This window comes from Zingiber officinale, chromosome 6B, assembly GCF_018446385.1.
Source record: "Zingiber officinale cultivar Zhangliang chromosome 6B, Zo_v1.1, whole genome shotgun sequence".
NCBI classification, from domain to species: domain Eukaryota; kingdom Viridiplantae; phylum Streptophyta; class Magnoliopsida; order Zingiberales; family Zingiberaceae; genus Zingiber; species Zingiber officinale.
Window position 1 is genome coordinate 7,568,717 of NC_055996.1, and position 72,089 is coordinate 7,640,805.

A 72,089-nucleotide genomic window follows, 5' to 3' on the forward strand; every position below is an offset into this window, starting at 1 on the left:
TTCTCCCAAGAGAGGGAAGGAGGAAGAAGAAGAATGCAAAAGGTCTCACTCACAAAACATATCATCCAAATGATATATATATATACCCATCACATGAATACCAAGGGTTTTGCCCTTTCATCTTCCCATCCAATGGCTTAAAATTAACCATTCAATCCAATGGTACAATTTTGACCATTAAACTCCTTGGTGAACTCAAGTTCACCCAATGAGTCTAACCCATTGATTCTCATGCAATTCGAACTCAATCCAACAATTGAATCCATTTGAGTCTAACTCAATGAGTCCAATTTGGATTACACTTAATCCAATGATCCATCACATGAACCCATCTCCATATCAGCTTGTTCTTTATATGTGACCCTATAGGTTCTAGTAACGTTGGCAATATACCCAAATCAATATTTAGATATATAAGAAATGAGTGGTATCTAGCAAGGCATCATTGCTACCCAAGTGACAAGAAAGTCGAGATCCGACCTAACCTGTCCGTGGCTATTATCTTGTATGACTTGGTCCCTCTATCCTTTATATCTAGATTGATCAATGAGGTATAAACCGTGTCATCCTCTTATCAATCTTTGTGTTTCTTGATCTCTAAGTAGACACACTCAATCAAATAAGTTCAATATCTCATATTAACTCATTTGCGCATGCACATCCTTTCTTGTGTCCTACTAATCAAGGGGCCCATAGATATCGCTTCCGTCATATGGAAGGGATAGATCTCATCTACATCACTCACATCCCTCCGCATAATTCATTGCATATCCAGTGATCAACTTTATAGTCCACCCTGTTACGGGTGACGTTTGACGATATCAAAGTATACAACTCCTTATGTAGAGAACCGTAGTGACTTCAAGTCTAAGGACTATTCATACCAATAGTCACATGAGAATGTTTATGACACTCATATAACGATCTATTAAACATTCTCATGGTGGGTCATTCAGTATATATTCTCTAATATATACTCATGTGTCAACCTGATATCTCATATCCATGACTTGTAAGATCAAGTCATCCGTTGACCTACATGCTAGTCTCAACACATTAATATTGTCCTTGTATATTAATGCTCGACTAGGAATAATTAAGAGTAGTGTTTTCTACAATATCTCACTATCAATTCAACTAATTGATATACTGTAGATAAGAACCTACTACCCAAGGACATTATTATATTTATTCAATCGGCACTGAACTGAAATAAATATAATAACCAACTTTGCCTTTTATTAATAATGATATATGATACAAAATGAGCTCTTTACAATCATCTCATAATTGGTACTAGGGCTAATACTAACAGCTGAACTGAAATCTTCTCAAGATACTCTAGCAAACTATCAAGTGGGTTAAGATGATCGATTCGCAAAGAGAAAAAGGATACTTCTTGAGTCACCCAACTTCAATGCTCCTATTGCAGCATCTATTGTCAATGCTTTCAATCATGGGGCTGAGAGGGCAGTAGAATAATTAAAAGAAAAAGTGTATCTAGATTCTAACCCTCCAGCCAATTTCCTTGACCGTAGGAGACTACTTAGGACCAGGCCTCCTGATTTATTTCCTAAGCTGATATAATTTTCAACTTATCTTTGTATTGAAGAATCCTTTTAACAATTTTTAAGTATCAACTTTTTCTATGATGTTTCAAATATTCACAAAATTTATCTTTAACTTTAGCTATTAAGTTCATGAAAATTTGTATAATCAAATGAGGTTATGTTGATTTTTTTCTAAAGTTGATTTGATTCTATTATTGATGGATTAAGTTAATATTTGTTTTTAATCACAATTGGTGTTCATTTGGATTTTAGTATTCAATCCCCTTTAGATTTATTGTTCATTAGTTTTCTAAAGGAGCATCACTCTTATTTTAATCCATACCTATTATTTCCCAATCATAACATTTGACCGACTTCTATCAGCCGATCGAGTTCGCTTATCTCTATATTTATTTTTTCTCGAGTTTAGTACTTGCCCGGCTCTTGACGGCCGACCAAGTTCATACATACATATATATATTTTGAACTAGCCTTAAGAATCGGTTGACTTATAATGGTTGATTGAGTTTATAATGCGAAAAGAATATAACTCATGTTCTGTATTATAAATATTTAGCCTTCCTTGGGATCTTAGAACTTTTAAGTCTAATCTTAGTAATGGCTCTAATACCTTGGGAGCATAACCTTTTGTATCGATTACTGATACTATTTTCCTATTGGTGACACATGTGTTTTTGATGTCCTAAATATACTCATATCACTATATTCACCGCCTTATTAATCCATCCAACGATTTTCCCTTGACCCCGCCTTTTGTATCATCTCAATCTAACACTTCTGCTTTTTCGATACTTGGATAAAGCTTTTAAAGAGAAAAAAGAGGAAAATCTCCAATGCATCATCTTCTTCCTCTAGTTTGCTTATTTCTCATTCACCACCTTTCGCTAGCCTTTCTTTTTGTCCTTACTAATCCCTCCTACTAACAATGTTGACACCCTCCGAGTGGTACACTTGATGTTCTTCCACATTCACTATTCAAGAGGCCTATGAACTTTAGTGGAACTATGGTTTTCCCCTATACCTAGCAGTCTCTACTTCAGAGGATCGTCCTCACCTTCTTCCTCCAGAGAGTGTTGCGATCTTTTGGGAACAAGTCTTATCAGGTATTAGGTTTCTAATTCATCCCTTCTTCATTGATATTAGTAGATACTTTGACCTCCCCCTATATCAACTCATTTCTCAATCATTCTCTATTATGGTTGGCTTTGTTGTTGTTTCTCGTTTACTTGACTTCCCTCTATCTCCTCGTCTATTCCACTATTTTTTTATTCCCCGTCAAATAGATGAAAGCTTATTTAAATTCCAGTCACACCCTAAAGTCATTCTATTCAATAGAATTCCACCTCAAGGAGAGTGGAAGGATAAATTCTTTTTCATGCACCTTCCTTCTCCTTCGTCATATCCGATAACCTGGCAGCGAAGCCTTCCCCCTACTTCATGCTTAGGCGATATTTTTGAAGACCCTGTTCTTCACTCTTCCATGGGAAAATTGAAGAGTGTAAAGTTTAACCTACCTGCATTAATCGCAGAAGGTTTATTGTTTGCTTTTGGTCTTAGCCCAGCCGACACTAAATTGGACGTTTCCTTTGGTAAGTTTGTTTTCCTTATGCATATATTCTCACTTGTAGATTATTTCTAACATAAGTTTGTGACTCTTGTATTTTAGTTGAGACCATCCTCCCAGCCTTTGTGTACAAGAATACCCACCTAACAAAAGCAATTTTGACTAGAATATAATGGAAGAAGACTTATTAAGAGATCATCGTCTTAATTGTCCCTCCACTTCTTTTGGTTTACTTCCCTTAACTGCACCAACCAAGGAACCTCCCAGTTCACCAGAACAGGAAAATCCCTTTGTTGTCAGGCACAAGAGACCTCATACTGAAACCCCAGGTCCACTTATCTCCACTATACCTACTTTTGAGCAAATCCTCATTACTCCTTCTGAAATCTCTTATACTAGAGGTAAGGAACATGCATCCCCTACACATGTTCGTTCTTGCTCTACACTCAATATGATGAGACCAGACTTCCTTATTTCTCTGTCTCATGTTGTTCCTCTAGTTGTTCCTTCCCTTGAGGCGGCCCCAGATGTCCCTGTGACTTCATCGCCCCTTCTTCAAGCTTTTGCTTCCTCTCCCACCAGGCCACGAGCTAAAAGAACACCTTGTAGGGGGAGCAGTTATTCCTAGGCCCATCGAAACGTCTATTGAATAAGATTCTGCATCGATCAGCCATACACCTCTTGATCCATTCTCTCAGGTCCCCCTACCGACCCTTGAAGTTCCCCCTACTTCTTCTTCACAACCTACAACTTCCACTAGCTCCTCCATCCTTTTTAAACAATCTCATGGATTACCATCCCAGCTTGGTCAGACACATATTCCTTCCTCATGTGGGGTACTCCAGTTAAAAGGTGCATTAGCTGAGTCATGGATGCATTCGCAAGCACATATGAGAGGGTGCACCATCTCTGAACGTGCCGATGACCAGAATCGCCAAGGTACTGCAGTAAGTTTATGATTAAATTTCCTTAGTCTATGGCTACAAAGTGTGACTATGTTATCCTCTTGCTTTAGTTTTATGCCTCGAGCTAACACTTGGGTCAGCTAGATGCGGATCTAAAAAGGGCTAATCAAGTTTTGAAAGACAAAGTGGAAGAATTGCATACCACCTCCAACCTTCCTAATGATGAACTTACTCAGCTACGAGGCACAATAAATTTGTAAGCTGAACTCAACGCTAGCCTAGAGAAGGCCCTACAAGATTGTCATCAATTACTATAATCTTGAGAAGAAGAAAAGAAATATTTGGAACTACAATTGCAATGGAGTGCATCTCAACTCCGGGTAGAGAAATCTCTAAAAGACAAACTCTTTCAGATTTATCCCATAAAACTACTCTTTTGGAACAACTACAATTATCACATGGTTCTAGATCTCCTGAGCTATCTTAATAATTAACTTCCAAAGATTTCATATTGTTTCAACAACAAGAAAGATTACAAACCCAAGCTTTGCAGATAGGCTCACTTTTGAAAAAGCTAGAGAGCTCTAAGGCAGAGAAGGCCACACTGCAGGGTGAGAAAGATAACCTACAATCTGAACTTTAGACATACAAGGCAGGTGAAGAGGAGCGCTAACAAAGCAAGCGTAGATCCTATTTGGACTCCCTTGAGTTTAGCAAGGAATATGTCCAGCGCATTGTAGGAACTCTCACCCATTCTGTTGAAAGAGTTGTCCAACACTTAAGGGAGGGGGTTACTTATCCAGAGAACTTCCCCCTTTCTTTGTAAACCGTCGATGACTTAACAAGGAGCTCCTAAAAGACTTTTTAAGTAGATTTGAATAAAATTGGGATCTTGTATTTATATTTTCATATTATTTCTTCGTTACTTGGAACTACTTATTATGTATCAAGTACTAATGAAAATTAGTAATTACCTATTTTTCCTTGTCTTTTGTAACTTCCCACATCTTCAGAACCACCCGAGTATCCATATAGATTAAATTCTTCGTTATATCCACCACATGTATTTTGTAGAGAAATCCTAAAGAGAAATTATGACTAAAATAAGTGGACCTCATAATTATCTTCTGAGTGACACATAATGCTGAATAAATTCTCCCTAATGATCTCCAGTATAGGCTGAATGCCTTGATTATATAAGACCTATCTAATAAGCCGGTTGAGCATATACTCTTGGATGGGATAGATAAGCCAGATGAATTTCCGGGTTACATAATTAGTTGATCGACCATGTATTACCAAACAAAATAAGATAGGATGCATATAATATCCGTAACCCATATGTATTGATCAATTTGTTGAAGGTTAAAGTCGCCTACCGATTGAGAAGGTTTAAAGTCTCTGGTTCCCACAAGGAAGCTTGTCCGGTCACCCCTTAAGGTCGTCAATCGATTGAACGGAGGTTTAAAGTCTCCAGTTCCCCTTAAGGGAGCCCGCCCGGTCACCCCCTAAGATCCCCGATCGACTGAATGGAGGTTTAAAGTCTCTGGTTCCCCTCAAGGGAGCCCGCCTGGTCACCCCTTAAGGTCCCCAATCGACTAAATGGAGGTTTAAAGTCCCCGGTTCCCCTTAAGGGAGCCCGCCTGGTCACCCCTTCAGGTCCCCGATTGACTGAGTGATGGTTTAAAATCTCCGGTTCCCCCTAAGGGAGCCCGCCCGGTCACCCCTTAAGGTCCTCGATCGACTGAATGAAGGTTTGAAGTCTCCGGTTCCCCTCAAGAGAGCCCACCCGGTCACCCCTTAAGGTCCCTGATTGATTGAGTGATGGTTTAAAGTCTCCGGTTCCCCCTAAGGGAGCCCGGCTTGTCACCCCTTAAGGTCTCCGATCAATTGAATGATGGTTTAAAGTCTCTGGTTCCCCCTAAGGGAGCCCACACGGTCACCCCTTAAGGTCCTTGATCAAATGAATAGAGGGAAACCAATCTATTTGTTCAGAAAAATGTGTATATTTCCAAATAATATTACCCATGTTGTCCATTAATTACACCAGAGAGCTAAACACAATGTATAAAGTGGGCACAAGCATACTTGTTATGTTTGATAAGATTGTAAATGGTTAGCACTCTAAGGCTGCTCAAGATTTCTCCCATCTACATCTTGAAGATAATAAGATCTCGAAGCGAGTTTTTGTATCACCCTATAAGGTCCTCTCCATTGCGGTTCTAGCTTGTTAACATTCCCGACCGGTTTAATGCATTTCTAAACTAAATCACCTACTTGAAAAAATCTAGGAATGACCCTTTTGTTATAATTTTGCCTCATCATCCTCTAGCGGTATGATACAAGCTGAGTCGCTTCCTTGTCCCTCACTTTTTCTATCAGATCGAGCTCCATAAGGCGTCATCCTTCATTATCTTCATCATACCAATGCCTTCGATTGGATTCAACTCTGACTTCAATTGGGACCACTGCCTCACCACCATATACTAACTGAAAAGGAGTTATCCCTGTTGATTCTCAAGGGGTTGTACAATATGCCCATAATACATTAGGTAACTCATCTACCCAACTACCACCAACATGATCTAATTTAGTTTTGAGCCCTCTCATAATCTCTCTATTAGTTACTTCAGCTTGACCATTGCTCTATGGATATGCCACAAAGGTGAAAGCCTATGTAATACCATACTCCAAGCACCACTCTCTAATTCTCCTGCCTTGAAATTACCTCCCATTAGCAGAAACTAACTTGTGCGGAATACCAAATCTACAAATAATATGTTGCCATAGGAATTTGATGACTGCCTATTTAGTAATTCTGGCCAACGGCTCAGCCTCCAGCCATTTTAAAAAATAATCTACAACCACTAATAAAAACCTCCTCTGAGCAGGTGCAATAGGAAATGGTTCCACTATATCCATCCCCCATCGATTAAAGGGATAAGATACAATGGAAGTATTCAACAATTCAGTGGGGTAATGAGAAATATTCTGATGCTTTTGACAAGATAAAAATGTTCTCACAAGCTGAGCAACATCCGCTTGCAAAGTAGGTCAAAAATATCCAGCTAATATTATTTTTCTGGCCAAAGATCTTCCTCCCACATGACTACCACAAGAACCTTGATGCACTTCATGTAGAATATACTACACATCATCTGGTCTGATACACTTAAGTAGAGGACTAGAAAAAGTCCTTTTATATAATTGATCACCCACCATGGTATATCGATTAGCTCTCTTCTTAAATACCCGTGCTTGTTCTCCGTCAGCTGGCAAGATACCTTGCTATAAGAACATGATTATTGATGCCCTCCAATCACCTTGTATCTACACATCAACCTGTCTTCAATACAAGACACTAACACTGTTTGTTCCATAGGTCTATCCAAGTTTCAGGGTATTATGGAGGAAGCCAATTTAACTAATTCATTTACTACTTGATTATTCGATCGGGAAATCTTTTGTATGCTTACTTCTTGGAATCCAGTCTTCAACTTATCGAATGCTTCTGTATATAATTTGAATCGCTCATTACTGATCTAAAAATTGCTCGTTAATTATTGTGCTACTAACTAAGAATCAGAATAAATCAAAATCTGAGTGGCCCCTACGTGTCTTGCAGCTTGCAATCCTGCTATCAACGCCTCGTATTCTGCCTCATTATTAGTAGCTCTGTAATTCAATCGAATGGATAGTTGTATTCAATCCTCCCTTGGTGATATAAGAAGAATTCTTATTCCACTGCCTTGCTGAGTAGAAGGCCCATCAACATATATTTTCCAAGTCTCCTCTTCTTCTGGATCTTATATTTTTGTTATAAAATCAGCTAAGGCTTGGGCTTTAATTGCTGCTCGGGGTTGATATTGTATGTCATATTCACTAAATTCAGTTGTCCATTTAATTAGTCGCCTGAATGCCTCCAGGTTAATGAGTACATGACCTAAAGTACTATTAGTTAGTACTATGATTGGATGTGATAAGAAGTAAGGGCGTAATCTTCGAGCAGCTAGAATCAATCCGTAAGCCAATTTCTCGAGTGCAGTATAGCGGCACTCGACTCCTTTTAATAAGTGACTCAAGAAAACATGAGTTGTTGTTCTTTCCCCTCTTGCCTCACCAAAATTGAGCCAATAGCATTCTCATTGGTCGATAGATAAACCCACAAAATCTCCCCCACTATTGGTTTAGCTCATACAGGCAGAGTAGACAAATAATTTTTTAACTCTTCAAATGTCTTATCATATTCTTCGTCCCATTGGAATTTAGTAGCCCGGTGAAGTATCTTGAAGAAAATAAAACTTCAATCGACCAATCAGGAGATAAAGTGTGATAGAGCAGTGATCAGACCGGTCAACCTCTACACCTCCTTCATGTTGCACGGTGGAGCCATATCTTGAAACACCCGTACTTTACTGGGATTGGCTTCTATCCCCCACTCGGTCACCATGTAACACAAGAATTTTTCACTTTTAGCCCTGAATAAACACTTATAGGGGTTGAGCTTAAGTCCATATTGCCTCAGAGTCCCGCAAGTTTCTTCTATATCCACACATAAATCCGAGGCTCGTAGAGATTTGATAAGTATATTATCTACATAAACTTCCATATTTCTCCCGATCTACCTTTAAAAAACTTTATTCATAAGCCTTTGATAAGCAGCCCCTATATTCTTTAGTCTGAAAGGCATGACATTATAACAATAAATACCCTCTTCAGTTATAAAACTAACATTTTCTTGATCCTCCTTAGGAGCGGGACTTGATGATATCCCTGATAAGCATCCAACATGCAAATAAACTCACATCCAGCGGTAGAATCCACCACTTGGTCGATGCGAGGTAGGGGATCATAATCCTTCGGGCAAGCTTTATTGAGATCCCAAAAATCTATGCATACTCTCCATTTGTTTCCAGGCTTGAAAACCAGGACCACATTGGCCAACCAGTTGGGAAATTTTACCTCTCAGATATAACCAGCTTCCAGTAACTTATCTACTTCTTCCTTGATGATTTTATTCTGATCAATTCCAAAATCCTGCTTCCTCTGTTTGACTGGTCGGGCATCAGGATACACATGAAGCGTATGTTCCATAACTATTGGGGACACTCCTGTCACTTCCTTGGGCGTCCAGGGAAACACATCATTATTGCGTATTAAATATTGTATCAGCTTGGCTTTCAGTTCCAGCTCTAAATACGATGCTACATGAGTAAGAGCTTTCGGTCGACCAATTTGAATCTTCACCGCCTCTTTTTCTTCATACACCAGGGTGAGTGGTCCTTCCTGGATAGCATTAACTTCCATTCTTTGGATTTTTTGTGCAGCATTAGCTTTCGCCTTAAATATTTCCACATAGCACTTGTGCGCTACCAGTTGATCTCCTTTTACCTCCCCAACTTGATCATCCACAAGAAATTTAATCTTCTAGCAAAAAGTAGAAATGACCGCCTGGAACTCATTTAAGGTCGATCAACCTAGGATAACATTGTATGCAAAGGGCGCGTCCACCACCATGAAATATGACCGACGCATCCTCATTAAGGGCTCCTCTCCCAAAGATATAGTCAATTTTATTTGATCTAATAGTTAAACTTCATTTCCCATGAACCCATATAGAGGAGTTACCATGGGTTGCAGCTCACTGAGATCTATCTGCAACTGATCAAAAGCTTGTTTGAAAATAATATTAACTGAACTACCAATATCAATAAAGATACGAGAAATGTTGTAATTGGCTATAATAGCCTTGATTATTAATGCATTATCATGGGGCACTTTCACCCCCTCCAGATCTTTGGGTCCAAAACTAATTTCTGGCCCGGCGGTCTTCTCTGTGTTACACCCTACAACATGAATCTCTAATCGTCGAGCATGTGATTTCCTCACATAGTTAGAATCACCATATGTCAGTCCTCTAGATATCATATTAATATTATCCTGGGGGGCATTACTAGATTTTCTTCTTACCGAGCTGATGTGGTTTTTTGTTGCACCTGACCGGGTGCTTGAGCTTGCCTGACCAATAGTGGGAAAGTTCCTGCTTGTAACTCAACCGTTCGATATTCTAGCTTGCGCGAGCTATTTTGCCTCAGATACTATCTACGATTTGAGGCTGGAGAATGTCGTTGATATCTAGGATTACGAGCTTGCTGATTCCTCAAAGTATAACAATTTTTTGTAATGTGAGTATTCATTTGATGGTATGTGCACCATCTTCATGGAATCTCTTGAGGGACTCCCACATGTTGCATAGCTTGAGGTCGCGGTTCAAAATGTCATTGGGGAGGAACTGTGCGAAGCCCTCTGGGTGGCTGAGTAGGTACCACCGGACGATCCACATTTGGAGCGAGAGTGGAAGTGACAACTTCCTTCCTCCGAGTGACTTGGGCTTCTTCCACATTAATGAACTCAATCGCTCTCTCAATCAATAGATCGAAATTGGTCGGAGGGTTTTTGACCAAATCCTTAAAGAAATTATTATCATTAAGCCCTTGAGAAAAGGTGCTTACCAAGATCTCGATGGTAGTCGTACGAATATCTATGGCTACCTGATTGAACCTCTTAATATAGGCTCGAATAGATTCTTTCGGCCCCTATTTAATTGAAAAGATACTCCAGGGGATCTTGTCATATCACCGGTTGCTAGAAAAATGATGAAGAAATACCTTGCAAAAATCCTTAAAGTGATGAATAGAATTATCTAGTAACCTCTTGAACCACCTCTATGCTGCTCCTCCAAAGGTGGTGAGGAACATCCGACATTTGACACCATCAGTAAATTATTGCAGGAGAGCGGTATTCTTAAATTTAAAAAGATAATCTTCTGGATAGGTTGTCCCCGAATATTCTTCGATATTTAAGTTTTGATAATGCTTCGGCAGAGGATCATCCAGCACTCGTTGAGAGAATGGCGTAACAATCCTCTCAAGAGAGCTATCACTAGCTACGATCTTCCCTTTACGTTTATCTCGTATAGGGGAGAGAGGAGTAGGAAGCAAGCAAGCAGGATCCTCCTCCTCATCTCTTCTTTCCTTTTGATAAGCAGTTATCGATATCGTCGGATTTGGATCCATGGGCAATGTACCACTAGTATTGACTTGTTATTGTTGTTGCAATAGCTTCTTCACTCTAGCATTGATGAGAAACTCCAGATCTTCTTACGTCATGGTTATGGTGTTAAGTTTTCCAGCCTCTTCCATCTCGTAGCTTCAGATTCAGGTGAAGAATCCCACAGACTACGCTAAATTTGATCTTGTCCAAAATCTGTGAGAAGGTGTGCTGGCTTCGATGAATGAGGGTTTCGAGGAAGATAAACTCTTAGAGATCCGGGAGAGCCCCTCAACACGCACAGTGAGACAAACCAACAAAGAGTTAGTGACCTAAGACCGATGTGGAGATCCCTAGCTAGGTCCTCTGATGCTCAAGTCAATTCTCACTCTCGAAGGTGGAAGAAGAAGAAGAAGAAGAAGAAGCACAGTAATGAAAGTACTCTGAAGTAGAGTTTTGGATGCTAGAGTTGCATACCTTGCCAACGGAGAGGATCCCCCTTTTTATACTACCGCATATAACCTCCGTAGTCATGAGGTGGTCCCCGATTTGTTAGAGTTTGTTAGAAGATGAAGTACCACTTTAGGCTTCATGCAATAATCCCTCAAGGAATCTTTTTTGTACCCTAGATGTACCTCTTTTATCGTTTATGACTCATATTCCCGATGAAGTATGAATAGGAATATGTCTCCGTAATTGAAGAAGCTTCTTGAGAATATTTCCCACCAAATTTGCCAAACTATCATAAAGTTGTTCACTACTTGTATGTCATCTGCTGTTAAGCATGTCTCGGTCGGTCATTCAAGTCGGTCGTATATATATATATATACACACTAGAAACTATATAAGGCTAAGTGCCTTTAAGATCGGTCGGGCTTTGTCTCACCGAGTGCATATAAGCACATTGGTGCTGAAAATGGTTCTACTTCTAAGTCAAAAGGCAAGAAGAAGAAGAAACAGATCTTTTCAGCAAAGAAGGTGAATAAACCTCAGGGTACAGGATAGAAAGCTGGAATAAACACTACAACAAAATCGCTCATAGACATCAGTGGAACAACAACGGTTTTAGGCTAAAACCGAAGTCTTTGAGTATTTTACACCGGTTTTTCTAAAAACCGGTGTCTATGAGCGCAGGTTTTAGCTCATAGACATCGGTTTTTTAGGCGATGTCTATGAGCGCCCTTTTTTTGGTTAATAGACACTGATTTTAACATCGGTTTTTAAAATACGATGTTAATAAACCCCTTCTTAAATATTTTAATTTTTCCCCACATGCCAAAATCTGCACACTGTGAATTCCCTCCAAACCTAAATTTTTATCCCGCCCTTCCTCCGCGCGACATCTCTCTCGCGATAACCTAAACCTCCGACCATCCGACCACCACGCGACACCACCACGACACCACCACGACTTTCCTCCTAGCCGCTGGTCATTCGACCATCTCTCTCAACCTCATCTCCCTCTTCCCCCCTTCCTAGATGCTCTCCCGATCAGGATCAAGACACGACGAACTTGCTTCTCCGTCCAACCACACTGCATCTCCTCCAACTCCTCCATTTGGTTGAGAAGACGAGGCCTTCTTCGCATTCCAGTAGTTTTTGCTTCATCCATCTCCGGTCCAGCATTCACTGCCACCGCTCGAGCCCTTCTTCACATTCCGGTAATTTTTCCTTTATACATCATCGCTACTGAATTTCTTCCTCATCTTCGATAGTTTCTTCTTCTTGATCTCTTGTTTGCAAGTATTAATTGATTGATGCATGCAATGTGGTTGATGAATTTCCTCAAACACTACCTTGAGTTGGTTTGATCATTTTTGTTTGATAGATTGAGGAGTTGTTAGTTCCTGTTGCTAAGTAGGTTTTATGTAATCCTTGAACTATCAAGTTTCTTTTATGTCTAGGCTAATTGTTTTCACTGAAATGTCATGGTTTCTGGTTTAGAAATTTATTGGTATAATGATGAAGTAGTTGGTTTCTGGTATAAAATTTATTGGTATAATGATGAAGTAGTTGGTTTCTGGTTTATGAAATTTATTCGTATCTTTTCCTTGGTAAGCGTAGTTGGTTTCTTGGAGGACCCGCATAGTTAATTTATTTGTATAATGATGGATTAAGAATTTCGGCTCAGTGTTGTAATTGTCTTGATATTTTTGATTGATTCTAGATTCATTAGTACAACAAAATGGACAAGGCATGGATGGCAAAGGATAGATTATCACATGAGTTTGAACTTGGACTAGAATCTTTCTTGCAATTTGCGCTGCAACATGCTACTAATCCTACTAGTATACCTTGTCCTTGTACGAAATGTGGCAATCTATGGAACATTAATATTAACAGCATAAGGGCACATGTGTACTGTAATGGTATAGACTTAACATACAAAAAATGGATATGGCATGGGGAAGAATCTGTATTAGGAGATTTAAAGAAAGAGAATGATGCAGCTGGAGAAAGTGAAAACTATTTTGCTGATAAACCTATAGATATGATACACGCTGCATATGAAAGTTCAGAGAATCCAGATCAATTTATAAAATTACTTGAGGATGCTGAGAAACCCCTGTATGTTGGGTGTACTAAATTTACAAAGTTATCTGCAATTCTGCAATTATATAACTTGAAAGCGAAATACAGCTGGAGTGATAATAGTTTTACTGAACTACTTGTATTGATTGGAGAAATGCTTCCCGTTGACAATGAATTGCCTTTATCTTTATATGATGCAAAGAAAAGCTTATGTGCAATGGGGATGACTTATAAGAAAATACATGCTTGCCCTAATGATTGTGTCTTATACTGGAAGGAGTATGAGGATTTTACCGATTGTCCTACTTGTGGGGTGTCAAGGTGGAAGTTGGCCAAGAATTCTAGGATAATTGAAGGAGTTCCTGCAAAAATTTTATGGTACTTTCCTCCTATTCCTAGATTTCAAAGAATGTTTCGGAGCAAGGAAATATCTAAGGAGTTAATTTGGCATGCTAATAAAAGAGTATGTGATGCCTATATGCGACATCCAGCTGATGCACCGTGTTGGAGACTTGTGGATCATAATTGGCCAAATTTTGCTTCTGAGACAAGAAATCTAAGGTTGGCCATAGCAGCTGATGGGATCAATCCTCATAGTTTGATGAGTTCTACATATAGTTGTTGGCCAGTTATAATGATCACATATAACCTTCCTCCATGGTTGTGTATGAAGAGAAAATATATGATGCTCACGTTGTTGATTTCTGGTCCCAAACAGCCGGGAAATGACATTGATGTGTACTTGGCGCCTTTGATTGACGATTTAAAAGAATTATGGGAAGTTGGTGTTGAAGCATATGATGCACACCGAGAAGAAAGATTCTTGCTTAGAGCTGTCCTATTGTGGACAATTAATGATTTTCCGGCATATGGAAACCTGGCAGGATGAAAAGGATATCAAGCATGCCCTATCTGTGGTGAGGAAACTTGTGCAAAAAGGTTGAAGCATAGTAAAAAAATGTCATTTACAGGTCATAGATGGTTTCTTCGTAGAGATCATCCTTATCGAAGGCAGAAGAAGGCATTTGATGGGACGCAAGACTTTACTATGGCCCCAAAACCACTAAGCGGTGATGAAGTTTTAAAAAAAGTAGAAGGAATTACATGCCGATGGGGAAAAATTAGAGCAAATTTTCAATCAAAGGAAAATGATGGTAAGTCCTGCTGGAAAAAAAAAATCAATATTCTTTGAACTTGAGTACTGGAAAGATCTTCATGTTCGACATGTTCTTGATGTGATGCACATAGAGAAAAACGTTTGCGAAAGTTTGATTGGTACATTACTTGATATGCCAGGAAAGACAAAAGATGGAATTGCAGCAAGAAACGACCTAGTGGATATGAAAATTAGGGGAGAATTAGCACCACAAAAAGGGGAGAAAAGGACATTTTTGCCCCCAGCATGTTATACATTAAGCAAGGATGAGAAAAGAAGACTTTGTAATTCATTGTTCGGAATTAAGGTTCCCACGGGTTACTCCTCCAACATCAAAAACTTTGTCTCAATGAAGGACCTAAAACTGGTTGGTCTTAAATCACATGACTGCCACACCTTAATGCAACATTTGCTTCCAATTGCCATCCGTGGTATTCTACCCAAGCATGTCAGAAATGCTATCACAAGGTTTTGTTTCTTATTCAATGTGTTATGTAACAAAGTAATAGATGCCTCAAAGTTGGATAAAGTACAAATAGAAATTGTGACGACGTTGTGTCTGTTTGAAAAGTATTTTCCACCTTCATTTTTTGATATAATGGTTCACTTAACAGTTCATCTCGTGCGTGAGGTCAAGTTGTGTGGACCAGTTTGGTATAGATGGATGTTTCCATTTGAAAGATATATGAAAACATTGAAAGGTTATGTGCGGAATAGAAATCGACCAGAAGGATGCATGGCTGAATGTTATATTGCTGAAGAAGTTGTAGAGTTTTGCTCAGAATTTCTATCTAATATGAACACGATAGGGATTCCATCAAAACATCGTGAAACAATACTCACTAAGTCCTTGTCAGGTGCCAAGGTGCACTTATGTTGTCACGATGAGTGGGAACAAGCACATCGGTATGTATTGGAAAATGAAGCTGAGGTTGATCCTTACATTGTGTAAGCCCTCTAATTCAGTAATAATCTCCTGAAATTGTTTAAAAAAATATATGATTAATCTCTTCAAAATTTTTTGATTAGGGAACATATGACACACTTGAAGCAAAAATTTCCTATTAAAGGTGCAAAGTGGTTACAAGATAAACACCACAGAAGTTTTATTTCTTGGTTCCATGAACATGTAAGTACCATAAATATTAGCATGTTTATTATTGAACACAAGAACTTTAAGACTTTTAATAATTAAACCCCCTTATGATGAATTGTAGGTTACAAATACAACATCATCTTCCTCCAATCAATTATCAAAAAGAGTGAAGCTGTTGGCAAATGGACCTAGCAAGCAAGTGCTAAAATACTCTAGTTATATGATCGATGGGGTCACTTATTACACGAAAGAACGTGATAATGTTACAGTTGTTCAAAACTCGAGTGTAAGCTTGCTCGCACAAACAATGCAAGTTGCAAGTTCAAAGGATAAGAATCCAATTATAACAGACATGATGTATTATGGTGTGATACAAGAAATATGGGAGCTCAATTACCATGATTTTCGAGTTCCAATGTTTAAGTGTGATTGGGTAGAGAATAACACTAGTATTAGAGTAGATGATAATGGTTTCACCTTGGTAAATCTTAAGAGAATGGGATTCAAATCCGAACCATTTATCTTGGGCACTCAAGCAAAGCAAGTATTTTATATAGAAGACCCTCAAGATCCCACATGGTCTATTGTACTTTCAACTACAAATAGAGAGTATTTTGAATACATCACTGATGATAAGTTGGGAGATCCTTCAATCCACTACCAATGCTTCACAAAAGGGATGCCATCAATGGATATTGACGAAATTGATGACAATGAACCATCCTGTATTCGTGGAGATTGTGATGGGATTTGGGTTGACAATGAGAATTTTTAGTTTGGTAACTTTATGTATGGTTTATATATGTGACTATTTACTTTATTTTGGTAACTTTGGTTCATTGTTTGGTAGTAGTTTTTTTTTTTAAATATACGAATGTTTACTTTGTTGTGATTTTGAATGATATGCTCTGCTCTATTTCAAATTCTCACTGTTATGATTAGGTTTTCGATACAATGAACACTAGAAAAAAGGCCCATTTAGCACGTGAAGATGATAAGTATTCACACACAAATGCAAAAGACAAAGAACAGGATGAAAAAGAGGGTGCTGAGGATAGCCAGGACATAGGATCATCGGGACGACCCAAACAACAAGATCAAAAAGAGGTCGTATACAAATGAATAAGCTTGTTGTTCAAAGGATTCACGGAGTCAAACAAAGTGTCAAATTTAATGAGTATGGACAGCAGTTGGCGAAAAGGCTTCGAATTGCAAAGTTTTATTGGTGTGCTTGCTCGAGGAAAAGTTAATATTAATTACAACTCTTGGAAGCAAGTGCCGATTGAAGTTAAGAACATGATATGGGAATCCGTCAATGTAAGTAACATGAAACTTTCTTATGTGATGCATTTTTTTCTGTTCTGTTATTTATATACTTAAGATATTTGTTTGTGTAGTTGACATATGAACTGGACCCAAAATGGAGGAATGGGTGTTTGATCTCTGCAAACACCAAGTGGCGTCAGTATAAAACTCACCTCACCAGGAAATTCATCCATCCAAATAGAAATAATCCGAAGCTTCTCAATAAGGTACCTCAAGGACATTGCATTTCACGTGAAGATTGGAGTAGTTTTGTGATTAATCGGATGTCTGAAGACTTTATAGTAAGTTGTTTAAGGTGGTCTTTTTAAATTCTAGTTGATATATGTGGTTATAATTCATCTATCACTATGTAGAGGAAAAGTGAACTACAAAGTCAGAGAAGCAAGGAAAACTTATACCCTCATCGTCTTTCTCGAAAAGGATATGCGGGTTTGTCTGAAGAAATAGTAAGTATTTAGTTAACATTAATAAATTCCTACTTATGGTTGTTGAGTACGTTGACTTCATGTGGTTTTTGGTATCAGTCCAGTGTTTTATGTGATGACGAAGAGATAAACATAGCCATCCTTTGGAAGAAAGGGCGGCTCAACAAAGTTGGGGAATATGTTGGCGATGAGTTGAAGCAAACAGTGAATAAGATTGTAAGCAAAAGTATACATAAATTGCTTATTTTGTACATATATGATATATGTATATATTTAAAGTTATTGTATTTGGATGCCTGACAGGATGATTATATTGTCCAAAAGAAGGATGGTAAGATGCCCTTTACCAAACCATTTGAGGATATTCTCACGAAGGCCTTGAATTCTAACGAACATGGTGGACGTGTGAGAGGCATAGGAGCAAATGTCACTCCATCATCCTTCTTCAAGCTTGCTAGAGGGAAGGTGCAAATTGATAAGGCTGCCTATGAAAGGCAACAGAAAGAGTTTAAGGAGGCAAAAGCTATGCTTTCTGATCAAGGTGACAGAATAGAAAAATTGGAAGCAATGGTGTTGAAACTTTCTGGTCGAGAATTTGAGAGTGAGGAGAAGGGTAGCTGCTCAGTTAAACCACAATGCCTCCTCGATATAAAACCTGAAGTTGAACGTCATACGCGCCTCTCAAATGAAGGCCTAGAAGAACATGATGATGATGATGTGAAAGTTATTGAGAAGGATTCGGCTTTACAGGTTAAATTTATATTTCACGTTGATATTATTATCCCATCGTTAGTATCTAATGAATTTGGCAGTGATGTTGAAGATTCATAAATTGTTTGTCTTATAGGGAAAAGCAGTGATGTTGTTATTGCAGCCTAACGACAAGACTGTTGCATATGGGACAATTGTCTCTGTTAATGGACCTGGCAACTTTATTGATGATGTTCCATTACCTGTGAATTGCATGAGGATTGCCATTGATAAAGCAATTGATCAATCAACACCACTGCCTGTTGCAATCCCGTCTGCATGTCAGAGTATTGGGGATGCTGTAGGTGGCCATGTGGCTTGGCCTGTGCACTTAATCAGCATGCGGGATGAGGTAAATGTGATAAAGTGTTGTGTAAATTTTGTGTACATTTAAAGTATGTCACATATCTAATATATATATGGTTGCATCTACATATGTAGAAGACCAGGAAGAAACATGTTGACAACAGACAAGAGAAGTCTAAGTTACAATCGTCCAATGTGCCAAGACCCTTACACATCTTATATAGTTATTTTCAACGTCTTGATGAAATAGAGAATGTGATTTTGGAATTAGTTCCTGATGTATTTGGCATGGAACGCACAGTCCATGTTAATTGCGATGACATATTTCCCTTTTGTGAATTGAAGCCAATCACAGACACTTGCATAGTTGTGTATATGTGGTAAGCTTTCAATTGAATTGGACTTTATTTATGTGTTTCATTAATTTATATTTCATCATTTTTTTGGGATATTTTCTGTCTCACTAGTCTCCTCTCTTGTAATCCTAGTCGTCTTTATGTTTGACATTTTGATGAATCATGGCTTGTCTACTATATCTCATTACACAGCTTCACCAAATGCTGCCTCCCTATGTTTCACATTTTGTACAACTTCCTAGGAAATTATATCTCTAATTTACAGATTTGTGAACTCAATAGTTTCAGAAAGCATATGTTAGTACCAAAACATATGTCAGTTCCCGAAAGGCATGAAGCATTTTAAAGCATAAATATGAATTATTGCCATGTCTACTTGATAGCAAGATTATCTAATCACATGGATGTTAGTACCAAAACCTGTGCCATTCTTGAGCTCAGATCCACTCTTTGTAGGCATCTATATAGAAAGATGCAGGAAAAGATGTTGTTGCAAGATTTCAGATTGGTGGATCCAGTGCCTGTGGAATATGTACCATCAAGAAATCAGAATAGAGATTTCATCCAAGAACAGTTGAATAAAAGGGCTTGTTACTTGAGCAGTAGGCTAATTGGTACCTCATCTGGTCAATTGGTTGTTGTGCCATGCAACGTTGGGTGAGTAAGAATAACATTATATATCACTCTCACTTGCATATTTTGAGAACTTGCAAGATGCATATATACACTAATTATATTTCTTTGTGTAGTTTTCACTGGATTTTGACTATCATCAATGTTGAGAAGGAGATTATTTTTTTGTTGGATCCTCTTAGTCACCGCATTCGTGATCAAGATTGGAAATATGTTGTCAACATGTAAGTTTTTGGCTTCTTTTCTTACCTTTGTTGAAACATGTAAGTATTTTGATGTGGCAATACAATTCCCATGGGTTATATGCATGTAGGGCCTTGAAAATGTATAATGCGGAGGCTGGAAGGAAAGGGAAAAAACAACCAACATGGGTAGCTGTCAAGGTATGTCCTTTTGATTAGCAACTGTTTCACTATCCTTGAAGGAGTTATTCCAATATTTCTTTTCTAACATAGGCTCCTCAACAACCGGATGCGGAGTAATGTGGTTTCTATATCATGCGATATATGAAAGATTTAATTGAAAATTTTGGAGTTGACCACAAGGATTCACTTCCAGCAATGGTAATAATAAAATATTTACCCCTGGTGATTTTGATAATTTTGATTTAGTTCCCCTGGTGCTTGCTATGATTTTTTGATACAAACCGGATGCTATGCTTTTGTTACAATGATTTTTTTTATACAAACCGAATGCTATGCTTTTGTTACAAACCATATACTAGTTGGAGACTAAATGATTGCCTAAGAAGAAAGGAATTAGAGATTAGGTTCATTTTGTGACTCTAAACTAAGTTTTTTTTTATTGTTTAAGTGTATTTTCTGAATTTTGAGAACCAATTTTTTTTTTGTACATCTACCATCAAGTATGACCCTACTTTATTAGATGCTATCATGTTTCTTTATTAGAGAAAGTTTTTTTTTTAAGTGTGATATGTTAGGATCTTTATGTTCTTGAATTTGGGATATGTTCTTTATGTTCCAGTTGATCTAGTTTGTTATCTTTCACCCAACTGTCAAATTCAAGAAATATGATCACTGAAAAAGAAAAAGAGGAGGATTAAACTATCTAGTCATGTAGGTAATAGAACAGTGGAAATACTTGTCAAGTATTTGGAGTTCTTCCTGATATATACGCTGAGAAGTTTCAAAGGAAACCAATGCCAATTCCACTAGATCCCTATCCTTTATGCTATAACGCCTATTTACAGGTTCAAAAAAATTAGGAGCATAATATGCAGAAAGTTGAAGATATCATTGTTGCCACACATTATATTGGAATCTTACTCGTATGAAGTTTTGAGAACTTGCAAGTTGCCAAGAGTGAAGTTCTCAATTGTATTTTTATGCTCTAAACGTTCCAGATTGGACCAAATCGGAAAATTTAGAGCATAATCCACCTGAACAAAACTCCAAATTTATGAATGTTCAGACATGATTTTTCTTTGCAAGTAATATCCATTTACCTCTTGTAAACGCATCTGGTACTGTTCGTGATTTCGGTTGGTGGTTAATGCTTCTTTCAAAAACATTCGGTTGGAGTCATGATTTGCTGCAGTTCCACTTAATTAACACTTTCACTGCATATCAACCCACCTTGTGTTTGCCTGCTTCATTGATTGTGTGGTGATGGTGAATTTTATAGCTTTTACTCCTTATTGTATTATGTCTATTAGCCATGTGTATACAAAGGGCACAGTTGCATTCTTGCTTATGAGATTTGGAAGATGGCATCAGAGGTAGTACAATAAATAGTATATCTCTTCATTTGCTTGTTAACTATGAACATTTTCTTTGTTCTTCTATGCTTCCTTCACTGTTATATTCGTTATCTTCCACAACAGCCTTTAAAAACTCAGTATTCTATTTTATTTGATACATGCACACATTTGTTTTAGTTATTTGACATATGGTGAATTTATGTGTTTTTACAGTTTACAAATCTCAAGTACTCCAGAGTTGAAATTGATGAAGTGCGGTTCGAGTGGGCTGAATGCATGCTAGATTACATTTGAGACAGTTGTACCTTGATGTGTTAACAGAATGTTATACTTTGATTTTGATATCTATTAGCTAGCTTTTGATGTAAAAAGAATGTTTGGGTATTTTATGAATATTGTTGTAAGAAGATTATTTATATAATTTGTGAATATTTGTGTATTTTATGGATATTATTGAATGAAAAATATTTGTACAATTTGTGAATATTTGTGTATTTTTTTTTTGTTATTGTTGGTTTTAAAATCAAATCTGTGCTGTTAGAAAAACTACATATTACATCGGTTTTCCACCGATGTAAAATCGGTGTTATAAAGTAATATTACATCGGTCATTTCCCGCTGCCAAAACTGGTGTTATTAACATACTATATTACATCGGTTTTACACCGTGTATGAAACGATGTCGTTAAGTGATACTACACCGGTTAATAACCGATTCGAAAACCGGTGTCGTTAAGTGATACTACACCGGTTTTAACCCGATGCCTAAAATGGCAGACTTTTAACATCGGCTTCATAGACATCGGTCGAAAATCAAATAGACACCGGTGGAAAACCGATGTCTATGAGCGATTTTGTTGTAGTGAAAGAAGCCGAAGGGCAAGTGCTTCATCTGCAAACAGTCTGGACATTGGAAGGTGGATTGTCCTCGTAGGAATTAGAACAATAAAGGTATATCTCATACTCTAGTAGTTGAAACATATTTAGCAGTGTTATCTACCAGCACCTGGTGTGTAGATACAGGAGCCACTGATCATGTCTGCAATTCTTTGCAGGGGTTCCAGGAAACCCGGCGACTATTTGATGGAGAGATAACTGTCTACATGGGCAATGCTACTAAGGTGGCGATTGTTGCAGTGGGAGACGTCTACTTATCATTTGATAGGAATAGAAAATTGATTTTAAGAAATTATCTTTATGTACCCAATTTTAGAAAGAATTTAATTTCAGTTTCTAAACTGTATTTGGATGGATATTCTGTTTCCTTTAGTAACAATGTCGTTATAAAGAGAAATAAGGTGATTATCTGTTCTAGTGCATTGATTGGAAATTTATACACTTTAAATCCAATTTCTCCCACAAAGCAAAATATGGAAATTAATAACACATCTTCTAACTCTAATAAGAGAAAAGAACCTTCGGAAATGAACTAAACGTATCTTTGGCATCTAAGGCTTGGACATATTAACTTAAGTAGGATTCAAAGGCTTGTAGCCGATGGACTCTTGGGTTCATTAGAGTTGGAAAATCTTCCAACATGTGAATCCTTCTTGGAAGGTAAAATGACCAAGAGACCTTTTAAGGCCAAGGGGTATAGAGCCAAAGATGCGTTAGAACTGGTTTATTTTGATTTGTGTGGTCCTATGTCTATCCAGGCAAGAGGTGGTTATGAATACTTCGTCTCCTTTATAGACGATTATTCAAGATACGGATACATTTACCTGATGTGCCGCAAGTCTGAATGCTTTGACAAGTTCAAAGAATATAGGGCTGATGTGGAGAAACGTCTTGGTAAAAGTATCAAGACACTACGATCTGACCGTGGTGGCGAATACCTCTTTGGAGAGTTTAGGAATTACTTATCAGAAGTCGGGATTCAATCCCAATTTTCTACACCTGGTACACCCCAACAGAATGGTGTGGCAGAACGAAGGAATGAGACTCTTATGGAAAATGGTTAGATCGATGATGAGTTATTCAGAATTACCAAATTCATTTTGGGGATATGATCTGGAAACAGCAGTGTGCATTCTGAATATGGTACCTTCTAAAACAGTTCCTTCTACTCCCATGGAATTATGGAATGGGCGTAAGCCTAGTCTGAATCATATCCGGATATGGGGTAGTCCAGCACATGTGCTGAAGGGAGATACAGACAAATTGGAATCACGTATAGAAGTTTGTCTGTTTGTGGGATATCCTAAAGGAACGAAAGGTGGTTTATTTTATAATCCTAAAAATCAGAAGATCATTGTTAGCACCAATGCTCGATTTTTAGAAGAAGATTATGTAATGAACCATAAGCCCATGAGTGAAATAGTTCTAGAAGAAATAAGAGAGAACACGTCTACTTTAATATCAACAGTACAAGATGAAGTACCACAAGAGACTGCAACACGTGTCACACATGATACACAACCACAGACGATGCCTCGTCGTAGTGGGAGGGTTGTGAGGCAACCTGAGAGGTTCATGTTTTTGGCAGAGTCTTCGGACTTGATCCGAGGTAAAAATGAACCTGATCCCCGAACATATGACGAAGTGCTCCAAGATATAGATGCAGTATCTTGGCAAAAGGTAATGAATTCTGAAATAGAATCATGTATTCTAATAAGGTCTGGGAGCTTATAGAACCACCTGATGGTGTAAAAGCCATTGGATGCAAGTGGATCTACAAAAGGAAAAGAGGGATAGATGGGAAGGTAGAAACCTTCAAAGCAAGACTTGTTGCAAAAGGGTATACTCAGAAAGAGGGAATCGACTATGAGGAGACTTTTTCGTCGGTAGTCATGCTTAAGTCTATCCGGATACTCTTGTCCATTGCCGCTCATATGGATTATGAGATTTGGTAAATGGATGTCAAGACAGCTTTGTTGGGATCTTAGATGGCTAGAGGGGGGGGTGAATAGCCCCTTTAAAAACTTAAACAAAACTTCTACACAGATAATTGTTAGTACAGCGGAATTAGACAACTAAAGGAAAGAAAAACACAAGCACACTAACACTAGGATTTACGAGGTTCGGGGATAACTTGCCCCTACTCCTCGGCGTGTCCGTAAGGTGGACGACTCCTTGATCTTTGGTAGATCGCACCCCGGATAACTTCCGGCTACAAATCCTCCTTCTCGGTGGAGTAACCTCCCCACAACGTCTCAAGAAATATCTAAGTTAAAGCACGAGACTTACAGAAGCTCGGTGGCAAAGGAGAATAAAAATGCTTACAACCACGCGAGGATCAGTAGCAGAACAGAGATCGCAGTTCACCCGAGAGCTCAAGAACTTCGCACAACAGCACAGACTTTTTTTTCAAGCTTTCTTGTTGTTGTTCTATTCTCTCCTCTCGCTGTTTTTACTGCTTCTCAAACCTGATCTCTGCTGTCACCGATCTGGTCAAAAACTGCGCAAATCAGCGCTGCAGCCAATCCCTCTTTCTCCTTACCTGGTTCTCTGAACTCACACCAATGATATCACAGTCATCACTGGCGTCTTCTGAGCTCGAACCAATCCCCAGGAGTCAAGCAGATCGCAGCCAGATCACAGCAGTATCCGTTGATGCCTGAAATGCACCATGCGCCGCTGAAACCAGCAGAAAGACCATTTGTCGCATTCCTCTTATGAACTTAATTTGAAATTAGGCTTGGAATGATACCTGTTTGTTGGTGCGGGAAGCATCCGACGATCGAACCTGAGTTTTGATAATGGCAAAGGATTCAAAGTTAAGATGTTTGTGATCTAACGTGCTTGACTAAGTGTTTCAGGAAAGTCCTAACTGCGGTTAGGCAGGTGAAAACCCTAGAGGGTGGTAACCCTAGGTCCTAGGGGGTGGTAACCCTAGGTGGAGAAAAGTCCTAGCTGCGGTTAGGCAAAGGGAAAACCCTAGGGGGCGGTAACCCTAGGTCATAGGGGGTGGTAACCCTATGCGGAAAGTCTTGGCAGGTCGATGGCTTCAGGCAAAAGTCCTAGGGGGTGGTAACCCTAGGTGAAAAGTCCTGGTGAGTGAAGCTGTCTGGACTAGCCGGAAGCGGATGTCCAGCAGAAGTCCGGCGCCGAGTGCGAGCAAAGTCCATCGATCCGGAGGATCGACCGCAACAGTAAGTCTCCGAGTGGAGTAGGTGAGGACGCTTCCCGCAGAGGGAATGAGGCGCCGTCGACCTAGGGTTTCGGATGGGAATCCAAAGTCGACTTGGACAATCAAGACCGCTGCTTATTCCTTACTATGTTTTATCATATTCTAACACTGTCTTGCAGGGTATTTTGCTCGGACTAACCTTTGTTTGCAGGTGAGGAACCTACTGGAAAAAGAGTGTCCGGGCGCCCGGAATGGATCCGGGCGCCCGGAGGTCCGGGCGCCCGGAACAGGTCCGGGCGCTCGGGACCAGAGTTTATCCCCTGCGCGACTTCGCCACGTGGAGCATCCTGGTTGGTTGGCCACGTCACACTCCATGCGCCCGGAAGGGATCCAGGCGCCCGGAACCACATATAAAAGGAGGGTTGAGGTGCAGCTTCAATAGTACAATCTTCTAAGCAATCTCCTTGCGACAAGCTGCTAACGACTCGATCCAGAAAGTGCTGTAAACGACATCCTGACAACCCGGAGCTTCAGATTTAGTTTTCTGTTGTCGGTATAATCTTTTACTACTTTGAATTGTAATTAATCTGTAACTTTCACGAATTATAGTTGTTACCCACCGGAAGCGATCAAGGATCGCGGGCCTTCGAGTAGGAGTCGCCTTAGGCTCCGAACGAAGTAAATCCCTTTGTGTCTTTGTCTTTATTTTATTCTGCTGCATTTTAATAACTCAGATAGTTTTCCGATAATCGAACAAAATAGCCACGAGCGCTATTCACCCCCCCCCCTCTAGCGCTTCTCGATCCAACAATTGGTATCAGAGCGGGGTCGCTTTGAATTGGTGCAACCACCATTCAAGCATTTTTCGTGGCTTTGTCGTTTATATAGGTTATATTTTTATTTTTTTCATTTTTTTTCCCTCCAAAATTATTTTCAAAAAAAAAAATTTCATTTTCATCCTTTCAAGGTTTATTAGTATTAATAAAATATTGACTTTGGCAAAATTTGAAATAATATTTTTTAAATATTTTTAATAATATTTTATTATTTTTTTTCTCGAAACTGGTGAACTTCTATTTCTATCCTTCCATACCGCACTGCTAATCCAGGATCAAGTCCTGGTACACTTTTTTTGCTATTTTTTTGTGTGCAAGGTTATTTTAAAATGACATTCCAAGAAGGATTCTGCACCGTCCGACCGCCGCTCTTTTCTGGCGAGGACTTTGGATACTGGAAGAACCGGATGGAATACCACCTCAAGACGCAAGTCGAGATGTGGATCATCATCCAGACCGGACTCGAACTTCCACGTGACGACACCGGAGAACTTATCTCATGCATCAACTGGGATTCTAGCACAATGAAAAAAGTTGAAGCCGATGCCAAAGCAACCTGCATGCTACAATGTGGCCTAACCAATGAAGAACTGAACCGCATCGGCCCCTTCGCAAGTGCAAAAGAGTTGTGGCAAAAGTTGATGGAACTACACGAGGTCACTTCCGACGCTCAAGTAAGTAAGCATAATTTAATAAATGATTTATTTGAATTAGATGAGCAGAATAATACTACTTCGGCCGAGGAAGGTATTACGATGGTTGTAGGTACAAGTAAGACAGAGGAAAAGGTATGGTCCGAGTCTTCAGACGAATCCGAGTCGGATGAAGAAGAGCAAGCGAGCCTTCTTGCTCTACCAGTACTAGCGAACATTATCGACACCGAGTCTGAGTTCGAATCCGAAACGGAGAGCGAGTCAGAAACAGAGTCCGAGCGAAGCCACGAATCCGCATTCGTTTCCGAAGGACCCAAAACCACTGTAAGTGCTTTAATTTCTAGTATTGATTTAGATGATTCAAAAAATTTAATTCCTTACTTATTAAAAAAGTTGGCTAAATCCAACGTCCGGGTTAAGTCGCTCCAAAAGGAGGTAAAAGCCCTTAAGGAAGCGACTAACTCAAGCTCTTTAACTGAGTCAGTTCAAATTAGAAGTTCAACTCAAGTCCAACAACTTGAGGAAGAAAATTCCAATTTGAAAGCTCAAATTAAAGAACTCAAGGACACGTTGGAACGGTTTACCATGGGTTCCAAGAATCTGGATCTAATTCTTGGAAAACAGCGAGCCGTTTACAACAAAACTGGACTTGGATTTAAAACTAAAATAAAATATAAATCATATTTATCGCTAGTTAATAGAAATAATAGAAAAATTGTCCAAGCATGGGTGCCAAAATCCAACTTGGTTAATCAAGTTGGAATTGGTCACTATTGGGTCCCGAAGGATCAAGTCTATTACCTTGATAGACCATATCGAGGCTATGATCAAGGGGGAGCTAATAGAAAAATAATATTAAGAACATAATACAAATTAATATTCAAATTAAATTTTAAATTAAAATTTAAAATTTAAAATTCAAAAAAAAATTCAAAATTCAAATTTCAAATTCAAAATTTGAAATTAATTTAAAATTCAAAATTTAAAATTCAAAAAAAATTCAAAATTCAAATTACAAATTCAAAATTCAAAATTAAATTAAAATTCAAAATTTAAAATTCAAAATTCGAAATTAATTTAAAATTCAAAAATTCAAAATTCAAAATTCAAATTACAAATTCAAAATTCGAAATTAATTTAAAATTCAAAAATTCAAAATTCAAAATTCAAATTACAAATTCAAAATTCGAAATTCTAAATTCTAAATCAAAAATTCGAAATCCTAAATTCGAAATTCTAAATCAAAATCAAAATCAAAATTTGAAATAAAAATAAGAAATTCTAAATTCAAAAATAGATGGTGGATTCAGACTCGCTGGCACCCCCAACTGAACTACCCGACAGGGTAACTGAACCTAATCTACCCGAAATGGGTAAAACAAGAGTAGATTACCCGGCAGGGTAATTAAGGTTAGATAAAATGAGTTAGGTTTAACTTGACCCACGGTACTGGTGAAGTTTTTGGATGATAGTACGTTAGGGAAGCTTGGGCATCGCATGTCTAGGAAGATATGGCTTCGACCTGGTGCATTTGGCCAAGTGGAACTGACCGAAGCTACCCTTAAATGGATCCTAACTAGTTAGACCAAGGTTTAGTATTAAGTTTAATGGGTAGGACTATTTGGGAAACCTCGAAGGCATGGTTACTTTAATGAGTTCCTTGTGACTCACCATAGCCCAGAAGTTTATCCAAAGAATGCTTACTTGTTGAACCCAAACTTAAACCTGAATCTAACACAAAGTTAAACCTTACCCCAAAATTCAACCATAATTCATCACACAACAATTATAGGATTACCTGATTGAAAATTTAGATCGGGTGAGATGACTAAGGAATTTAAAAATCAATTTCAAAAATTATTGAAAAATATTTTCAAAATTTTTTCAAAATTACTTAAAAATCTTTTCAAATTCAATTTCAAAATTATTTAAAATCTTTTCAAAATCAATTTCAAAATTATTTAAAATCTTTTCAAAATCAATTTCAAAATTATATAAAAATCTTTTCAAATTCAATTTCAAAATTATTTAAAATCTTTTCAAAATCAATTTCAAAATTATTTAAAAATCTTTTCAAAATCAATTTCAAAAATATTGAAAAATATTTTCAAAATTTTTTCAAAATTACTTAAAAAATCTTTTCAAAATCAATTTCAAAATTATTTAAAAATCAATTCAAAATCAATTTCAAAATTATTTAAAAATCTTTTCAAAATTACTTAAAAAATCTTTTCAAAATCAATTTCAAAATTATTTAAAAATCTTTTCAAAATCAATTTCAAAATTATTTAAAAATCTTTTCAAAATCAATTTCAAAATTATTTAAAAATCTTTTCAAAATAAATTTCAAAATTATTTAAAATCTTTTCAAATTCAATTTCAAAATTATTTAAAAATTTTTCAAATTCAATTTCAAAATTATTTAAAATCTTTTCAAATTCAATTTCAAAATTATTTAAAAATCTTTTCAAATTCAATTTCAAAATTATTTAAAATCTTTTCAAAATCAATTTCAAAATTATTTAAAATCTTTTCAAAATCAATTTCAAAATTATTTAAAAATCTTTTCAAATTCAATTTCAAAATTATTTAAAATCTTTTCAAAATCAATTTTAAAATTATTTAAAAATCTTTTCAAAATCAATTTCAAAAATATTGAAAAATATTTTCAAAATATTTTCAAAATTACTTAAAAAGTCTTTTCAAAATCTTTTCAAAATCAATTTCAAAATTATTTAAAAATCTTTTCAAAATCAATTTCAAAATTATTTAAAATCTTTTCAAATTCAATTTCAAAATTATTTAAAATCTTTTCAAAATCAATTTCAAAACTTTTCAAAATCTTTTCAAAATCAATTTCAAAATTATTTAAAAATCTTTTCAAATTCAATTTCAAAATTATTTAAAATCTTTTCAAAATCAATTTCAAAATTATTTAAAAATCTTTTCAAATTCAATTTCAAAATTATTTAAAATCATTTCAAAATCATCATTTCAAAAATACTTTTAAAAATCATTTCAAAAATACTTTTAAAAATCATTTCAAAAATACTTTTAAAAATTATTCCAAAAATCCTTTCAAAATTATTTGAAAAATCTTTCAAAATCATTTTAAAAATCTTTTTAAAACTTAATTTCAAAATCATTTGAAAAATCTTTCAAAATCACTTTTAAAAATCTTTTTAAACTTCATTTCAAAATTATTTGAAAAGTCTTTCAAAAATCATTTTGAAAAACTTATTTTAAAATCCTTTGAAAAACTCATTCAAAATCATTTGAAAAATCCCTTGAAAGATTAATTTCAAAACCCTTTTCAGAAGTTATTTGAAATTTTAAACTCAATTAATTCTTAAATCTTCAAAATAATTAAATGGTCACTTATTTGGAATTCTAACTTATATTCTCAATATTTTAAAACAAAGTTATCTTTATCTAACACTCACTCATAAGCTAATCATGCCTGAAAACCTAGAATGGGTGAGATGGTAATTTAGGAAAATATAAAATAACTATTTTTTAATTTACATGCTTGGACTCTAGAACCCTCAGGACTTAATGTGGCATTAATTAAGGGGGAGTGAGTGGAGTCAAGCTAAGTTTCTTTTAAAATAAATTTTATGGTTTTAATTATCTTTAACAGTTAAACTCTTTGAAAAGTTAAAGCAAATCCAATTTTTTAAAAAAAAACTTTAAACTTTTCATCAACTTATTCGTCTAAGATTGAGCATGCTTGTACTTTAGAGCTCTAATACCTGATCAAAACAACTTAGATATCTTAACATCTAGTTAACTTGACTCATGCTTAAACTTAAGGACCAACTGAATTTGATTAAATAAACTAAATCAAACATTTAGTTTCCCCCTCTTCGTCCTAAAAATTAACAAGTTCTTACTCCTAATTTTTCAACAATAAGTATTGTTAAGCTAAGTGTCTTTTTAACTTAAGCTATATTTTCAAAATTCAATGTTTTCAAAAGACTAAGCTAAGTAGTTCATATAAAAACCTTCAAACTTTTGCAAACTTAGCTAACCTTTCAAATCAAACTTTTAATAAATTCTTACTAAGTTTTTTTACCTTAAAGTATTAAAAATCATATTTTTGCAAAATTCTTACTCACTGCCTTCAAAATAATTTTTGCTTTTCAAAATTTAGCCAAGTATATTTCAAAAATCAACTAAGTTTCAAAAGTGGCTAAAATCATTCTTAATAGTCTACTAAATATTAGCCTTTTAAACTTAGTTAATTTTTTTTCCAAAGTAATTTACCATTCATAAGTCTAATTTTTTTAAGAAAAATTAAAAATTGCTTAAAACTGGCTTATTTTTTGATAAATGGCAAAGGGGGAGAGTAGGAAATTCAAAGTTTTCAGAATTAAGGGGGAGCTTCACAAAGTTTAAGTGTTAGTTGAAATTATGCTTTTATTTGAATTTATGTACTTAAGCTTGCTCACTTAAACCTTTTGATATATTCATGCGTTTGTTTTACTTATCTTTGAATTTGGGTTGCCATAATCAAAAAGGGGGAGATTGTTGGTGCGGGAAGCATCCGACGATCGAACCTAAGTTTTGATAATGGCAAAGGATTCAAAGTTAAGATGTTTGTGATCTAACGTGCTTGACTAAGTGTTTCAGGAAAGTCCTAACTGCGGTTAGGCAGGTGAAAACCCTAGGGGGTGGTAACCCTAGGTCCTAGGGGGTGGTAACCCTAGGTGGAGAAAAGTCCTAGCTGCGGTTAGGCAAAGGGAAAACCCTAGGGGGCGGTAACCCTAGGTCATAGGGGGTGGTAACCCTATGCGGAAAGTCTTGGCAGGTCGATGGCTTCAGGCAAAAGTCCTAGGGGGTGGTAACCCTAGGTGAAAAGTCCTGGTGTCGCGAACCAGGTGAAAGACTGGACTGGCCGGGAAGCGGATGTCCAGCAGAAAGTCCGGAAGCGTCGAGTGCTGAGCAAAAGTCTGGAGGATCGACTGGCAACAGGTAAATCTCCTGAGTGGAGTAGGTGAGGACGCGTTCCCCGCAGAGGGAACAGTAGGCGTCGGGTCGACCTAGGGTTTCCGGATGGGAATCCAAAGTCAGACTCGGACAGTCCGAAGACTGTCGTTTATTCCTTACTATGTTTTATCATATTCTAACACTGTCTTGCAGGGTATTTTGCTCGGACTAACCTTTGTTTGTAGGTGAGGAACCTGCTGGAAAAAGAGTGTCCGGGCGCCCGGAACAGGTCCGGGCGCCCGGAGTTTATCCTGCGCGACTTCGCCACGTGGAGCATCCTGGTTGGTTGGCCACGTCACACTCCAGGCGCCCGGAAGGGATCCAGGCGCCCGGAACCACATATAAAAGGAGTGTTGAGGTGCAGCTTCAATAGTACAATCTTCTAAGCAATCTCCATGCGACAAGCTGCTAACGACTCGATCCAGAAAGTGCTGTAAACGACATCTCGACAACCCGGAGCTTCAGATTTAGTTTTCTATTGTCGGTATAATCTTTTACTGCTTTGAATTGTAATTAATCTGTAACTTTCACGAATTATAGTTGTTGCCCACCGGAAGCGATCAAGGATCGCGGGCCTTCGAATAGAAGTCGCCTTAGGCTCCGAACGAAGTAAATCCCTTTGTGTCTTTGTCTTTATTTTATTCCGCTGCATTTTAATAACTCCGATAGTTTTCCGATAATCGAACAAAATAGCCACGAGCGCTATTCACCCCCCCTCTAGCGCTTCTCGATCCAACACTGTTAACCTGCAAACTCAAAAGCTAACAGCACAGAGGATTATATCACATAAATGAATGAGGTATATCAAAAGCAGTGATGGAATCGCTGATACAGCGAACAAATCAGAGTGTGTGGATCGGTCACCAGACCGATCACAGTGCCTTGGACTGATCAGGCAACAGCCTGATCGGTCTGAGGCCATTCTGATAGGTCGTAGGGACCGATCAAATTGAGTGTGGATCAGTCCACAGACCGATCCACCCCTTTCTCTCTTCTGCAGGCTCTTCTCCTGATCGGTCTCCCTGACCGATCAGATTGCACTCAGTGTGCTACTGAGTGTTTTCTGATCGGTCTGCAAACCGATCAGATTTCACTCAGTGGATCGGTCCCTGACCGAGTCAGGAGAACGAGCTACCGAGCCCTCTCCGACTCCATCAGGTCCAGAGAACGAGCTACCGAGCCCTCTCTGACCTAGTCAGATCCAGAGAGCGAGCTACCTAGCCCTCTCTGACCTAATCAGGAGGACGAGCTCCCGTGTGCTCTCCGTCACCGTCAGCTACAGCGTACGCGGTCCCGTGCCCGCTCTGACCTAGTCAGGTCCAGAGAGCGAGCTACCTAGCCCTCTCTGACCTAGTCAGGAGAATGAGCTGCCGAGCCCTCTCCGACTCCATCAGGTCCAGAGAACGAGCTACCGAGCCCTCTCTGACCTAGTCAGGTCCAGAGAGCGAGCTACCTAGCCCTCTCTGACCTAGTCAGGAGAACGAGCTACCGAGCCCTCTCCGACTCCATCAGGTCCAGAGAACGAGCTACCGAGCCCTCTCTGACCTAGTCAGGAGAACGAGCTACCGAGCCCTCTCCGACCTAGTCAAGTCCAGAGAACGAGCTACCGAGCCCTCTCTGACCTAGTCAGGTCCAGAGAGCGAGCTACCTAGCCCTCTCTGACCTAGTCAGGAGAACGAGCTACCGAGCCCTCTCCGACTCCGCGTGCCAAGTTTCCAACTTGGACTTTTTCCTTCCACCTGATCACCCTTGATCAGTTCAATTAACATCTGATACAAACTTAAATCAGTGTCAACATCAAAACAACAGCCAGGTCAGACTGTATCAACAATCTCCCCCTTTTTGTTGTTTGACAACACGATTTAAGTTTAGATCAGAGATATTCTTATTTTCATAATTTTAGGGGAATCAAGATCCTCCCCCTAAGGTGGATACACCACCAAGTCAATGACGGGAATCAAGATCCTTCCCGTTATCCTCTCCCCTAAAATCAAGCTTTCATACATTTCTAAACTTAGGTATCCTCTCCCCCTTTGTCAAACACCGAAAAGGTGCAAATGAGGTGACAAAAACTCAAAAGGCTCCCCCTTAACCCATATGCCTTCTCTTAATGTACCTAGAGTTCCCTCTAAGGTCACAATATGACAATAAGAAAGACATAAGATACAATCAAATCATGACATAGGAACAACATATTAATATGAACTGAAGCATAAGTAAAAGCAAGAAATGGACAAATGAATAGCAAAAATATAAGAGTAGCATAATATATGAGTAGCATAAGTATCAGGTCAGACAAAGATATCCATCAAATAGCATACAAAAATACAGACAGACAAGGTGACACACAGACTGTATCAATCAACGTCCTCAACATGAGGAGGATCATCATCATCTGCAGGAGGCTCGTAACCCTGAGGAGGTATGCTGGAGCCCGAAGGTGGATGACCATAGTAACGCTGCGGAGGTGGGTAGTTGGCCATCCAGCCCAGAAGCAGCTGCTACGTCACCAGCTGCTGACTGCGGAGATCATCATAGCGCTGGTCGATGCGTACACGCAGTCCATGGAGCTCAGCTGCCAGTAGCTCATCGTGCCGATCGAAACGGCTCTCCAGCTCCGCAATCTGCCACCGCAGGTCAGGGTCGGCCTCACCAGCAACAGGAGGAGGAGGAGCAGCAGCCTGTCGAGGAAGTGCCCGTGGTAGCTCTCCCAGAACTCTCCCATCCTTCCACCGAACCGTCCCATTCTCCCCCAAGATACCGGACTTGGAAAATGCTCATTTCCCAAGTCTGCAGTCCTGTCTAACCATCTTCACTATCCTACCCTTAGACACATCTATCTGAAGGGTCTCGAGCCAATCTGTAATTATATGCCCATAAGGCATATAAATGGTGGAGCTGCTAGGCTGAGAATAAGAGATGATCGAACAATAGATGCTCGCCATGATATCAAAATCAAGACGGCGACGCAAGCCATAGAGCATCAGGCAGTGGTATGATCGGATCTCTGCCAGAGGTTTGGATGTGATTGGAAGAAGACAATTGGTGACTATCTTAAACAGGATATAGTCAGGAGGAGATAGTCTCAGGGCCGCAAAAGTGGGAAACTCGACATCCAACTCATCCAGTCCATCTGGTCTAGGATGTCCAAAGAAATACTCATAAATGGTATCAGGTGACACATCAAAAGGAGGAGGTAGTGGGTCCGGTAAATCAGGATACAGAGAAAAAGGATCTCCTGAAGACTTCCGACAACCCAGATACTCAAAGAATTCTATAATGGAGAAATCAACAGTCCTCTTGGCAACTCTGGTCCTATAAGCACCAATACCGATCTGCTGAAGATTGTTGTAAAATTTCGAAACTAAGTCATAGTTGATATCCCTCTCTAAGTAGACTAGAGAATCAAGTTTATAGTAGGCTAGGGTCTCGGTTATAGTGGGACAAAACTCATCCATGAATTTTCGATCTACAGATCGACATGGAAGCAGCTTGAAAGTCCTCTATTGAAAGGCCTGTTCAAATTGTTGGTTCGGGAACCTTGAAGAAGAGGATGGTTGAGGTCGGGAGGGTGCATGGGACTTGGATTTCTCAGCTGGGGACTTAGAAGAACCCTCACCGGCTGCTTTCTTCCTAAATAGATAAAGATTGGGACACGGTCGGGGCAAATGGGAGTCCACGGGAGCCACACAGAGAGAACCGAGACAACACACATAGAGAAACTGTGAAAAGAAGCTAAAATGCTAAGAATGAACAAATCTCCGGAAGAAGGAGAGTTACCTGGGCGCCATTTGAGGTTTTCGGAGAGGATAAAGAGAAGAGTCGGGACTGAGGAGGGGTTCGGCTAGGGTTTCGGCGTGAAATGAGAGAGCGAGGGATGGGGAGAAGTTAAAAGAGGGTCAGAAGATCAGAAGATCGGACGGCTGTCCGATCAGGAGAAATCCTGACCGATCAGGGAACGTCCTGATCGGTCAGGGAATTCCCGGATCGGTCGTTGAGACCGATTAGGGAGCCTCGCGTGCCATATCCTCCTGATCGGTCGTGGAGACCGATCAGGGAACCTCCTGATCGGTCCCTGGACTGATCAGAGGTCGATCAGTAACTGAGCATACGCCCCTGATCGGTCGTAGAGACCGATCAGATATCATCCTGATCGGTCCCTAGACCGATCAGTGTCTGATAGTCAGCGATTTCAGTCTCTGAAATTCTTATCAAAAGCTCTGAAATTTTGGTTTAACAGCTTCCAAGTTCAGAAACTAGGATCCGGAGAGCCCACAGAATATATTCAGTGATACCAATGAATATTTTCTAATGATGAGCTCTAATGGTTTGGAATTATTTAGGGCTCGAAACTTTTTCAGACACATCATAACAGATGTGCTGAATAAGTTTACTTTGTTTGCTTGTTTGTTGAAACTATGATTTATAGTGAAAAAAGTACTCAGGCTATCGGTTCAAAATATCTCCTTGTTATGAGTAGTTCCAAGTTTGTCAAAATATATTAAAATTTTCAATCAACTTGACCTAAATATATCCTTGCAATGAATAGTTCCAAGTTTGTCAAAATATTTTTTTTCACCAACTTGTCCTAAATTCAAACAGGAAGGTATCAAGCAATGGTATCAATCAACACAACAAGGTTAGAGAATTTCTAGACATAGGTCCAACCAAGATTCCTTGGTTGGAATATATGAGTAAGATCTAGGAACCAATTACACATGAATTGTGTAAAGGTCTTCCCCATACTCAATCTATATCTCTTCAACCTAATTATTCAAGGGATGCATGATACATTTTGAATAATTTGGTTGATCCTAGCATCTCACCCCATTTCTAGCAAACAAAAATATTTTGTTAAACCTTATAGTTTGTGTGAGATGTTCCCAAGTAACCCAAATTATTTTCCCAATTTCTCTTGTCATTTCAATGGTCCTTAGTGATCATGATGTGGTCAAAAGGACTTATTGAGCCAAACACATCCCCAACTCCCTCCTTAAGTGACTAAATTCATTTTCCGGGAGGGGTTTGGTGAAAATGTCGGCTAGGTTTGACTTTGACTCAACATATGTGAGTGCAATGTCTCCCCTAGCTACGTGATCTCTAATGAAGTGATGACGCACTTCAATGTGTTTGGTCCTTGAGTGATGGACTGGATTTTTCGTTAGGTTTATTGTGCTAATGTTGTCACACAACACTTGCACTCCTTTATACGAGAGTCCATAATCTTCTAGAGTGTGAATCATCCACAACAATTGTGATACACTCTCTCCCATGGCAATGTATTCAGCCTCGGTCGTGGAGAGAGCAACACAATGTTGCTTCCGACTTGACCAACTGACCAATGATGAACCTAAAAATTGGCAACCCCCACTAGTACTTTTCCGATCCAATTTGCATCCAGCATAATCGGAATCGGTATAGCCTATCAAATCAAAAGACTCCGTACGAGGGTACCACAGTCCTACTCTCATTGTGCCTTTGAGATATCTCAGAATTCTCTTAACTGCAGTTAAATGAGATTCCTTGGCACAAACTTGATATCTAGCGCACATACCCACAGCAAAAAGTATGTCCGGTCGACTAGCTGTGAGATATAGAAGACTACCGATCATGCTTCTATATTGCGTTAGATCAACTGGTTTCCCACTCTCATCATTGTCAAGATGAGTGCTTGTCGCCATTGGAGTGGTTACTTCCTTAGAGTCACTCATTTTGAATTTTTTGAGCATCTCTTGAGTGTATTTCGTTTGATGGACATAAATTCCATCTCGAGTTTGTTTGATTTCAAGTCCAAGGAAGAATGTCAATTCTCCTACTAGACTCATCTCAAACTCACTTTCCATGTGAGAAATAAATTCATTCAAATAGCCCTTGTTATTTGATCCACAAATTATGTCATCGACATACACTTGGGCTACAAAAATGTTTTCACCATCTCTACGCAGAAATAGTGTTGGGTCTATTTGGCCTCTCACAAATCCCTTTTCTAGTAAATATGTTGACAACCTTTCGTACCAAGCTCGTGGTGCTTGCTTAAGACCATAAAGTGCTTTCTTGAGCTTGTACACGTGGTTTGGAGCTTCGGTATTCACAAATCCCGGTGGTTGTTCAACATAGACTTCTTCTTTAATGAAACCATTTAAGAAGGCAGATTTAACATCCATTTGATAGAGCTTGAAACCTCTATGTGCAGCAAAAGCTAGCATCAAATGAATGGACTCTAATCGGGCCACGGGAGCATAAGTCTCATCATAATCGAGACCTTCGACTTGACTATAGCCCTTGGCTACAAGTCTTGCCTTGTTTCTTACAATTTCTCCCTTTTGATTTAACTTATTTTTGAAGACCCATTTAGTTCCAATAATGGTGGTCTTCTTAGGTCTAGGAACTAATGTTGGTGCGGGAAGCATCCGACGATCGAACCTAAGTTTTGATAATGGAAAAGGATTCAAAGTTAAGGTGCTTTGTTATCTGACAGCTTTTGCTCAGTGTTTCAGGAAAGTCCTAACTGCGGTTAGGCAAGGTAAAACCCTAGGGGGTGGTAACCCTAGGTCATAGGGGGTGGTAACCCTAGGTGGAAAGTCCTGGTGTCGCGAACCAGGTGAAAGTCTGAACTAGCCGGTGAAGCGGATGTTCAGCAGAAAGTCCGGAAGCATCGAGTGCCGAGCAAAAGTCCAGTTGATCTGGAGGATCATACTGGCAACAGGTAAATCTCCTGAGTAGAGTAGGTGAGGACGCGTTCCCCGTAGAGGGAACAGTAGGCGTCGGGTCGACCTAGGGTTTCCGGTAGGAAACCTGAAGTCAGACCCGGACAGTCAAGACTGTCAAATATTTTATTATTATCATCATTATTTTGTGCTAACTTTGTTTTGCATGGTATGTGTTTGGGACTAACACATTTTGCAGGGAACAAAGGGCAAAAAAGACTGAACAGTGTCCGAGGCGCCTCGGGTGCGAGCCAGGAAAAGGCCAGCGCAGCAGACTGGAGGCGCCTTGAATGGAGTTCAAGGCGCCTTGGACCGGAGGTTGAAGGCGCCTTGGATAGGCTGAAGGCGCCTTGAACCAGATAGAGTTCGACCAGGTCCGTGCTGATCCACGCGGGTGACTCGGCTCGTTCAAGGCGCCTTGGTGAACAGTATAAGGCGCCTTGAACCCCCTTTATAAGGGGTCTCGACCAGCAGCTTCAAAACACAACTCTCAAGTGATCTTACTGCTACAAGCTGCCTACGAGACGATCCCGAAGTGCTGCAACGACACCCCGACAACCCGGAGCTTCAGATTTAGTCCTTTGTTGTCGGTATAATCTTTTTACTGCCTTGAATTGTAATTAGATTGTAATAATTATACGAGCTTATAGTTGTTGCCCACGGAAAGCGATCAAGGATCGCGGGCCTTCGAGTAGGAGTCGATCAAGGCTCCGAACGAAGTAAATCCTCCTGTCTCTGTGTGTTTGCTTTCTTATTTTCCGCTGTGTTTTAATTACTCGAGTGTTTTACGAATCGAACGAAATAGCCGCGAGTGCTATTCACCCCCCTCTAGCGCGTCTCGATCCAACAATTGGTATCAGAGCCCGGACTGCCAGAAGGTTTAACTGCCGACTGTGCACAAGAGCTATGGTCTGATTGAATCATGTGTTTTCAATATGGGACTATGTTTGCAACCTTGCAACCCCATCAATCCCTCCCTCAAACAAAGGACCATGGGCTTCCCACATCTGATCCTTGACCCACCAGGTCTTCCTGCCCCTCGGTCTACCCGACCTACTAGGACTTCCTGCCCCTCGGTCTACCCGACCTACTAGGACTTCCTTGCCTAGCCGCAACTAGGACTTCCTGCCCCTCGGTCCACCCGACCTACTAGGACTTCCTTGCCTTGCCGCAACATAGGACTTTCTTTGTTCGAGGTCAATATTGTACTCACATGGTTCAATCAGACCATAGCTCTTGTGCACAGTCGGCAGTTAAACCTTCTGGCAGTCCGGGCTCTGATACCAATTGTTAGATCGAGACGCGCTAGAGGGGGGTGAATAGCGCTCGCGGCTATTTCGTTCGATTCGTAAAACACTCGAGTAATTAAAACGCAGCGGAAAATAAGAAAGCAAACACACAGAGACAGGAGGATTTACTTCGTTCGGAGCCTTGATCGACTCCTACTCGAAGGCCCGCGATCCTTGATCGCTTTCCGTGGGCAACAACTATAAGCTCGTATAATTATTACAAACTAATTACAATTCAAAGCAGTAAAAAGATTATACCGACAACAAAGGACTAAATCTGAAGCTCCGGGTTGTCGGGGTGTCGTTGCAGCACTTCAGGATCGTCTCGTAGGCAGCTTGTAGCAGTAAGATCACTTGAGAGTTATGTTTTGAAGCTGCTGGTCGAGACCCCTTATAAAGGGGGTTCAAGGCGCCTTATACTGTTCACCAAGGCGCCTTGAATGAGCCGAGTCACCCGCGTGGATCAGCACGGACCTGGTCGAACTCTATCTGGTTCAAGGCACCTTCAGCCTATCCAAGGCGCCTTGAACTCCATTCAAGGCGCCTCCAGTCTGCTGCGCTGGCCTTTTCCTGGCTCACACCCGAGGCGCCTCCAAGCTCCATGGAGGTGCCTCGGACACTGTTCATCCGAGTTGTAACTGTTGGTGCAACCTTAGGTCAAGGTTGACCTGGTTGACCCGACTCGAGTTGACTTGACTCGAGTTGTATTTTGATGTTTGACTTGGGAAGATTGTCGGTGCAACCTTAGGTCAAGGTTGACCTAGTTGTGTTGCATGTTGATGTTTGACACTCGTGAGAGAGTTCTATTCTTGATATGGGACAAGAATAGATGTTTGGGAGATTATTGGTGCAACCGTAGGTCAAGGTTGACCTGGTTGACCTGATTCGGGAAAAAGTCCAAGTATGGAGACTTGGCGGAAAAGTCCAAGCAGGAGCTTGACCGGGAAAAGTCCAAGTATGGAGACTTGGCATCGAAAAGTCCAAGCAGGAGCTTGGCACGCGAAAAGTCCAAGTATGGAGACTTGGAAAAGTCCAAGCAGGAGCTTGGCACGGAAAAGTCCAAGTATGGAGACTTGGCATCGAAAAGTCCAAGCAGGGAGCTTGGCACGGAAAAGTCCAAGTATGGAGACTTGGCACGGAAAAGTCCAAGTATGAAGACTTGGCACGGAGAAGTCCCGTGAGTGAAGCCGGGCAAGGAAAGTCCTAACTGGGATGTTAGGCGGTTGGGAAGTCCTGGTGAGTGAAGCTGTGAGGAAAGTCCGGTGAGTGAAGCCAGAAAAGTCCTGAGGAGCAGATAACCTGTGAAGCTAGGCGGTGAAAATCCTAGTGAGTGAAGCTAGGTGAATGAGAAAGTCCTAACTGGATGTTAGGCGATGTGAAATCCTGAGTGAAGCTGTGGAAAGTCCCGTGAGTGAAGCCGGGCAGGGAAAATCCAGATGGATCAAGGGTGATCGGACATCCGGTGTTGAGAAGTCCAAGTGAGTGAAGCTTGGCATATGGAGTCGGAGAGGGCTCGGTAGCTCGTTCTCCGAACTAGGTTAGAGAGGGCACTCTAAATCGGAGTTGGATCGGCCGGTGACCGATCCGGTGATCTGCGTTTGCTCGATCGGTCCGGTGACCGATCGAATTAGATCGATGGCTCATCGACAGGTAATCGATCGGCCGAGACCGATCGAGGCAACGCAACCTTGCGAGAAGAAAACCGTGGATCGGTCTGGTGCGCACCTTCTGATCGGTCGGCGGACCGATCGAGAGACCGACGCGAAGGCGAAGACCGATCGGTCTATGGACCGATCAGAGGTTCTGATCGGTCCACGCAGCCGATCGTGGCTTGATCGCGACACCGATCGATCCGGGACCGATCAGGTGACAAGCAAGCTTCACGCGCCTTAGGGCGATCGGTCCGATCGATTGTCCCAGTTGCGATGCGCAACGCCAGTCTCTTCATTGTTCTTCTTCGCAGGTATAAAGGGGCTGAGGGCTTCTACAGGGCTTCTTCTTCTTCTTTCTGGAAGTACTCTTCTGCCTGAAGCTTTTGCTTCTTCTTCCTGCTGAGCTTTGTTGAGCTCGTTGGGTGCTAAAGCTTTGCGTGAGCTTCTTCCCGTTGCTGGTTTTCTAGCTAGGCTTGGATCCGAGAAGCTGCTGCTTCACCAGGGTTCCTGCTGACTTCAAGAAGGCAAGCAAGTGTTGTTTACATTTCTGTTCTTGTTTTCTTGTTCCTATTTGTACTTCTATTGCTGTTGCAAAGATTGTGGTGAGGTTTCTCCACCCACAAGGAGTATCTATTAGCCGGGTTTCCGGGGACTCATCCACCGACGGATTGACCGGACTCGTCCACCTTACGGACACGCCGAGGAGTAGGAGCCCTAATCTCCGAACCTCGTTACATCCATCGAGTTTGAGGTTTGATTTCTTTCTTTGTCGCTTCTATTGTTTTATTTCCGCTGCGCTAACTCGACATTGTAGAAAGAATCGAACGAATTGGGGTCGGCTATTCACACCCCCCTCTCTAGCCGTACGAAAGGATCCTAACAAGTGGTATCAGAGCGAGGTCGCTCTTCATCGGATTCACACCCGTGGGAGCACAAGCGCTAGAGATGGATCAATTCGGAGAAGACATCACCATTCCACCCTTCTACAACGACAACTTCGCATATTGGAAGGTAAGGATGATGTATTTTCTTAGGACTAATATGTTGAACTGGTTTTGTGTACAAGAAGGGTTTACTCCTCCAATGGATAAAGAAGGAGAGCCTCTAGAGAAGAACAAGTGGACAAAGGAACAAGTCCATCAATCAACGATCAACAATGAGGTAACTAAAACAATTGAATTTTCATTACCTACTAATATTTTGCGTAAGATAGGTGAATACAACAATGCCAAGGAGTTGTGGGATAACTTGGCCAAGTACCATGAGGAGAGTTCCACTTCAAGCCATGAAAAGGAGCCTAGTGAGCCAAGTAGCTCACATCATGGAGGGAGCGAATTGGGAGTTGAGGGCTACTCAACATCCAAGGTAGAAGAGGAGGAGAGTTCCTCTTGCTCAAGTTCGGAGCAAGAAGAAGAAGTTTCCACCTCCGGAAGGGTTGAAGAAGAAAGCTCATCTCCATCCACAACCCTAGGTAACTCAAACACTGTGATTTCAAGCAAATTACACATAATGTGTTTTGAGTGTAGGAAACATGGACATTACAAGAGTAAGTGTCCAAAGAGGGTAAGAAAGACTCCACCGGCGCCAAAGGTCAAGGAAGCCGGAGTCCCGAAACGCAAGGGCAAGGAGCACATCGTGTGCTTCCAATGCAAGCAAAGGGGACACTATAGGAGCCATTGTCCGAGGGGGAGGCAACCTCACAAGGGCAAGAGACCGGGCACATCGATAGGGGGAGCTAAGGCAAACCCTAAGGTAACCTCTAAGGTTCATTTTTGCAACTCTAATAAAATGCATGCTAGGAATTTTATTGCACTTGTCGATAATAACAAGCATGATAACCTTAGGAATCAATACATGTGCTTAGGTGCAAAACATGTGAGCCTAGATAAGGATAACACTAGGAAAGCCAACCCTAGAATTACCTCATCTAAGGTTAAGGAGAACCTAGGTAGGAATCCCAAATCAACTAGACACATGCCTAGGAATGCCTCAAAGAAAAATGACAAATCAAAAATTGAGGTATTAGAGAAGGAGAATCAAGTCTTGAGGTCAAGACTTGATACTTTGGAAAAGGCTCTTAAGAACTTGGAGAAGTCATCTCTAGGGTTTAAGGGTCAAAAACCAAAGCCCAAGGACAAGAAAGGTTTGGGTCACAAACCTAAGTCCCAAATGGTCAAGGCCACCTATCATAATGTTCCATTCGATTATGGAACAAAACCTAGGGCTAGGAAGACCACCACCAAGGTCACAAGGGGAGTCACCCCTAGAGTTGATCTTGATGAGACCCAAATGACCAAGGCTTTAAAGCCTAAGAGGGTCATTAGGAGGGTTGCTAGGGAAGTCATCCCTAGTGAATTTTTAGTGAACCCAATGAGCTCAAATAGGTATTGGGTTCCTAGGAGCATCTTCTCTACCCCATAAATGGGTTAGAGAGTGTCAACTCCAATAAGAAGGGTAGTTAACCCAACTTTGAGGAAATTGACACTCAAGGAGCATTTTCAAGGTTTTGAGAACTTTTGAAAATGAAATGGAATTATCATTTACTCCTTGAAGAGCTAAATGTGCCTAATGGTGGAAATATCATTTTTAATCTTAAGTGGCACAATTTGAGGAAAACCTAGAGAAATACCATAATTGGGATTTTGGTTTTCTCTTAGGGATATATGGGCAATCTAGGGTTAGATTTTAAGTTAGCTAAGGCTAAGGATACTTAGATAGGGAATTTAGGTATTTTATTTGTGCTAACTTGCCATGATTGGTTACCATATGCCATGCCATGACATCATATTTATTTTATTATCATTTGAAATGTCATGATAATGCTTAGGCTAGTTGTTATGTCATGTTTATTTAAGTTTCAAACTTTATGCCATGACATCATGACATTGGCACATGTTTTCATTTATGATACCATTTTATGCCATGTCATCATCTCTTGCATTAATAATCAATTGAATTGATTTAAGGATGAAAAATACATTTTGATATTGAGATCAAATTTATGTTTAGAAAATGCATGAGAACTTAGCCTAAGTTGACCTTAACCCATATCTCACATCAAATTGACTTGAATGTGGTTTGATACACCTTAGATGTGTGTGAGATATTAGGATCATGAATTAGGATCAAGGTGCATAGTTCTTGTACCTAGATGAGCCTAATTCAAGAAATGGAGGATCATAGGGAAAGCTTGTGTACAAGTCATGTACATCTAGCCCTAAGATTATGGTCCTAAATTCAAATGGTTTTAAAAGCATTTTAAAATTGATTTGAAAAACCTTGATGAAGCTTTCCTAGTGATAGCATTCATCATTGAACTTTGTGATACAAAGTTGAGTTAAAACTTGAACTATTTCAAAGTTTTGAACTTTGTATCAAGATTTGAAAATGGAAACTATTTTCATAGAAAATTATTTTTCCATGGTAGTGTATGATATGAGGAATGTATCCTCAAAATTTCACAATTTTTCGAATTTTCTGGAATTTATTAGGGGTTTCGAATTTGGAGAGGAAAATCGAAATCCGTGATCGATGTCTGGATCGGTCGCTGGACCGATCCGGAGGTCTGGATCGGTCACCGGACCGATCCAGTCTTGGATCGGTCAGTGACCGATCCAGAGGTCCTGACCGATAGAATGTGTCTGAAATTCGCATGTCGAAATTTGGTGAAAGTTGGTTTTAGATTTCTAAAGGTTTGAAACTCTCCAAGACATTGTTGGTGCAATGGTCGGGGAGTTGGCCTTTAGGGGAGTTTTAACTATTAGTCAAGGGAGTTGACTTTTAGGGGAGTTTTACTCCTTGAGGATTAGTGATATGGGATTATCACTAAGTGGATTGTTGAGCTTAGTATCAAGGGAAAATAAGAGTTTCAATGAAAGGTATGGGACTTTCATTAGGAAGAAACTCTTGACCTTGATACCCTCCTTATTCTTTTTGATGTGTGTCAAAAAGGGGAGAGTGTTCATTGGAGAATTATTGGAGAACCCAAGTTAGGTTATCGGTTTAACCTAAGCTAGGGAAAGATTGTCAAGGAAGAACATTGGAATACTTTTGATGTGTGTCAAAAGGGGGAGAATTATTAGAGAACCCAAGTTAGGTTATCGGGTTAACCTAAGGGGAGAATGTCTAGAGAATGTTCAAGGAAAGAACATTGGACATTGGAAGATGGTTGGAAAACCTAAGTTAGGTTATCGGGTTAACCTAACTTGATTATGGTTTTGTCAAACATCAAAAAGGGGGAGATTGTTGGTGCAACCTTAGGTCAAGGTTGACCTGGTTGACCCGACTCGAGTTGACTTGACTCGAGTTGTATTTTGATGTTTGACTTGGGAAGATTGTCGGTGCAACCTTAGGTCAAGGTTGACCTAGTTGTGTTGCATGTTGATGTTTGACACTCGTGAGAGAGTTCTATTCTTGATATGGGACAAGAATAGATGTTTGGGAGATTATTGGTGTAACCGTAGGTCTAGGTTGACCTGGTTGACCTGATTCGGGAAAAAGTCCAAGTATGGAGACTTGGCACCGGAAAAGTCCAAGGAGCTTCGGGAAAAGTCCAAGTATGGAGACTTGGCACTGGAAAAGTCCAAGCAGGGAGCTTGGCACGCGAAAAGTCCAAGTATGGAGACTTGGCACTGGAAAAGTCCAAGCAGGGAGCTTGGCACGGGAAAAGTCCAAGTATGGAGACTTGGCACTGGAAAAGTCCAAGCAGGGAGCTTGGCACGGGAAAAGTCCAAGTATGGAGACTTGGCACGGGAAAAGTCCAAGTATGAAGACTTGGCACGGAGAAGTCCTGGTGAGTGAAGCCAGGCAGTGGAAAGTCCTAACTGGGATGTTAGGCAGTTGGGAAGTCCTGGTGAGTGAAGCCAGGCAAGGGAAAGTCCTGGTGAGTGAAGCCAGGCAGACGGAAAAGTCCTGGTGAGTGAAGCCAGGCAGATTGGAAATCCTGGTGAGTGAAGCCAGGTGAAAATCCTAGTGAGTGAAGCTAGGTGAATGAGAAAGTCCTAACTGGGATGTTAGGCAGTGTGAAATCCTGGTGAGTGAAGCCAGGTGGAAAGTCCTGGTGAGTGAAGCCGGGCAAGGGAAAATCCAGATGGATCAAGGGTGATCGGACATCTGGTGTTGAGAAGTCCAAGTGAGTGAAGCTTGGCATATGGAGTCGGAGAGGGCTCGGTAGCTCGTTCTCCGAACTAGGTTAGAGAGGGCACTCTAAACCGAGGAGTTGGATCGGTCTGGTGACCGATCCAGTGATACTGCGTTTGCCCTGATCGGTCTGGTGACCGATCAGAATTAGATCAGTGGCTCACTGATTGCAATCTGATCGGTCTGGAGACCGATCAGGAGGCAACGCAACCTTGCGAGAAGAAAACCGTGGATCGGTCTGCTGACCGATCCACCCATGGCCTGAGCGGCGTGAGGAGCCGAAGGCGGATCGGTCTATGGACCGATCAGGAGGTTCCCTGATCGGTCCACAGACCGATCAGGGCTTCGATCGCGACACCTGATCGGTCTGGGGACCGATCAGGTGACAAACAGAAGCTTCACGCGCCTAGGCTGATCGGTCTGCAGACCGATCAGTGTTCTAGCCGTTGCGATGCAACGGCTAGTTTCTTTTCTTCTTCGCAGGTATAAAGGGGCTGAGGGCTTCTACAGGGCTACTTCTTCTTCTTTCTGGAAGTACTCTTCTGCCTGAAGCTTTTGCTTCTTCTTCCTGCTGAGCTTTGTTGAGCTCGTTGGGTGCTAAAGCTTTGCGTGAGCTTCTTCCCGTTGCTGGTTTTCTAGCTAGGCTTGGATCCGAGAAGCTGCTGCTTCACCAGGGTTCCTGCTGACTTCAAGAAGGCAAGCAAGTGTTGTTTACATTTCTGTTCTTGTTTTCTTGTTCCTATTTGTACTTCTATTGCTGTTGCAAAGATTGTGGTGAGGTTTCTCCACCCACAAGGAGTATCTATTAGCCGGGTTTCCGGGGACTCATCCACCGACGGATTGACCGGACTCGTCCACCTTACGGACACGCCGAGGAGTAGGAGCCCTAATCTCCGAACCTCGTTACATCCATCGAGTTTGAGGTTTGATTTCTTTCTTTGTCGCTTCTATTGTTTTATTTCCGCTGCGCTAACTCGACATTGTAGAAAGAATCGAACGAATTGGGGTCGGCTATTCACACCCCCCTCTCTAGCCGTACAAAGGATCCTAACAGTAACTTGCCCCTTTGTTCCAGCAAAATGTGTTAGTCCTAAACACATACCATGCAAAACAAAGTTAGCACAGAAACATAATGAATGATAATAATAAAAGTTTTGACAGCATTCGAACTGTCCGGGTCTAACTTCAGGTTTCCGACCGGAAACCCTAGGTCGACCCGACGCCTACTGTTCCCTCTACGGGGAACGCGTCCTCACCTACTCCACTCAGGAGATTTACCTGTTGCCAGTACGATCCTCCAGATCGACTGGACTTTTGCTCGGCACTCGATGCTTCCGGACTTTCTGCTGAACATCCGCTTCACCGGCTAGTTCAGACTTTCACCTGGTTCGCGACACCAGGACTTTCCACCTAGGGTTACCACCCCCTAGGACTTTTGCCTGAAGCCATCGACCTGCCAAGGCTTTCCGCATAGGGTTACCACCCCCTATGACCTAGGGTTACCACCCCCTATGACCTAGGGTTACCACCCCCTAGGATTTTACCTTGCCTAACCGCAGTTAGGACTTTCCTGAAACACTCAGCAAAAGCTGTCAGATAACAAAGCACCTTAACTTTGAATCTTTTTCCATTATCAAAACTTAGGTTCGATCGTCGGATGCTTCTCGCACCAACAATCTCCCCCTTTTTGATTATGGAAACACGTAATTCAAAGTTAAGAAAAACAACATATGTAATAACTGCATAAAGTTAACCAAGCTTAAGTAAATAAACTTCAAATGCAATAACAGTTAAGCTGGAAACTTTTAACTTTTGTAATATTAGACTCCCCCTTAATAAAAGCCCTCCTTTTATTAAATACTTTGAATTTTCCTTTAATTTTAATTTACCTTTACCTACTCTCCCCCTTTGCCATATATCAAAAACAAACCAGTTTGAAAGTAGATTTGTATTTTTCTGAAGGAAAATTTTCAAGAAAATAAATTCTCTTCTTAGCAAAACGACTTAGCTTTTTGAATTTTGAGATTTGCCAAATTTGAAAATACTTAGCTATATATTCAGCTTCGAAATGATTTGTATTGAGAAAATATTTTGTCAAATAGCTAAGTTTAGAGTACAATCTAACTAAGTCTAGTTAAAATAGTCTTAAAATTAACTAAGTTTGAAAATATGAGTATTTGAATACTCAATTACATGGACAAGTTTTTAGAAAAACTGTAATTAAGTTTTTGAATACTCATTTTGAAGAAAAATTTGATATTAAAGAAAAATATTTAGTTTTAGGACAGATAGAGTAGCAGTAGTTTGTTTTCTAGTCCAAGCATGAGTCAAATTAAATTATTGAGTTTAATTTGATTAAGTATCAGAGCCTTAAAATAATCAGGTAAAGTAATTTGATTAGAACCTTAAAGTACAATCATGCTTAAACAAAAAATTGAAACACACTTTTCCCAATTGTCTAACCTTTAGCTACTTGCTTATTGCCTAGAGGGCAGTAGCTTTCACATGGTTAGTCAAGTTGAGTTATTTTGATCCAGGTAGACTTGACTAGAGCTGGAGAACTTAACTTGATTAATGTTTATTGCATATTTAACGCCCAGACTCATATTGATGCACAGATATAAGCATTCTTGAGTTCAGGCAATACCCTATGCATCTCACACCTTTCTAAGTTTTTCAAAACACAAACAAGGTAGACCTAGGTGTTTGTGAGATGCTCTGGCTTAACGCTAGAGGAACATGATTTCTAGGGGAAAACCTAGGCATAATCCGAATTTTTGAAAATTTTAAGAAATTGGAATTTTGAAATAAGTATTTTCCTAGAAATTTTAAAAGCAAATGATAACCAATTTAAAAAACATTGTCTATTCTACCCAACACATTCCTATTTGTCTTCTAAGTGAGCTGAACTCAAGTTCAGGTAAGGGTTTTGTGAAGATGTCAGCTAGATTTGATTTTGACTCAACATAGTTGAGTATAATATCACCCTTAGCTACATGATCCCTTACAAAATGGTGCTTCACTTCTATATGTTTAGTCCTTGAGAGATGAATTGAGTTTTTTGTTAAATTCTTAGTTGAGTATAATTTTGAAATTTAAGTTTTTAAAATAATTTTGAAATTTAAGGTTTTAAAATAATTTTGAAATTTAAGTTTTTAAAATAATTTTGAAATTTAAGTTTTTAAAATAATTTTGAAATTTAAGTTTTTAAAATAATTTTGAAATTTAAGTTTTTAAAATAATTTTGAAATTTAAGTTTTTAAAATAATTTAAAAATTGAAGTTTTTTAAAATAATTTTGAAATTGAAGTTTTAAAATAATTTTGAAATTTAAGTTTTTAAAATAATTTTGAAATTTAAGTTTTTAAAATAATTTAAAAATTGAAGTTTTTTTAAAATAATTTTGAAATTGAAGTTTTAAAATAATTTTGAAATTTAAGTTTTTAAAATAATTTTGAGATTTTATTTTAAAATAATTTTGAATTTTAATTTTAAATTTCTTAATCATCTCACCCGGCCTAAATTTTCAATCAGGTAATCCTATAATTGTTGTGAGATGAATTATAATTCAATTTTAAGGTTTGGGTTAACTTTGTGTTAGATTCAGGTTAAGCTTTGGGTTCAACAAGTAAGCATTCTTTGGATAAACTTCTGGGCTATGGTGAGTCACAAGGAACTCATTAAAGTAACCATGCCTTCGAGGTTTTCCAAATAGTCCTACCCATTGAGCTTAGAACTAAACCTTGGTCTAACTAGTTAGGATCCATTTAAGGGTAGCTTCGGTCAGTTCCACTTGGCCAAATGCACCAGGTCAAAGCCATATCTTCCTAGACATGCGATGCCCAAGCTTCCTTAACGTACTATCATCCAAAAACTTCACCAGTACTGTGGTTCAAGTTAACCTTAGTCCGTTTTAATCTAACCTTAATTACCCTGCCGGGTAATCTACTCTTGTTTTACCCATTTTGGGTAGATTAGGTTCAGTTACCCTGCCGGGTAGTTTAGTTGGGGGTGCCAGCGAGTCTGGATCCTCCATCTTTATTTTGAGTTGTAATTTAATTTCGAATTTTGAATTTATAACTTAATTTTAAATTTTGAAGTTGATTTTAGTTTTGAATTTTATAATTTAATTTTGAATTTTGTATTTAATTTTTAATTTCAATTTCGAATTTTGAATTTTGAATTTAATTTTTAATTTCAATTTCGAATTTCGAATTTTGAATTTTGAGTTTAATTTTAATTTTAATTTCGAATTTTGAGTTTAATTTTAATTTCGAATTTTGAATTTAATTTTAATTTTAATTTCGAATTTTGAATTTAATTTTAATTTTAATTTAGAATTTAATTTTAATTTTAATTTAGAATTTAGAATTTTAAATTTTTAGGATTGTTTTTCTGTTTGCTCCCCCTGGATCACGGCCTCGATATGGTCTATCGATGTAGTATATTTGTGTTGGAGTGTATACTGAGAGCCTAAGCTTTGTAAACATTCATTATGAATAAAGAATCACATTTGGTCTAATTATATACATTTGTTTGTAGTTGTTCATTTAATTTATATTGTAGATAACATAGTATGTGGTGTCACATACAGAAGATGATGTTATCGGTACCTTATAAATTATAAACAGTAGCTCACGACCAGAATGGAAAGGAACAAACCATTAGAAAGTCGTAGTGTAATTAGGTATTAGTTTATCTTGACTATATAATTACACTAGTACACTCAGAGTGTATTGAGTAGGACCATTTGAGGTCGTTCCTTTTATACTGACTTTATAAAGGAACAAAGACCTCAGTTATTATGGAAGTGTGTGCTCTTAATCCTAATATAATAACAAGCACATATGTTTGATATTTATTTCTTTAATTTATCAATGGGTGAGATTTAGTTCGATGAATCAATAAACCCGATAAATTGGGAAATGGTATCACTCATAGTGTGTGTTGTTGATTATAGAAGGAAACTGTGTCCTAGTGATACTAGGTTGATAATGTCCTCAAGAGGAGCTCATAAAGATTGTCATGTTAAACCCTGCAGGTGGACTTAGTCCGACATGATAATAAGGTTGAGTGGTACTACTCTTGGACTTAGATATTAATTAAATGAGTTGTCGAACTCACTTAATTAGTGGACATTCGATATCTTAAACACGGAGACTAACACACTCATAATAAGAAGGAGCCCAAAATGTAATTTGGGATTGGTGCGGTAGTTCAATGATAGTTCTCTAGTGGAATGAATTATCATTGATAAAATTAAGTTGTGTGTTCGGCGCAACAGGGATGCTTAATTTTATCGGAGACCAAAACCAATTCCTCCTCTCGGTCCCTATCGTAGCCTCTTATTTATAGAGTACTATACCCACCTATACCCACCTTCTACACCCACCCAAGGGGGCCGGCCAAGCTAGCTTGGGAATCAAGCTAGGGCCGGCCTAGGTATGATTTTGGGTGGCCGGCCCTAGCTTGAACCCAAGCTAGTAGGGCCGGCCAAATAAAATTAAAAAAGAAATTTAATTTTAATTTTTATTATTATGTGGAAGATATATTTTAAAGAGAATTAAAATTAAAATATCTCTCTTATAAAAGATCTACAAAAGATTAAAGAAAGAGATTAGATCTCTTTCCTTATTTGTAGATTGGAGAGATGTTTTATTTTCTCTTTAAAATTATTCACATGTTAATAAAATTAAAATTATAGATATTTCCTTTTATTAACCATGAAGAGATTTTAAAGAGAAATTTTATTTTTTAAAATTTCCGGAAACAAATTAGGAAGTTTTAATTGTTGATTGAAACTTGTCCTATTTGCCTTCCAATGATGTGGCCGGCCATCAAATTAATTGGGGAAATTTTATTTTATTTCTCTCAATTAAATCATGACAAGGAAATTAAGGAAAATTTATTTCCTAATTTGCCTAGGCCAAGGAATATAAAAGAAGGGGTGAGGGTGCCTTCACAAGAAACAACCTCTATTGTTTTCTCTCCCTCTTTCCTTGGTGTTGTGGCCGGCCATTACCCTCTCCCTCTCTTCCTCTTGTGGTGGCCGAACCTCTCCCTCTCCCTTGGAGTTCTTGTGGTGGCCGGATACTACTCGGAGAAGAAGAAGAAGAAGGAGAGAAAGCTAGCATCTCTTGGAGCTTGGTTAGTATTTTGTTTTTTCTCCTTGGTGAAGTTTCCCTTTGTGGCCGAACCTTGCTTGGAGGAGAAGAAGGTGGTTGGTGGTTTCTCATCTTGGAAGATCGTTGCCCACACAACGTCCGAGGTTAGAAGAGGAATACGGTAGAAGATCAAGAGGTTTTTTCTACAAGGTATAACTAGTAATTTCTATTTCCGCATCATGCTAGTTATTTATGGAAATAATACCAAATACAAGAGGCTTACGTTCTAGTATTTCGAATATGATTTTTCGAAGTTGTGTTCTTTTGTTTCTTTCTTTTCCTTGTGATTTGATTGTTCTCTTTGGTTAACCTAAAGTTATTTTAGGAAATTAAATATTAGCTTTCTATTAAAGGTTTTGTCTAGTCGGTGGTGGTTGCTCCCATATCCAAGAAGGCCATGTGCCTCGCCACGTCGAACCTTTTATGGAAATTGATATTTAATGGAATTAATAACTTAAGGAGACTTGGGTCGAACGTGTTAAGTTCCGCAGGAGATCCAAGTCAAAACCTAAAAGAACAAATAGATTAAGTTTTGGATCAAACGTGTTAAGTACAGAGATCCAAAATTTAATTTAAAAGAACACATGGTAGCTAGGAAAGGTTCGACCTTTGTACAAAATTTTTGTGTGCAGTGGAACCTATAGGCTTTCCGAGTAGCAACCAACAATTGGTATCGAGCTAGGGTTTTGCCTCTGTATTTGGTATTTAGTTTAATTATGCACATGTCATACATAATTTAGGCGGGATAATAGTAGGATGTGCTAACTTTGTGGATCGCAGGATCCAACTATTATGGCTTTTAGTTAATTATGTGTGTGATTGGACCCTTGGACATGTCAAGGGCAATTTATATGTGTGTGCATGATTGTATTAAAATACAGGAGTGTATTTAGTTTTATTAGGATTTTATTTTGATCTAGATACATGTACATTCCTTTTATGGAATATAGGATCAAAATGTAAAATTCTATTTATGTCATGGATCGAATCTTGCAAAGCGTGGAACCTTCTAAGGACCAGAGGCGCAGCGGAACTCGGAGCAAGATGGATGCGACAGATAGACCCGATGGCGGTGGCCAAATATGGCAGCTTCGGATGACAACACACGGAGGACAATTAAAGATAAAAGCCATAATAGTTGAAAATGAGATTTTCTATTTATTGCTTTTATATTGTCTTTGTGTGTGCATGTTAGTTTACAAGTTTAGTAGGCTAGCATAGTTAAAATTCCTCATTTATAAATAACTAAGTGGGAGAGGGATTTTAAGTAAATCCCATGGTCTCCATTACTGGTTTGTAAGTGATGCAAACAAGCTTGCGCGTTGGCTCTGAGTGCCTTCCTCCATAACGGATGAGCTTGTTTGCGGATCACTAGAACAGACTTCCATTTTTGGATGACTATAGGAAGTTAATTAAGAGCGTGTGATCTTCCCCAACGGAAGGGGCATAATCTTATTAATGGACTTAGTGTCAAGTAATGGTGTACATTTAGACACATCTAATAGTATCCTCCCTAACTGAGTCATTTGTGTGACCAAATAATACCAACTATTAATTTTATTTGTCAAAAGTTAGGTTGACAAGATAATAAAATTAATGGGTTAAAACCCTCCTTTTACAAATGTTGAATTTGTATCGTCCACACTAACGTGGCATACAAAATTCACGGTGTTTTAAGGTGTTGGTTAATTTAAAATAGTATTGTTTGAGGAATCAATATTATTCTAAATTTAGAGTTCGACCAAAAGTTATTTGTGATTCTTAGGATGACTTTCAACCCATTGTCCATCATACTTCAACAAAATAGACTTCTGGACCAAATTACATAGATTGGAAAAGAAACCTGGACATTGTTCTTACTGCTGAAAGCTATAAATTTGTCTTGTGAGCATTGCCCTGATGCACCCATGGTGAATCTACCCAAGAGGAGATTGAATATCATAGGAAATGGGTAAAAGCGAGATGAGATGGCGCGGTGTTACATTTTGGCTTCAATGTCAAATGTATTGCAACATCAACATAAAGATTTACCAACGACTTATGATATTATGAACAATCTCAAGGAACTCTTTGGTCATCGGGATAGGGCTTCTAGACAAGAAGCTATGAGAAAGATAATGACACCACCATGCAAGAGGGTACTCTGTAGGGATCATATCCTAAACATGATGGCTTATCCGAACTCTAAATGATCCTTGGAGGAGAAATTGATGGGAAACCCGGATCGATATGATCCTCCAAACCCTACCTAGAAGTTTTGAAGCTTCACTGAACTATAATATGAATAAAGGATTTATTCATTAGGGGAACTCTTGACAGAACTTCAGATGGGTTATTTCGTCACAATGCTCAAATTCACTATGTTGAAAATGGTTCTACTTCTAAACCGAAAGGTAAGAAGAAGAAGAAACAAAATGGTTCAGCAAAGAAAGTGAATAAATCTCAGAGTACGGGATTTAAAGATGAAGGGCAAGTGCTTCATCTGCAAGCAGGCAGGACATTGGAAGGCGGATGTCCTCGTAAGAACCAAAACAAAGGTATATCTCATACTCTAGTTGTTGAAACATGTTTAGCGGTGTTATCTACCAACACCTGGGTAGATACGGGAGCCATGATCATGTCTGCAATTCCTTGCGGGGGTTCCAGGAAACCCGACTATCTGAAGGAGAGATTACTGTCTACATGGGCAATGCTACTAAGGTGGCATTGTTGCGAGACGTCTACTTATCTTTTAGTAGAAATAGAAATTTGGTTTAAGAAATTGTCTTTATGTACCCGTTTTAGAAAGAATTTAATTTCGGTTTCTAAACTGCTTTTAGATGGATATTCGGTTTCTTTCAAGAATGATGTAGTTATTAAAAGAAATAAAGTGATTATCTTCCGGTGCATTAGTTGGCAATTTGTATATTTTAAATCAAATTCTTCCACAAAGCAAAACATGGAAATTTATAATTCATCTTCTAATTCTAATAAGAGAAAAGAACCTTCAGAAATGAATCAAGCATATCCTTGGCATCTAAGGCTTGGTCATATTAACTTAAGTAGGATTCAGAGGCTTATAGCCGATGGACTTTTAAGTTCATTAGAGTTGGAAAATTTTCCAACTTGTGAATCTTGCTTAGAAGGTAAAATGACCAAGAGGCCGTTCAAGGCCAAGGGGTATAGAGCCAAAGAAGTGTTAGAGTTGGTTCACTCTGATTTGTGTGGTCCTATGTCTGTCCAGGCAAGAGGAGGTTTTGAATATTTTGTCTCTTTCATAGACGATTATTCAAGATATGGATACATTTACCTAATGCGCCGCAAGTCCGAGTGCTTTGATAAGTTCAAAGAATACAAGGCTGATGTGGAGAAACGACTAGGTAAAAGTATCAAGACACTACGATCTGATCGTGGTGGCGAATACCTCTTAGGAGAGTTTAGGAATTACTTATCGAGGCCGTGATTCAATCCCAATTGTCTGCACCTGGAACACCCCAACAGAATGGTGTAGCAGAACGAAGGAATAGGACTCTTATGGAGATGGTTAGATCGATGATGAGTTATTCAGAATTACCAAATTCGTTTTGGGGATATGCTCTGGAAACAGCAGTATACGTTCTGAACTTAGTACCTTCTAAATCAGTTTCTTCTACTCCCATAGAATTGTGGAATGGGCGAAACCCGTCTAAGACATATTCGGATATGGGGTAGTCCGGACATGTCTTGAAACCAGATCTTGATAAGTTAGAATCTCGTACAGTTCGCGTGTTTGTAGGATATACCAAAGGAACGAAGGTGGTTTATTTTATAGTCCTAAAGACGGAAGGTCATTGTTAGCACCAATGCCGTTTTTAGAAGAGGACTATATAATGGATCACAAGCCCAGAGTAAAATTGTTTTAGAAGAACTTAGAGAGGACATGTCTACTTCCGCATTACAAGATGAAGTACCACAAGAGACCGCAACACGTGTCACATGATACACAACCACAGACAGCCTCGTCAGTAGTGGGAGGGTTGTAATGCACCTGAAGATTCATGTTTTGGGAGAGTCTTGGACTTGATCCGGGTAAACATGAACCTGATCCCCGATCATATAATGAAGCACTCCAAGATATAGATCAGATCTTGGCAAAAGGCAATGAATTCGAAATAGAGTCCATGTACTCTAATAAGGTCTGGGAGCTTGTAGAACCACCGATGGTGTAAAAGCCGTTGGATGCAAGTGGATCTACAAAAGGAAAAGAGGGATGACGGGAAGGTAGAAACCTTCAAAGCTAGGCTTGTTGCGAAAGGGTACACTCGAAAGAGGGAATCGATTATGAGGAAACCTTTTCACGTAGCCATGCTTAAGTCTATCCGGATACTCTTATCCATTCTTTGCTCATATGGATTATGAGATTTGGCAAATGGATGTCAAGATTTCCTTAATGGAAGTCTTGAAGAGAACATCCATATGAAGCAACGAAGGATTTATTGAAAAGGCAAAGAGCATCTAGTATGCAAGCTCAATCGGTCCATTTATGGACTAAAGCAAGCTTCAGTCTTGGAACATCCGGTTTAATGAAGTAATCCACTCATATGGATTTATTCAAAGTCCGGATGAGTCTTGTGTATATAAAAAGTGTGGAAGCGTGGTGGTATTTCTTGTACTATCGTAGATGATATTTTGTTGGCAACAATGTCAAGGTATTATCGAGGCGTAAGGGTATGGTTGTCCAAACAATTTGATATGAAGGACTTAGGAGAATGTGCACACATTCTTGGGATCAAAGTTATAAGGGATCGCAAGAAAAGAATGTTGTGTCTATCCCAAGCTTCATATATAGATACAATCCTTGCTCGTTTTAGCATGCAAGACTCCAAGAAAGGTTTCTTACCTTTTAGACATGGAGTAGCTCTATCTAAAGAGATGTCTCCAAAGACATCAAAAGAGATAGAGGACATGAAAGCAGTTCCTTATGCTTCGGCTGTAGGAAGCCTAATGTATGCAATGCTATGTACGAGATCTGTTTTGCTGTGGGCATGGTGGCAGATATCAGAGTAACCCTGGACAAGGACATTGGACTGCGGTAAAGCATATATTAAAGTACATGAGAAGGACTAGGGATTATATGCTAGTTTACCAAGCAGATGATTTGCTCCCTGTGGGTTACACAGATTCAGATTTCCAATCAGATAGGGATAACAGTAAGTCTACATCAGGCTATGTGTTTACTTTAGGAGGTGGAGCCATTTCATGGAGGAGTGTTAAGCAGAAATGCGTTTCGGACTCAACCATGGAAGCTGAGTATGTAGCAGCCTCTGAGGCAGCTAAAGAAGCAGTATGGCTCAGGAACTTTCTAATGGACTTAGATGTGATTCCTGGTTTGCCCAAGATCATCACAATTTATTGTGATAATAGCGGTGCAGTTGCAAACTCGAAGGAACCACGAGCTCATAAGGCGAGTAAACATATAGAGCGCAAGTACCACTTGATACGAGATATCGTGAAGCGAGGAGAAGTTGTCATCGCCAAGATTGCATCAGCGGATAACCTGGCAGATCCTTTCACTAAGGCCCTTCCGACGAAAGCTTTCGATCGGCATGTGGAGGGAATGGGAATCAGATGTATGGTAGAAGATATGGCAGCTTAGTCATTAGTATAAGTGGGAGATTGTTGGAGTGTATACTGAGAGCCTAAGCTTTGTAAACATTCATTATGAATAAAGAATCACATTTGGTCTAATTATATACATTTGTTTGTAGTTGTTCATTTAATTTATATTGTAGATAACATAGTATGTGGTGTCACATACAGAAGATGATGTTATCGGTACCTTATAAATTATAAACAGTAGCTCACGACCAGAATGGAAAGGAACAAACCATTAGAAAGTCGTAGTGTAATTAGGTATTAGTTTATCTTGACTATATAATTACACTAGTACACTCAGAGTGTATTGAGTAGGACCATTTGAGGTCGTTCCTTTTATACTGACTTTATAAAGGAACAAAGACCTCAGTTATTATGGAAGTGTGTGCTCTTAATCCTAATATAATAACAAGCACATATGTTTGATATTTATTTCTTTAATTTATCAATGGGTGAGATTTAGTTCGATGAATCAATAAACCCGATAAATTGGGAAATGGTATCACTCATAGTGTGTGTTGTTGATTATAGAAGGAAACTGTGTCCTAGTGATACTAGGTTGATAATGTCCTCAAGAGGAGCTCATAAAGATTGTCATGTTAAACCTGCAGGTGGACTTAGTCCGACATGATAATAAGGTTGAGTGGTACTACTCTTGGACTTAGATATTAATTAAATGAGTTGTCGGTAACTCACTTAATTAGTGGACATTCGATATCTTAAACACGGAGACTAACACACTCATAATAAGAAGGAGCCCAAAATGTAATTTGGGATTGGTGCGGTAGTTCAATGATAGTTCTCTAGTGGAATGAATTATCATTGATAAAATTAAGTTGTGTGTTCGAGCGAACGGGATGCTTAATTTTATCGGAGTCCAAAACCAATTCCTCCTCTCGGTCCCTATCGTAGCCTCTTATTTATAGAGTACTATACCCACCTATACCCACCTTCTACACCCACCCAAAGGGGGCCGGCCAAGCTAGCTTGGGAATCAAGCTAGGGCCGGCCTAGGTATGATTTTGGGTGGCCGGCCCTAGCTTGAAACCAAGCGAGTAGGGCCGCAAATAAAATTAAAAAAGAAATTTAATTTTATTTTTTATTATTATGTGGAAGATATATTTTAAAGAGAATTAAAATTAAAATATCTCTCTTATAAAAGATCTACAAAAAATTAAAGAAAGAGATTAGATCTCTTTCCTTATTTGTAGATTGGAGAGATGTTTTATTTTCTCTTTAAAATTATTCACATGTTAATAAAATTAAAATTATAGATATTTCCTTTTATTAACCATGAAGAGATTTTAAAGAGAAATTTTATTTTTTAAAATTTCCGGAAACAAATTAGGAAGTTTTAATTGTTGATTGAAACTTGTCCTATTTGCCTTCCAATGATGTGGCCGGCCATCACAAATTAATTGGGGAAATTTTATTTTATTTCTCTCAATTAAATCATGTCAAGGAAATTAAGGAAAATTTATTTCCTAATTTGCCTAGGCCAAGGAATATAAAAGAAGGGGTGAGGGTGCCTTCACAAGAAACAACCTCTATTGTTTTCTCTCCCTCTTTCCTTGGTGTTGTGGCCGGCCATTACCCTCTCCCTCTCTTCCTCTTGTGGTGGCCGAACCTCTCCCTCTCCCTTGGAGTTCTTGTGGTGGCCGGATACTACTCGGAGAAGAAGAAGAAGAAGGAGAGAAAGCTAGCATCTCTTGGAGCTTGGTTAGTATTTTGTTTTTCCTCCTTGGTGAAGTTTCCCTTTGGCGAACCTTGCTTGGAGGAGAAGAAGGTGGTTGGTGGTTTCTCATCTTGGAAGATCGTTGCCCACACAACGTCCGAGGTTAGAAGAGGAATACGGTAGAAGATCAAGAGGTTTTTCTACAAGGTATAACTAGTAATTTCTATTTCCGCATCATGCTAGTTATTTATGGAAATAATACCAAATACAAGAGGCTTACGTTCTAGTATTTCAATATGATTTTTCAAGTTGTGTTCTTTTGTTTCTTTCTTTTCCTTGTGATTTGATTGTTCTCTTTGGTTAACCTAAAGTTATTTTAGGAAATTAAATATTAGCTTTCTATTAAAGGTTTTGTCTAGTCGGTGGTGGTTGCTCCCATATCCAAGAAGGCCATGTGCCTCGCCACGTCAGTACTGGGAACCTTTTATGGAAATTGATATTTAATGGAATTAATAACTTAAGGAGACTTGGGTCGAACGTGTTAAGTTCCGCAGGAGATCCAAGTCAAAACCTAAAAGAACAAATAGATTAAGTTTTGGATCAAACGTGTTAAGTTCCGCAGGAGATCCAAAATTTAATTTAAAAGAACACATGGTAGCTAGGAAAAGGTTCAGACCTTTGTACAAAATTTTTGTACAGTGGAACCTATAGGCTTTCCGAGTAGCAACCAACAATTTGATCCTTCGGAACCCAGTATTGGCCAAGTCCAACTTGATTGACCAAGTTAGACTTGGAGACCCATGCTTGGACTGATATAATACTTTGTTTGTTTATTAATGATAAATAAGATCTATATTTACTTTTGTATCCTAGCCCAGTTCTGTTGTAGACGGCTCTTTGTGTCCCAAGAATCAAGTCCAAATTCTTGGAGCCCAAAGTAAACCGTTCTAAGGTATTTTCTAAATCTTTAACCTGATTTGTTAGACTTGAATTTTCTTCCTCAAGTTTTTAAACTTGAGTTGGAAATTCAGTCTGACTCTGGTCAGGTAAGGGTTTGGTGTTAGCCACTTCTTTAAGGACACTTACTTCCTGTAGAAGTGACTTAACTTTCAGGTTTGACTTAGCTAATTTGCGCAATAAATAGCTAACTAAAATGTTCAACTGGGAGATACTTACAGCGGGGTCTGGTCCTTCGGAAACGGATACGGATCCGTGGCTTTGCTCGGACTCTGCCTCAGACTCGCTTTCGCTTCCGTATTCGACGACTTGGTCCCGGGCCATTAATGCGAGTAGACTCGTTTGTTCGAGCTCGTCGTCGTCGTCCTCCGATGAAGATTCGTCCCATGTTGCCTTAAGGACCTTTTTCCTTCTTTGCTTTTTGACCTCCTTCAGGTCAGTTGGATTTGATGTGCCCTTTTTGGTTACACCCGTAGCATGTAACTTCAAACTTCATCTTTGTATTTTGTGGGCCTTCCTTTGATTTTACTGCCTTCTTTAGATCTCTTTTGTCGAATCCTTTCGTCTTGTAGAGCTTCTTCACGAGGTTTACCAGCTCGGTTGTAATGTCACCTTCTTCATCGTCAGAATCTGGTTCAGCTTCCGATGCTGGTTCGGTTCTCCGTCGTGGTCTCGGTTCCCGGGTTCGGCTTGTACCTGCAACCAACGCAATACCTTTCTCGGTTGGCTGTGCATTAGTCTGCTCATGAAGTTCAAATTCACTAAAAAGTTCATCTAGTTTTAAAGAAGATAAATCCTTGGAAACTTTGTAGGCATCTACCATTGATGCCCACAATGTATTCCTTGGAAACGAGTTTAGGGCATACCTTATTACGTCCCGATTTTCTATCTTCTGGCCAATTCCGTGAAGAGAGTTAAGGATGTCTTGTATTCTCGCGTGAAGAGAACTCGCCGTTTCGCCTTCCTGCATTTTTAGATTATATAATTTATTAAGTAAAAGATCTCTTTTACTTACCTTGGTGTCGTCAGTGCCTTCGTGGAGTTCGATTAGCTTTTCCCAGAGCTCCTTTGCAGAGGAGAACGGGCCAACTCTGTTGAGTTCTTCCTTGGTAAGATCACACTGGAGGGTGCAGGTAGCTTTGGCGTCGGCTTCCACCTTTTTTATTAGAGAAGCGTCCCACTTCTAGCAGGGTGTAGTTTTGTCGTCGTCATCGATTGGCAGTTTCAGTCCCGTCTTTATGATCATCCACGTTTCGAATTGTATCTTTAGATACATTTCCATTCTTCCCTTCCAGTAGCCAAAATCCTCTCCGGAGAATAGCGGGGGACGTACAGTGCTGAAACCCTCTTGTTGGGCCATTTATAATATGTAACAAAAGAAAACAACAGAATATGTTCCAAGATTAAGTCTTGGATTAGTAGTGCTGGAATAAAGAATAATAAAAGTGAACTCGAGTGGTGTTGCACCCACTTCGAGCAAAAGTCGATTCGAGGGAAACAAAAATTAGAATATAGCTATAAGGCTAAATTCTAATTCGACTCCGAAAACGAAAAAAAACTGCGAAAAATTTGTTTTGAAAGGTGGTTGCACCAATTCAAAACGACCCCGCTCTGATACCAATTGTAGGATCGAAAAGAATTTAGATATCTCCACAATAGCATGATATTGTCCACTTTGGGCTTAAGCCCTCATGATTTTGCTCTTGGGCTCTACCCAAAAGGCCTCATGCCAATGGAGATATCTTTCTCTTATAAACCCATGATCTTTTTCATGTGTTTTCAATATGGGACTATGTTTGCAACCTTGCAACCCCAACAACTAAGTCCCACACTTGGCTCCTTTCAAACTGACCTAACTCATCTTGCATAGCTAAGATCCAATCAGGATCGTGCAATGCCTCATCAACTATTTTTGGTTCAATTTCTGAAATCAATGCGACTTCATTAGACTCATTTCTAAAGAATGACCTAGTCCTAACCCCTTGGTGGATGTCTCCCACAATTTGGTCTTGGGGATGACTAGTGGCTATCCTAGATTGTCTTGGTGTTGGTGGTGCCTCATGAATGGTCTCACTAGGCACATGCAAGGACTCAATATCAGGCAAAGAGTCAGATTGAGTTCTTTGTTGCCTTTGCTCATCACCATCAGAGTCAATTTCGACTCTTTCTATGTTTTGATCATTCAAACTTAGCATTCTAAGTTCAAATTGAATTTCTCCTACATCCCTTGATTGATCATTTGAGTTAGGGATTTCTTCAAAAGCTACATCAGAGGACTCCTCAATCAATTTAGTCCTATTGTTGTAGACCCGATAGGCTTTGCTGGTGAGCGAGTACCCGACCAGTATCCCTTCATCAGCCTTGGCCGAAAATTTTCCAAGATGGTCCTTGGTGTTCAAAATAAACACCTTACAACCAAACACCCTAAGATGTTTAATTGTAGGTGGTTTCCCAAACCAAAGTTCATGGGGAGTCTTTCCTAAAAACCTATGTATCAGGATTCGGTTTTGCACATAGCAAGCTGTATTCACAGCTTCAGCCCACAAGTAACTCGGTAGTGAGTACTCATTGAGCATGCTTCGTGCAGCCTCTTGTAAGACTCGGTTTTTTCTCTCCACAACCCCATTTTGCTGTGGGGTCCTTGGAGTTGAGAACTCATGTCTATACCCTTTTGCTTGACAAAATTCTAACAACCTATGATTTTGAAATTCACCACCATGATCACTTCTAATGGTTTTAATTGTTGTCGATTTTTCATTTTCAGTTCTTCTACAAAAGGAAATAAAAATATCTATGGTTTGATCCTTAGTTTTCAAAAAGAAAGTCCATGTATATCTAGTAAAATCATCAATAATTACTAAACAATATCTACTACCATTCAATGAAATAACATTGTTACAATCAAACAAATCCATATGTAATAAGTCTAAGGCAATAGATGTACTCACAGTGCTTTTACCTTTATGAGATGCTTTTGTTTGCTTACCCATTTGACATGCATCACATAGTTTGTTCTTTTGGTACTTGATGCTGGGTAAGTCTCGCACTAATCCTTGGTTGGCCAACTTCCGGATGTTCTTTATGTTTACATGTGCCAACCTTCTATGCCATAGCCAAGACTCTTCTTCTTTCGACATGAAACACTTAATCAAAGCATTAGTAGCACTTTTAAACGATACTTGATAAATATTATCAACCCTTGTGCCTACTAGTACCGTGTCAAGTGTGTCAATGTGTTTAACCAAACATTGACTTGAATGAAATTCAATTGTGTAACCCGTATCACACAATTGACTGACACTTAGGAGATTAAAAGTCATCCCCTTGACTAGAAGGACATTCTTGATATGGAGACATTCGGATATATGAATGTCTCCAACATCTACAACCTTAAGGCTACCATTATTACCAAAAGACACATTACCTCTACTTTTGTTTTGAATGGTTGTTGATCTCGTCCGGAAGCTGAGTCGGACGGAGGCCGGTCGCGGTGGATTGGACGTTGACGGAAAGTCGCGGGCGGTGCAGGCCCCCCCACGGGTGGCTGATGCGGCTGCAGGACCCTACACACACTCAGACGATCTCCCCCTTCCGCGTTAGAGACCGAAACCCAGGGAAAAAGTCCCCGGATCAGGCCCTCCGACGCTCAAGTCAGGTCCTTTTTCCCCAGAAAAAAGCAGAGAGCCGGAAAAAAGTGACGAGGAATGAAAGTTGTGGAAAAAGGATTTCTCCCCTTTTATGCGTCCTCCTGCTAGAACCTGCCCCTCTGTCAGAAAACGTTAGACGCCCGGCTTTGTCCTCTAGTCCTGGACACCTGTCGCGCTGCTATTTGTTGTGAAAGCATCTTTCTGTTAGGAACCTCCGCCTTCGCACTTGGGTTTTGTCCTGTAATGAGGGACAGCTGGCAGGCTACTACTGGCTATGAGGGCATCTTTTCGTTTCAAGAACCTACGCCTTCGCCCGCATTGTTGGTATGTAATGATCACCCCTGAAGGACCGTTGAGATTCTCCGCTCCCGTATTACTTAGCCCCTCCGATTCATTGTGCCCCCGCACCAGCCTGCACCTGTGGTTCGTATTTCCAGGCCTCCAACTCGCAGACCTGCAGCCCTAACCGTCTAGATATAGCTACGCTGATCTTCAACCTACATCCTGCGCTTTGTACTTCCTGGCCCTCCACCGCAGGTCTGTAGCTTGGGCTGCTTCTGATCAGCTCTGCCGCTTTCGACCCATTGGCCTATACTTCCAGTTCTTGGCCTCTGCTTAGCTCTGCCGATCCCGACTTGCATCTTGCGCTTGGTACTTCCTCAACCGCAGGTCTGTAGCTCAGGCTGCCTCCGTTCAGCTCTACCGCTTCCGACCCATTGGCCTATACTTCCAGTTCTTGGCCTCTGCTTAGCTCTGCCGATCCCGACTTGCATCTTGCGCTTTGTACTTCCTCAACCGCAGGTCTGTAGCTCAGGCTGCCTCCGTTCAGCTCTGCCGATCCTGACCGGCCTATGTGCTCTGTATTTCCGGGCCTGCTACTGCAGGCCTGTGGATCGAGCTGACTCCACTCAGCTCTGCCGATCCCAACCCGCTTCTACCTATGCTGAGCCCTGACTGCCCTGTCAGCCTGCCTTTTTGACCGCCAAGTCGCCATGACTATTGACCGCCACCTCCTCGTGACTTTTGACCGCCACATAGCCTGGACTTTTCTAATCCTTTCCTCTTGGGTCCCTCCATCACTAGCCGTATCACAAGCCTCCCCCACAAGTCTAGTCAAAGGAGGACGACAGTCTGACTGACTAGACCTCTGCACATTTCTGTGACTTCGGCCTATCTTTGTGACTTCAGCAGATCTCTGTGTATCTACCTCAGCGTATCTCTATGATCTCAGCATATCTCTGCGCACCCTGCTTCCTGCGTCACGCATCAGCTTTTGTGTCGCGTTGCTTGGGATACCATGCCTTCTTCATTATGTCGCCAGTCGCTCGGGGTGTCGCGCCCATGCCTTTGCTTTGACTTGGCCCCCCGCCTTCTTTATAAAGAGCCTCACGGTCACTTCTTCGCTCTATCCTTCTTCATTCCTGCTTCCCTACTATCTCTTGCTCACCCGCGCTTTACCTGCTTCTTTCCCCCGAAATGCATTCTCCTTCTTTTAACGAAGTTAATCAACTACCTTCCCAAATGCGGATAGATCAGCTCACCTTGCAACTTGCCGAGAAAGAACACGAACTGGAGCGCCTGTCCAGGGATCGGGCTCGTCTGTTGGCTGCCTTGCATAACATGGACGCCCTGTATCGTCTTACAAAATCTCGCGTGCATGCAGAAAAGGCGATGAAAGACGAATACCAGTTTGATTTGCAGCACCAAATTAGCCGCCAAGACCGTTTGCAACGAGAGCATGAGACAGAGTTATCTCTCCTCCGTGCGGTTCTTGAGGACAAACAAGACACGCTGGCCCCGCAACAAACAGTTATCGACTCCCTTCACGCGGAGCTGGCCCGGGCCGTGAGCGCGCCTGAATCTCCTGGCAGGTCTTCCCGCGGAAGTGCTCATTCCCCAGGGCCCATCTTTTCCCCGAGTTCAAGCTGGCCTGGGGAATAGTTGTCTCAGTGGCTCCTTTGCCAAACGACGCTTCTGCTTGTGGCCTAGGCTGTATCCCTCCCTTGCTGAACGGCGTTGCTACGCTCGTCGATCCGTCCCCTTTTGGCCCAGTTTCTCCTGCTCAATTTTCATCTAGCAAACACATTTTTAGAAATTGGCCCTTGGGTAAGAGCCTAGAGTCGCTTCATGATTTCTTTTCATGCATGTATTTTGGATAATAAAGTCAATGTAGTGCTTAAAAATTGCAACTATGATGAACGTGTAAAACCTGATTTCGTAGTTAATATTGGCACTGTAGGAGTAAGGTAGATGGCGCTCCGCATCCCTTGCCCTGCGTATTGGCTGCATATTTGAAATTTGCGCAAAGTAAAGTTAGATGTAGCTGACCTGATTATGGAAAACGCCCTGCTCAAGGTGAGGCACATCTCTCAGCAAGGTAGTTAGGCATAGGCACCGAGCTTCGCTTATGATTTTCAAAGAGGGGCTGATTTTTGATTCCCGGATGGGGCCAACCTGAAAGGTCGTTGGTCGTGAGGACAGAGCTCACTTTTGATTCTCGCATGGGAGCCGACCTAAGAAAGTCGTTGGGCGTGAGGACATAACTCACTTATAACTCGCACTGGGGCGAGAGTCTGGGACTACCGACCTAAAAGGTCGTTGGGCGTGAGCACAGGGCTCACTTTTAATTCTCGCATGGGAGCCGACCTAAGAAGGTCGTTGGGCGTGAGGACAGAGCTCACTTATAACTCGCACTGGGGCGAGAGTCTGGGACTACCAACCTAAAAGGTCGTTGGGCGTGAGCACAGGGCTCACTTTTAATTCTCGCATGGGAGCCGACCTAAGAAGGTCGTTGGGCGTGAGGACAGAGCTCACTTATAACTCGCACTGGGGCGAGAGTCTGGGTACTCCGGTCCGAGACCGGTGGCGATGGCGCTGGTCCGAGACCAGTAATGATACTCCAGTCCGAGACCGGTGGCGATGGCGCTGGTTCGAGACCAGTAATGATATTCCGGTCCGAGACCGGTGGCGATGGTGCTGGTCCGAGACCTGCTGGACCCTCCTCGCTAGTGGCACAAATGTGATGCTCTCTTCAGCCTCCATCTGCCTCATCTGCACCACCTTAATTACTTCTACCGGGCTGGGCGTTATTCGCCAGTTTTGCGCTCGTTCTGCCGCATCCCTCGTCTTCCTGCAAGCATATCATGCATAGTATAGGATGTGGGTGGAAGAGAGGGAACCTGAACCTTATTCGGCCCCGGGCACGCAACGCTCTTCAAGCTTGTGGGAGCTTCGCGTGCCTTTGCATGCTGGTGTGGTTAACGAACCGGCCTGGGGGCTGTCTCCATCGAGATGCTTGCCTAGCTATTCCGAGTAAGCAGCTCCCCTGGCCGCCCACCCGTGCCTTCCTAACCTCCGCTGATCAGCCCTGCTCCTTGCGCAATCCCTACTGAATCGCCTGGCCTTTGCAGCTCTGTAAAATTTCCCGCTTGACCTTACCGAGGGATGCCTCTTTTTTAGAGCCACCCCTTGTCATGATTACCCCGCCGCGCCTATCTTTAATAGGTTTATTCTTATGATGACACCTGTCCGTTGCATTTATGGCCCACGCTTCCTGACGTCAGTTTCCATACCTTTTTCGCACGCCTCCATACTTACTTCCCTTTAGACGGCGCGGGGCGGGTTACCCAAAAAGATACTCGGCCCGGTTCTCGGTGCTTCCCAGGCAAGAATGGACTTTATAAACCCTAAAGGTTATCTGCCGCTTTCTTTCCAACGCTTCGTTCTCCTCCTCTCCTCCTCCGTGCTTGTTCTTGTTAGTGCAACTTGCCCTCTTCCGGCCTGAGCTCGCGACCCCTCTGCCCTTCTGATCGTTCCTGGCCTGTGATCCTTCTCGCCTCCAACCTTCTTGCTTGCTTCTTCCTCGCGACGATGGATGGTAAGGACCTCCCTTGGTATTCATGCTATCTTTCGGATTTGGACCATCGTGACCTGTCGGTATTACAATCCCTTCTGCAATTGGATTCCTCATATGAGCTTTGACTCCCATTACCCAATGAACATCCCTCGTCTCCTCCTGAGGGCTGTATCACTGTCTTTAGAGATCAGATTATGGGCGGTCTTCGCTTTCCTTTGCACCCCTTCATTTCAGACTTGTGCCAATATTGCGGCATCGGCATCTCCCAGTTTGCTCCCAATGTATTTCGGGCTATCTGTGGAACCGTCATCTTATGCCGTATCTATCGAATTTCCTTGACGCCTCACCTATTCCAGCACTTCTATTCTTTCCGGCGAGCCGAGGCGGGGATATTCAACGTTCAGGCCAAGCCAGGCTTTAAGTTCTTTGACGGCCTACCTTCTTCCAATAAGGGCTGGAGGTCCCGCTTTTTCTTTCTTAAACCGCCTTCCCCCTTAGCCGGATCTTCTCAGTGGCGCCCTAATCTGCCTGCTTTGCAGCTGCGGACAAGTTGACCGGTGTTATTGTTCGCTTGTCTGTGTTGATGCGGGAAGGCATTTTATACACCTTCGGTCTTAGTCCCGTCCCTGCAAAAATCGGAGCTCCCTTTGGTAAGTTGTCTATTCTTGCACGCCGTTCTTCGCTAACTGAGGTGCCTTTTCTTTTTTATTCTTGTAGCGGCCACTATCCTCCGTTCCTTCACCTGCCAAGAGACGCCCGCAGTTGCTGTCCTTGAAGCCCTGCATCAGGAGCTGACACCAGACCTACCGACCTCTGATGTTGTGATTGCCCCGCCGCTCTCAGTGCTACCTTCCCCCAGCGCGGCAGACCCAGCAGTGTCCCACACCTCCGCTCAACCGGCGACTGCTTCCTCGCCCACTAGACAGGCTCCTCCTCCCCGTTCTACTCTGCGGCTGCGTGTGACGCGCAATAGAAAACGGACGGCCCCGGTCACCGCCGCTTCTCCTCCACCTTCACAGCGCCAACGCGTGGTGATTCTTTCTTCCCCCTCCAAGTCTTCGGGCACGAGCTCGGCTCAGGAGACAAGTTTGGGCCAGGAACAGGCCTATGACTGGAGGTGGCAAGCCAGACCGACTTACTGGCGCCACCCGAGCGTACACCGCCCCGCCTTCATCTCGGTGGCCAACCTTGATTCGTGACTCTCCAGCCTCCTCCTCTCGATGCCAACGAGCTCGCCTATTTCTGAATCGCCTCCTGACCGGGCTTTAGGGCCCTCGAGGCTTCCTTCGACCCGGGAACGTGCTTACCGCTCCTCATCCCCTTTTTGGTGGTCGACTTCCACGGGGCCTTAGCCAACTCCTGGCAATCGGCTCATCGACAGTTCTGGGAAAGCGAATACCCTCTGGAAGAGCTCGATCAGGTTGCTTGTTCTCTAGTCGCGGTGAGTCCCTTCTTCCCTTCTTTCCTTTTTCTGGGTGTGCGTGTGTGTTTCCATAACCTCCTTTCCCATCCTATGGGCACTTGCAGACCTGCTCGGCGAGTTTGAGCGTAGTCCAACGAGCGGCCGAGCTAGAACGGGAGAATGTGGCACTCAAGGCCCGTCTCCGGGAACTGGAACCCCCTTCATCTTTCACAGCTCCTTCTGAGCCCTCCCTGGGAGGCCTGGACTCCTGTCTGCCTACCGCCGGGGAATCAGCTGCCTCTGCCCAGGCCCTTTCTGACGCCGCATCCAACAAACTGCGGGCATTGGAGGCGGCCTTAAAGGCGAGTGAGTCCTCTCTGGCCTCTGAAGTGGAAGGCCGTCAGGCGGCGACCTCTGAACTGAAAAACCGAGAGGCAGAGCTGCTTGCCTAGTCTAGGGAATTGGCTCTGCTGAAGCAAGGTCGGGAGCTCCTACAGATGGGGCTAGTTGAAGCCCAAACCGTGTCCAGTGCTGCTGTGGGTCGGGAAACCACCCTGCGAGCTCAGTGGGAAGCCTGCCAGGCCCAGCTTCAATCTTTGCAGGCGGAGCTTTCGCGGGCCCAGGAGGCAGTGTCTCAGGGTCAGAGTGACCTGGCTGCGGCTCGCGCGGAGGCTACCCAGGACAAGGACGCCATGGCAGAGTGCCTGGCGGGAGAGCTCGGGCGGCTGAAGGCCTACCGCTTGGCCTATGTTCGTTCTTCCTTCTTCCTTCAGAAGCTGGGGTGCTGGATGGTCCTGCTGCTGAGTTACGGGGCTGCTGGCGGGGTGAGACAAGCTTTCGAGCAAGGTTATTTGCGTGCAGCGCCCCCCACCACTTTCTTGGATACTGCTCGCCTGGCCCGGGAATTGCCGCAGGACACCTTCCCCTCCTTTGAGGCGGATGACGGGCTCTTCTTCCAAGCTGCTCCTCTCAGTCCTGCCGCTCCAACCCCCATAGAGATGTCTCCCCAGGGTCTTCCTGCCGCCCTCCCCAAAGCTTCTGAAGCCCTTGCCTCTCATCCTGCTGAGCCAGCTGACCCGGCTTCCCCTCGATCGGCTCCTGATAACCCGTCTCCTCCTTCTCCGAATGTAGTGTAATTAGAACTATGTTATGCCGCTTGCTTTTTGATGCGTTGATACCGGCTTTTCTTTGGTGGTATTTGTGTAATTGTACTGACCTCGGCTTGTTTATCTCCGATTTCCCCTGCGATTCGACAACTGTGCCGCGTCCCCTTCGCGTACTTGTAGCTTGTTTTCTGTGGCCAGTTGTTCATTGGTTTCGGCCGCGCTCCGATGATCAGATTCCCTTGTCTACTTCCCTTCGCTACGTAGCTTTTCCCCCCATCGCTGCCCTTCTACTGAGCTGGCCTGGGCTAAAGGCTACCTCGCGTGTCCGTGCAACTCGCTGATTTGACTTATCCGCCTTCTGGGAACCCCTCCGTACACTTTTGTCCTGTTTGAAACAATTTCCTAGGGAGGCGCTTCGTATATCGAGCCCTTGTCGTTCCCTTAATGCCCCCTGGTTACCTTCTCGAAGCTCATCGCAGAGCGTTCCTCGTCTACTCCAAACTCTGCATCTACCGTCCGTTGCTGACTTACGAAAATGTCCTGCACCCACCATACCTATAAGTATCATCTGACTCTTTCTTTCATCATCACAGTAGAGCACTCAAACGTCGCCGCCGCCGACTAGTTTCCTCCGAGACCTTGCCGTGATCCGTCCTTTCTCCTTTGGCGCTCCTTTACGATTGTCCTCTCCACCCTCTAAGGTGTTATCTTCCTCCATGGCCTCTCCTTCCTGGGCCTCTCTGTTGGCAGAGCATTTCCCAGGCGTTTCGAACTTCGCCGAGTTAGATTGGGATGACCTACGGTACACTTATGAAATCCCTGTCAGCTTCCGCCCTATCATCCCCACTGTTGCAAACCTTTACTTCGATCCTCCGCCGGGTTCGTGTACTTCCTTCACTGAGCAATTTGTGTCTGGCCTTCGTCTACCTCCACATCCTTTCCTATC